At 39.4% G+C, this 72089-nt stretch overlaps 1 protein-coding gene across 5 annotated transcripts; it reads left to right on the top strand.

The window, feature by feature from the left end:
- The first annotated feature begins 13241 nt into the window (after positions 1-13241).
- Positions 13242-45302, top strand: EMB3142 (nuclear pore complex protein (DUF3414)). 5 transcript variants are annotated; one of them, XM_028262769.2, is made up of 45 exons: positions 13242-13572; positions 13722-13817; positions 15148-15222; positions 15331-15435; positions 15579-15689; positions 18538-18697; positions 20047-20132; positions 21516-21638; positions 21730-21957; positions 22658-22747; positions 24543-24704; positions 27195-27311; positions 27417-27623; positions 28458-28559; positions 28705-28848; positions 30175-30305; positions 30397-30516; positions 30761-30884; positions 31565-31762; positions 33385-33503; positions 33634-33784; positions 33950-34062; positions 34154-34235; positions 34320-34406; positions 34525-34602; positions 36043-36249; positions 37109-37201; positions 37273-37386; positions 37533-37703; positions 37840-37895; positions 37977-38049; positions 38158-38348; positions 38432-38558; positions 38639-38716; positions 38986-39150; positions 39815-39985; positions 40058-40195; positions 41378-41524; positions 41997-42119; positions 42213-42308; positions 42446-42583; positions 42692-42792; positions 43913-44032; positions 44109-44241; positions 44814-45302. In XM_028262769.2, exons 1-45 carry the CDS (start codon positions 13432-13434, stop codon positions 44895-44897), a joined length of 5676 nt encoding a protein of 1891 aa, XP_028118570.2. In that variant the 5' UTR covers positions 13242-13431; the 3' UTR covers positions 44898-45302. The 5 variants fall into 5 exon arrangements, with proteins under 5 accessions (XP_028118570.2, XP_082726407.1, XP_082726409.1 ...); XM_082870281.1 differs by having other exon boundaries at positions 40055-40195; XM_082870284.1 differs by having other exon boundaries at positions 13350-13572; positions 20047-20106; positions 40055-40195.
- The last annotated feature ends 26787 nt before the right edge of the window (positions 45303-72089 follow it).

Below are 72089 nucleotides of genomic sequence, written 5' to 3'. Positions count from 1 at the left end.
CCATCATAAGCGGGTAAATAAAAGGGAGAAAGACGCGGGGTTAGAAGACATACATCACACACACGCACACTTATTACAACATTGCCCTCGCGCAGAGGGTCCGAATAAATAATATACAGTCCCAAATAAATAGTACAGTCCAAATATGTATAAAAATCCTAATTAATTACCAAATTAACTAAGAAAACATTAAACTGGCATGCAAGCCAGGGACTGCCTTGACTCTTCTTCAGATGATGAATAATGCATATCCGGGTTGCCTTTGCACGGAAATCCACTGTGATGCCCCAATTAGCCTCTATTTTGCAATAATTTTTTGGAAAGCGCGCCAAGCCCTAGAAGAGTGCTGATTCTTGATTTGCTGCAACAGAGAGCAGGAAAGGGGCATGGCAATGTATTTTCACAAATGTATGCATGCTTCGATCCTCGTGCCACCAATCACGCATCTCGATGCATGATGGCCGAGGAGTCGAATTGTGCAACTCAATATAGAATGAATGTATATGAAAACACAACAAGACCTAACTCTATCATGGGCAATCTGGAGTGTCGGTGACAGGGAATTGAGGCACGTTCCGTCACTCGAAGTACGAAACGTCCCTCGTTTCCCGTGCTCAGGCTAACTCCTATCCCAAGCACGATGCAATATGCATGATATGCATGAAATGCAACTAAGATACAACCTAACATACACAATGCTATGAAATGGCATACACGATGCACGAGATAACATGGCATACACAATGCGCTAACATACAACCTAGCATACACAATGCTATGAAATGAAATGACATACACAATGCACAATGGACTTACACCAACATGAGTGGACCTCAGCCACACTCACATCAGTGGCCGAGAGATGAAAAATGAGACACTCGAAATGCGTGCACACGTGCACGCAAACCGAGGATCGACCCTACGGCACCAAATGCCACTCTAACAAGACATGGCAAGGCATGGAATATGGCATACTAGCATGCAAATTTCAGTAGCAAAATATGATGCAAAATGGCCCCAGAACATGGAAATATGGCACCCGATACATGGAATGAGACCCGAAACATGAAGTTAGGTACATAGAATGACCTATAGCTATACAAAGCATGCATTATTTGAAAATGAAGTGTGAAGACAGAATCAAGACAGTCCCAAAACAAGCATATTTACAATTTTAAGTAAGGCCAAAAGGTGAACAAATATAGGGCTAAGTTAACATGCAAAAATGGCCCCAAAAGAGAGGTAATGAAGCAAGTAGCAGCTTCTGGCCCTAAATGGCCAAGAGCCCTTCAACAAAGTTGAAGAGGGGCTCAAAATGAAGCACTTTACAGTTTACAAAAAGTCAAGGATCTAAACACAAACAGGCCTAAAACATTGTGCAAGAAATGGGCCAAAAGGGAGACAAAGAAGCAAGTGATGGTTGTTGGCCTCAAACAGAGGAGGGCCCTTCAACAAAGTGGAAGAGGGGCCCAAAACATGGTGTTTTAAAGTTAGTGACCAAACCCAAAACAGTGCCCATGCAAGCTTAAAATACAATGCAAAATAAGGCCTAAAAAGAGGTTTAAACACAAAGGGAAAAAAGGGAGCTTCAAACAGCAAAGGTCCCTTGATCAAACATGAAGAGGGGGTCAAAATAAGGCCATTTATAGTTCGGACCAGAGCCCAAAAATACAAGCACAAGGGGCTAACAAAACATGCAAAAATAAGGCCAAAAGAGGGATAAAGAGGCAAGTGACAAAAGAAAGCCTCAAACAGTGAATATCCCTTCAACAATGTTGAAGAAGGGCTCAAAATAAGCCACTTTACAGTTTATAACCAAGCTCAAAACAGTTTAAAAATAGGCCTAAAATACTATGCAATAAAGAGGCATACAAGAGAGGTAAAGAAGCAAGTGTAAAAAAGAAGCCTCAAACAGGGAGAGGCCCTTAAAAAAACATGAAAAGGAGCTCAAAATAATGCTATTTTCAGTTAGGGTCAGAGCCCAAATATGCAAGCAAGAGGAGCTAATATATTGAGCAAAAATAGGCAAGAAAGAGAGAGAATAAGACTTACCCTTGTAGCCTATGTCTTCAACAACTCTTGGACCAAGTTTGGGAGCCCTTGACCTCTGGAAATGGCCTTGAAGCTGCTAGAATGGAGTGTGGATTGGTTGGCTTGGAGATGGTGTAGAAATGGTGTAGGACTTGAGGGGTTTTGATGATTGGAATATAGAGAGAGAGAGATTGAATGCAAGAGACTTAAACCAAAACTTTCTAACCTATAAAACACAGCTGGGGGAGCTGGTTATATAGGCACAAGAGTGGAGAAAAAGGGGGGGAGATTCAGATTCAAGTTTCCCCCCAAAAATTTCCCCCCCAGATACAGAATCTAGGGGGAAACAGAATACATATTTGTGATGTACCAGGAGAGAGGAGCAAGGCCGGCTGCTTTTCTAGGGTTTAGGTGGCCGGCCGGCCTTCCCTATGGCCGGCCGGCCAAGGGTCAAAAGGGTCAATCATGATTGATGGCCGGCCATGCCAAAAAGAGGGCCTCCCATGTGTGCACAACACAACCATGTGGTCAAAAACTGGAGAAAATGAACCAGGAGAGAGAAAAGGCCACTTTTAGGAGGGGCTCAAAAGGGTCACACACAATTACTGGCCGACCATATGATATTGGTGGCCTCCCAGGTGTGTACAACACAAATATGTGGTTTAGGGCTGGAAAAAGTGGCCTTAGGGTAGTCAACATTGGCTTTCAAGTGAGAAAAACGGGCGACGGAGGGCGATAGAGGAATAAAACTGGTTGTCAGAACAATTACTGGCCTCCCACTCTTCTACAACCTTCTTAACAATGAAACAGAGGTCCCAGCCAAAAATGAACCCAAACCGATTCAAAATGAAGGTTCGGGGGCCGAAACGCGCAGCCCGAGGCCCCGAAAACTGACTGTTAGGTACCGGAAGTGGTGTTCGACCACGAAGTTGGTCTCTCGAGCCACAGTGTCCCTGAAAAGGGAGCAAATAAGATGCATGCCAAAAACCGGAGCAAACGGAGGTGGTTAAGCGGTCCGAACCGAGGCACACGACCAACGGCTCCGAAAAATCGAAAATCGGACTCCAAACGGGCAAAAATGGCCTACGGCCACTGAGAGATGATCTACGAGACCTCTCCCTCCCTTCGGGAAGAGAAAACAAAGAAAACAGAGCCTGGTTCGCAAACCGAGGCAAAACATGAAAGAGTCCGGAAGTCCGGAGGCAAGGCTCGCAGCCGAGACTTTGAAACCTCAGAACTAGCACAATATACTACATCACCAAGCGCTCAATCGGTGACGTCCGAGTCTTAAGGTCGGTTAAAAATAAGGTGTCTACACAGTTTTTAAAATATTTGCCTCCCCCCTTAGATCCATCCTGGTCTAAGTCAAGTATCCAAATTATTATGAAATTGAGATTGTAATGATTTTGCATAATATTATAAGTTAGAATAAATAAAATAATAAATTTTCAATATTTTCTAATTTCTTACCAAAGATGAAAATAGCGGGATTACAGTAATATCTTATTTTTTAAAAAAATTATTAAGTTAACGTATCCACTTTAAAAAAAAAGAAGATAAACTACTACATAACTAAATTGATGTCTATTTCTGCTACTCTTTGAACAAATGTATAGATTATATAAATATATATATATATATATATATTTAACAAAATTCATTTTATCCCTTAGAGTTTGAAGCCGAAGCATTTTACTCACCTTTGATTCAACTAGCTGAAAATTAAAAATTTATTTTCAAAAACTCAAGACGTATGTAATTATTATGTTGAAGAAGGTTAAGATAAAGCTTATACTCATTACGTTTGGGTAGTGCTGATGTCTTCTGATGATTTAACAGGAGGAGGATCAACAAGAAGATGACACAGAAGTTGGAAGACACTGCGAGTATTTCTTGCTTTGTTGAACTTGTGTCAATCCTTTTATTTCTTTATCTCCAATTTATGTATTGATTGTTTTGAGAAGATGGTTAAAAATTGATTTTTTTACTTTTTTATGAGAGATGTAATGTGACTAGGAGTGTAAAAGTGACCCGCGACCTGTGGGTGGCCCAGAGCTCGCCTACGGCCTGTTTAGGCTTGTTTGGGCCTAGGCCTAAGCTTAGACTTTGCCCTTGGGCTAGGGCCTAAGCCACCATTTTGAAGCCCGACCCAGTCCATGGGCTCTGCCTCGCCTGGCCCGGCCGGTAGCCCGGCCCATTGGCCCGCTTAAGGCTCACTAAAGGCCTGGGCTATTCGAGACCCAGTGTTTTTTTAAATGAAAAATAAAAAAATTTTGATAAAAAAAATTTAAAAAAATAAAAAAAAATGTTAGGCCCACCCAAGGCCAAAATACATTTGGGCCTAGGGTTGGGCCTAAGCCTAATTTTTTGGCTCGTAGGCCAACCTGGCCTGGCCCGACCCGAATTTTGACGAGAGCCTGTGAGACCCGACATAGATCGGGCTGGGCCAAGCTAGATTTATACTCTTAGATGTGACTCAAAATGAGTTAAAAGTTGACTTTTGACTTTATATTCATGTTTCCAAATGACTTTTGGCTTTTTATAATGTATTGAAGAGTAACACTCTATAAATAAATAAAAAATCATATATAATTTGAGAAATTTATATGCTCTATGTTTTGTTATGGTTTTGTATTATCACTTACGTGTATAGGTATGATTGATTATTTGTTTGTAAGTGTAAAAAATTAGGACACTTACCGATCAGTTCTATTAATTAAACTTATTTATAGGTTCTAACTGATAAATTTATTACTATAAAAATAAGAGATTGATAAATTTATCACTATAAATTTATTCATAAAAATAAAGAGACTGATAAATTTATTATTATAAATTTATTCATAAAAATAAAAGACTGATAAATTTATCAATAGGATTTAATAGGTAATAAGTCTTAAAAGTAAGACCTATTAGTAATTTATCCTAAAAAAATAATGAAAACAAATTATATAGTGTTATGTATATGGTGATATAAATCAATAAAAAAAAGGTAATAATATATAACCGTCCTCATATAATTTTAATATAAAATAGTGTGACTCAATTGTAGGGGTGGCCATGGGCTTGATGCCCCACTCAAACCCGCCTAGCCCAATTCAACATTTTTTGAGTTTTGAAAAAAATATTTATCCTACAAGTTTGGGCTAGGCTGAGATTTTGAGCTCATTTAAAGTTTTGATTGTGCTCGTGATAATGAGTTTTGGGCTAATCTAGTCAGACTTGTCCATTTATAAAATATTAATTTTAGTTTTTATATTATTTAGTTACAAAATAAATTAAAAAAATAATAAAAGATAGATAAAAAGTGCATATATTTATTTATGGAGTCTAAATTAAAACGCATCCTAAAATATCATAATTATTTTGTAATTGAATTTTATTAATGATTCAAATTCAAATAGAGTTTAAATAATTTAATAGCCGTTCAATATGAAAAGCAAATAAATTAATGGTCATATGTATTGGGTTAAATTAACAGATTTGGGATTTATACATTTTTTTATAGCTGAGTTTGAAATGGCTATATTAACCGCGATGTTGTATAAGACCAACTCAACCTAATCCGATGTTTGTATACCTCTACTTAATAGGGACTTTTTACTTTAAAATAAAACATGATTATGATGACTTATGTTTACAAAAATAACACTACCCCGCATCAATTTTTGTTTTTATTTTTTTTTAAATTATGTATAAATAAAAAATTTATGTATTAAATAGGTTAACATAGATTTGAAATTTCAATTTTTTTCCCTTATTTTTTTCCTAACCGTGTGGGTCGTTGTCACTCTTATCTTAATGCGTTTGGAAATAAGAGGGGTTGATTGTGATATACTCCCATCAATGTTACAATAATCAATGTGTTTGGTTTTAATTTTTTGAATTTAATTTTTTTAAAATTAGGTTTTTAGCATATTTTTATTTTTAGTAAATATTTTTTAAATTTTAAGTATTTTTTAAAAAAAATTTTAGATACACCTTACTTAGATGTATCTAAAAAGTAAACTATTTGTGAAAAAATATTTCAAAAATTAATAAATACACAAAAATATGAGAAATATACTCAATTTTGGTTTTTTTTTATATTTTTCGTATTTATTGAATTTTTTAAAGATTTTTTTTACAAAAATTATACTTTTTAAGTGTATTTATATTAGGTGTGTCTAAAAATTAAAAAAATTGCTTAAAATATTAAAAAAATTTAATAAAAACAAAAAAAATACGAAAAACAAGAAGGCACAATTTTTTGAAAAGTGTTTTTAAAAAACCTAAATTAAGCAAAGTGAATTGTTTTCTAAATTTTTTTTATATCACAATTTTGATATATCACTAATATTTAGAATATTTTGACATAAGACCTTCTTATAAGACTATTTGTTAAATAAATCTTACATGAATATTATTAATATTTAATAAATATAATTTTAGGTTAGTTGTATATTAATTGTAAACTATGAATATTTACATTATATTTTCGTATGAGTTTTGCTTTTTTGAAGGTCTCGTTTGGAAAGTGATAGTTTTAGTCTAAAAGTCAAAAAGTGATTAAAAAAATCAAAAGTCTATAACTTATACCAAAAAATCAAAAATTTCATTTTCTCTCTATTTTTGCACATCTTTTCGTAAAAAACTAAAAAATTATTCTAAATATATAAGTTTTTTTACCTCCTATTTTAGCCAAAAAATCAAAAAGTTACTAAAATAGTCTTTGTCCCAAACGTGTTTGTTGTTTATTGTGAACATTGGCACTGTACTTTAGTATATATTTTATTTTTTCGAAAGTTAGTTACATTTTTGTTATTTCTTGTGAACGTTCATATTGTATTTTGATTTTTGTTGAATTTTTTGTTGGGTTATTTTTAAATTTTTCATATTATAAAAAAATAAAAAATTCATAATTTAAGATTTTTTCTTGAAACGAGAGAGCGATTTTATCTTTAGAATGAATGAGAGACTTTCTTAGATATTTTCTTTTTAAAATGAAGAAAATATTTTTTTTTTCCATGAAATGATGAATTATTATTATATTTTTAAAATGTATTAATTTCAAAATGGAAACATCTATACTTCTATACTATCTATCTATACTATATATTAAGCAAAAGGGAGTTTTTAACCCCAAGCTTTATGGGAGTTTCAATCTCCCAATCTAAATTTTTTGATTTAAAAAAAAAAATCTTAGCATTAATTAACTTCCCCAACTCTCAATTCTTACTCTCATAATAATACTTTAATGAATTAAGAACAAGCATAAAAAAATTCTTTGAAATCCAACACATATGAATTCCTTGAAAAGTCCCAACACATATGATTGTTATCCATCATAATAACACTTTAATGCATTAAGAACAATCATAAAAAAAAAATTCTTGAAAAGTCCAACACATATGATTATTATCAAAATATTAAACTTTAATATAATATAATAAAAAAAAAATATTTAATTCCTTGAAAAGTCCAACACATATGATTATTATCAAAATATTAAATTTTAATATAATATAAAAAAGGGAAAAAAAAGACTTTTAAAAAAAATTTAAAAATCACAATTCACATATATAGATAATTGTAAACACAATCCGTGCATAGCACGGGTGATATGCTAGTATATATTAAGCAAAAAGGGGTTTTTAACCCCAAGCTTTGTGGGAGTTCTAATCTCTCAATCTAAATTTTCTGATTTTTTGATTTAAAAAAAAAATCTTAGCATTTATTAACTTCTCCCAACCCCAAGTCTCACCCTTATAATAACACTTTAATGCATTAAGAACAAGTATAAAAAAATTCTTTAAAATTCAACACATATGAATTCCTTGAAAAGTCTCAACACATATGATTATTATCCCTCATAATAACACTTTAATGCATTAAGAACAAGCATAAAAAAAATTTATTGAAAAGTCCAACACATATGATTATTATCAAAATATTAAACTTTAATATAATATAACAAAAAAAAAACATTTAATTCCTTGAAAAATCCAACACATATGATTATTATCAAAATATTAAACTTTAATATAAAATAAAAAATGATAAAAAGAAGACATTTAAAAAAAAAAACAAGACATTTAAAAATCGCAATTCACATATATAAATAATTGTAAATATATTAAGAAAAATGGGGTTTTTAAACCCCAAGCCTCGTGGGACCTCTAATCTCTCAGTCTTAATTTTCTAAATTTTTTATTTAAAACAAAAAAAAAAAAACTCAACATTTATTGATTTGGTCAAAATCCCCTGATCAGCATTTATTAACTTTTTTCAATCCACATGCCTGTATTTATTGACTTGGTCAAAATTCCTAATTAGCATTTAAAATCTCCTCATACAAATAATTATAGATACAGCCCGTGCATAAGCCTTGTGGGAGCTCCAATCTCTCAATCTTAATTTTCTAAATTTTTGATTTAAAAAAAAAATCTCAGCATTTATTGATTTAGTCAAAATCTCCTGATCAGCATTTATTAACTTTTTCCAATCCACATTCCTGCATTTATTGATTTGGTCAAAATCCCTGATTAGCATTTAAAATCCTCTCATACAAATAATTATAGATACAGCCTGTGCATAGTTACTGCAGTAGCCTTTTTAATTTTTCCTGTATACTATGGTTAGTAATAAGATTATTAAATTATTTTTATAAAAAATATAATTTATATATTAAAAAAAATTAAAATAAATATAAATATTTATAATATCCCGTGCATCGCAGGGGTGATAGGCTAGTACTATATATTAAGCAAAAGGGGGTTTTTAAACCCATGCCTTGTGGGAGGTCCAATCTCCCAATCTAAATTTTTTGATTTTTTGATTTTAAAAAAAAATAAAATACTTAGCATTTGTTAACTTCTCAAAACTCGCAAGTCTTACCATCATAATAACACTTTAATGTATTAAGAATAACCATAAAAAAAGGGAGCTTTTTTGATAAATCCACTTTCTAATAACTTTATTCCATCCAACCCATATTCTTTTTAATTATTCCATTAGGTCCTATTTGAGATAAGAAGACCAAAATACCATTTTCATCTACTTATGTTCCATTTAGTTCACATTATTTTCTTATGTTTCAATAAGTCCTATGGGTGACATAATTACCAAAATATCCCTAATGTGAATGTTTACACCGTCAATGCAAATGTTCATATCGTCAATGTGTAGGGGCTTGGCCCATGTCGATCCTCGTGGGTGGCCGAAAAAATTCGAGTCGGGCCGGAGCGGGCCTGACTCATTGACAATGTAAATATTCACATTGACATGTTAACATTCACATTAATAGGAGTGTAAAATTGGCCTGCGACCTATGGGCAGCTCGGGGTGGGCTCGGTCCGGCCCGTTGACAATGTGAATATTCATATTGACATGTTAGCATTCACATTGATAAGAGTATAAAATTGACCCGCAACCCATGGGCGGCCAAAAGCCTGCTTGCGCCCCGGAGCAGGCCCGGCCCGTTGACAATGTGAATATTCACATTGATAGGAGCGTAAAATTAGCCCGCGTCTCGTGGCTGCCCGAAACCCGCCCACGGCCCGTGGCGCGGCCCGACTTGTTGACAATGTGAATATTCACATTGACATGTTAACATTCACATTGATAAGAGTATAAAATTGGGCAGCGGCCTAGGGCGGGCCCGGCCCGGCCCATTGACAATGTGAATATTCACATTGACATGTTAACATTCGCATTGATAGGAGTGTAAAATTAGCCCGTGCCTCGTGGCTGCCCGAAACCCGCCCACGGCCCGTGGCCGGGCTTGGCCGGGCCTTTTTTTTATTTTTTCTACCAAAATTTTATTATTTTCCACAAAAAAAGACACTGGGCCTCGGCATGAGCCGGCCCTCAGGTCGAGCCTTGAATGAGCCTTAACAGGGCCGATGGGCGGGGGCAAGCTTCAAAGTGATAACCCAGGCCCTAACCTAGGATCTCGGACTAGGCTCGAGCCTGGGCCCAAACGAGCCTTTCCCGGGTCGGCTCACGGACCAAAAAATTAGGCCCAAGCCCTAGCCCTGGCACAAGGGTATTTGGGCTTTGGACGGGCCGATGGATCGAGCCTCGGGTCGGGCCGGTGGGCCTAGCCTCGAGCTTAAGTTGGGCTTGGGCGGGCCTGGCCAGGCCATTTTTGTTTTAATTCTTTTTAATTTTTTCTATCAAAATTTTATTATTTTCCACAAAAAAATATATTGCGCCTTGGTGCGGGCTGGGCCTCAGACCGAGCCTTGAATGGGCCTTAAGCAAGCCGATGGGCTGGGCCGGGCTTCAAAATGATAACCTAGGCCCTAACCTAAGGTCTCGGACATGCTTGGGTCCGGACCGAAACGAGCCTGTCTCGGGCCGTGAGCGGGCTTCGGGTAGCCCATGGGCCGCGGGCCAATTCTATATTCCTATCAATGTGCATTTTAACATGTCAATGTGAATATTCACATTGTCGGCGGGACGGGTCAGGCCTACCCCGGGCCGCGGGCAAGCTTCGGGTAGCAGACAAATTTTACACTCCTATCAATGTTAATATCAACATGTCAATGTGAATATTCACATTGTCACAGGTCGGGCCAAGCCCGTCTCGGGCTGCGGTCGGGCTTTCGGGCCGTCCACGGGCTGCGGGCCAATTTTACACTCTTATCAATGTGAATGTTAACATGTCAATATGAATATTCATATTGTCAACGGGCCGGGCCGGGCCCGTCCTGGGCCGCCGACCAATTTTATACTCTTATCAATGTGAATGTTAACATGTCAATGTGAATATTCACATTGTCAACAGGCCAGGCCAGGCCGGGCCCGTCTCGGGCCGCGCCATGGGCCGTGGGCGGGTTTCGGGCAGCCACGAGGCACGGGCTAATTTTACACTCCTATCAAGGTGAATGTTAACATGTCAATGTGAATATTCACATTGTCAATAGGGCTGGGCCCGCCCCGGGCCGTATGCGGGCTTTTGGGCACCCATGGGTCGTGGGTCAATTTTATGCTCTTATCAATGTGAATGTTAACACGTCAACGTGAATATTCACATTGTCAACAGGCTGAATCAGGCCCGCCTCGTGCCGCCCATGGGCCGCGGGCGGGTTTCGCACCGCCATGGGACGCGGGCCAATTTTACACTCTTATTAATGTGAATGTTAACATGTCAATGTGAATATTCACATTGTCAACGGACCGGGCCCGCCCCGCCTCGCGGCGCAGGTTTTAGGCCGTTCACGGGCCAATTTTACATTCATACCAATGTGAATTTTAAAATATGAATGTTCACATCATAAAATTACTAACCGTTCAAAAAATATTTATAAGGGTATTAAAATTAAATATAAGGGCATAAGTGTCCAAGAAAATAGTGTAAATCAATAAAAAGGATTTTATGGAATAAAATTATATATACATGGGACTAAATGGGTTAAAAAATTCTTTCATGGACTTTTTGGATTAAAACACTTCTAAATGAAATTTATCAATAAAAATTCCTAAAAAGAATTTTTTAAAATCCAACACATATGAATTATTTGAAAAGTCCTAACACGTACGATTATTTTCCCTTATAATAACACTTTAATTTATTAAGAACAAGCATAAAAAAAATTTCTTAAAAATTCAAACACATATGATGATTATCAAAATATTAAACTTTAATATAATATAATAAAAAAAAGACATTTAATTTATTGAAAAGTCCAACACATATGATGATTATCAAAATATTAAACTTTAATATAATATAATAAAAAAAGACATTTAATTTCTTGAAAAGTCCAACACATATGATTATTATCAAAATATTAACTTTAATATAATATAAAAAAGGAAAAAAATAAGACATTTACAAAAAAAAATATTTAAAATCACAATTCACATATATAGATAATTGTAAACATAATCCGTGCATAACACGGGTGATATGCTAAATCCAACACATATGAATTCTTTGAAAAGTCCCAACACATATGATTAATATCCCTCATAATAATACTTTAATGCATTAAGAACAAGCATAAAAAAAATTATTGAAAAGTCTAACACATATGATTATTATCAAAATATTAAGTTTTAATATAATATAATATAAAATAAAATAAAAAAGACATTTAATTTCTTGAAAAGTCCAATATATATGATTATTATCAAAATATTAAACTGTAATATAATATAAAAAAGAAAAAAAAGAAGACATTTAAAACAAAAAATTATTTAAAAATCACAATTCACATATATAGATAATTGTAAACACAATCCGTGCATAACACGGGTGATATGCTAGTATCCAAGAAATTAGAAAGGTGATTTAACCATATTATATTAAACCTGACTTAATGAAATATTAAAAAAAAAAAAAAGGTTAAGTGAAATAAAACACTATAAAATAAATGAAATATATGAAATATTAAAAAAAAAAGGTTAGGTGAAATAAAACACTATAAAATAAAATTTATCAAAAAAATGATCATAATAAAAAAAAATGATCATAATAAAATTTTTCATTGATAATTATTTTTCAAATTATACACTGTATAAAAATTTCCCCAAGTTTTTTTAACCAGCTTCGACTAGGGCTGAGCAAGGAATCCGCAAAATCCGTAATCCGATCCAGTCCAGTCCAATCCAGTAGGTTTGGATTGGTTTTTTGAATCCGTGGTTCGGTTCCGGATTGAAAAATTAAAAATCCGTAGTTCACGGATTGGTTCCGGATTGAATCCCACGGTTCCGTATTGGAACCGATCCGGACCGTATACAAATAGTTTATATTTTTATTATACACCCTCCTGCATAGTATCTTCTCTTATTTCATATAAAACTTAAATCCAAACCTAAACTTGCATAGTATCTTCTTTTATTACTTTTGTTTGCTAGTTTTTAGTGTTAATTTATAATGGTCTAAATACTTATGGTGGAACTAATTTCTTTATGGTTGTTTAAATTTTAGAACAGTTTGTCGCTATTATGAAAAGACATATTGCTATTGTGAAACTAATATGATGCTATATTTATATTTTTATGAAAATAAAGTGTTATATATATATTTTTGTTATTTAATTATATAAATCCGTGATCCTAAACTGATCCAATCCGTATTTAAATGGATTGGTTCGGATTGGTTCCACGATTTAAATGGATTGGATTGATTCCAATTTTCAAGATCCGTAAATAACGGATTGGTCCTGATTTCACTCCAATCCGGTCTAATCCGGACCATGCTCACCCCTAGCTTCGACTCGTCAACGCACACAGCGACCCATCCTTGTCCATCACGACTACAGCCTAAAACCCTTTCCCCTCTCTCTCCCTAAAGCCCTCCTCTCCTCCCGAAGTAGGGCTTTTCCCGCCTTTTCACTCTCTTCTCTACTGAGAGAGAGAGAGAGAGCATTCTCTGATTCTGGTTCTAGGGTTTCATCATTCAATTCAACAATGGTGTCCCCTAAGCTACTCCTTTCCACCATCGAGTCTTCCCTCCTCGGCCCAACCTCTCCTTCTCCCTCTCAAAGGATCGAGCTCATGCACGCCATTCGCCACTCTCTCCCCTCTCTCCAATCCCTCCTCTCTTACCCTGTACACCTCTCTCTCTGTCTCTCTCTCTCTCTAAGTATCACTAAGCTTTGTTGAAATTATGATGTTTAATCCCACCTGAATTTTGTTATTTGATTATTGTGAATGATCTTTGTGAAGTTGAAATACTCAATTTTTTTTCTTTTTGGCAGCCTCCGAAACAGTCAGACCGTGCTCAAGTCCAGTTCAGAGAAGTCAGGCTTCCGGATTCTTCCCCAATTTCACTTGATGAGCAGGATGTTCAGATTGTCAGTATTGGTTTTATTTATTTTTTTGTTGGGTGGTTGTTGTTATGATTGCATTTTTAATCAAGCTATTACAGTTAATTGTTGTTGTTGTTTTTTTTTTTAATTTGGTTGCACGAATTGAACTATTTCATTTTGAATGGATTAATTCAAAATCTCGGAATTTACGAATGAGTTAATTTGAATTGGTTGTGGAACAAATTTTAAATCATCGAATTTAGGAACCCATTTAATTATCTAACTTGTGAAGTGGTAAAATTCACATTTTTAGGACAGTTGAATATGCCCAGGCCCCAAGATGTATTAGAGAGAGAGGAATCCTAAATCTAGGGAATAAAAGAGTTAGAGCTCTGAAACTAAAAACCGTAATGATAAAAAACTATTCACTAGAAGCCCACCTACCTATTCATAGACATAGGCCAGCTCATACAACAATAGAACTACCAGCAACTAACTCTCAACCACAATACAAACCACATCACTCATTGTCCCAGAGGGAAAATGTGTATGATGGTGATTTGTTGGTCAGAAAAGTCATTGGACAAGGCCAAATGGCGAGAGACATATTGCTGACTGTCAAGTCAGATGCTTTATTATCTTACGATTGCTGATAGCTCGATATATTTTGCATGAAATGGTTTTGCCTTGCTGTGTGTAATTCTTTGGTTGGGTCATTTCTGTTATACTTCATTTGGTTACTAAAAGAATGTAGAAAAGCAGGATGAATTATAGAATTTTACATACGAGGACTTTTTATGCACTAGGCTTTGGGCTTCACCAATCACCATATGATTTTTGTGTCATATTTACAAAAAATGTCAAAACTCAAGGCGTGTGTTCTAAACATAGGTAGTTTATGTATTTTCAATTAGTCGGCATTGAAATTGGCACCAAACAATAATTGTTTTCTCTTTTAATTTTCATTGCGAATGATCATTCTTTGAGTATTTTGTTCTTCATTATCATTATTTACGCTGAAGTGTTCTGGGGTGGTTTGGGGGATGAAAATGGCTAAAAAATCCCAAAAGCCAAAATGTTTGGGGTGCATCAAAAAAACAAATGTACCTTTGCATTTTTTCCATAGATCTAAAACAAGGGTAAAATGAAAAATTTAGGCAAAAAGCCTAAATATCACATCAGCCTTCCATGTTTTCCCATACAACTGAAATAAAAATCCATTCCAAAGCACATTAATCTTTTTCCACCTCACAAAAAAACCAGAATTTTGAAAAGCTACCCAAAAAGCTAATCCCAAACATAAGCATTCTGTTTTATCTTAAGTGATTATCTAGTTACTTTTCTTTAATTTTTTTTTCTGATATGCTGAATTTAGGCTTTGAAATTGAGCGATGATCTCCACCTCAATGAAATAGACAGTGTGCGTTTGCTTGTTTCTGCCAATCAAGAGGTAGAGTTATGTTTTATCCATTAGTCTAAATTATTTGTTGACTTATGGCTTACATGTTGATATTTGATATTCTCGTATCTTGTTGGTTTTATTTATTTTTCTTCCTAGTGGGGTTTATTGGGACGAGATCCATTAGAAATTTTGCGCCTTGCAGCAGGGCTTTGGTATACAGAGAGAAGAGACCTAATAACAGCACTTTACACATTGTTAAGGGTATCTGTTCTTCCCATATCAATATCACACTTGTTTGGGTTAGAGATGTGGTTTTCTTCTTCAAGTTTATTTATTTTCATCTTTCTTGTTTTGAAACAAAACTATTGCTGAAAAGGAAATTCTTCTTTTTTTGAGTTTTGCAGGCTGTTGTTCTCGACCAGGGACTTGAAGCTGATCTCGTGGCTGACATTCAGAGATATCTGGAAGATGTTATGAATGCTGGGCTTAGACAACGAATCATTTCTCTTATAAAGGTTTTTACCTTGACTTTTTTGTCGTTCACATTCTGCCTTCTAAAATATAATGTTATTAAGCGACATGGTTGCCTGAGGTTCTTGGCTCAGGGACTGGACTTACGGTATGTAGTTTGTTGTTGATTGTCATTGTGTTTGTGTGCATGGATTAGTCTAAAGTGTTCGGAATAGCCATATCCTGATGTTTCCCAGAGGAAAAAGAGGTGTTTCTATTTGGCATTTGGCAATCTCGTGGTCATAATAGTGTTATTCTTTGAGTTGTCTGGACATTTCTGGCCATGGGAGCTAGACTTATATTATTGTGAGTTGGTTCTCGAATGAGAATAATTATTCACTAGACTACTTGTTAAGAGGCCAAGGTACTTGTCGAAGAGCATACATTTTATCAATAATTGGATTGTAAAATGATAGGGTCTTGGAGGCATACTTTTTTTTTTTGGCTGTTTAGTGTAACATCGGTGTGAATGCTAATCATTATTGTTATTGTTTTTCTTTTTGTTGTTATTTTTGTTTTGTTAGTATTGTTGTTGTTACTATTGTTGCTGTGCATTAGTGGTTTGAAAATTAAGGATGAATTGGCTATTTTGCTGATTAGTCATTCTTGGGATCCATAGAGAATGGAACTCTTTGCTTCTAGTGAATACACAGGTACAATTTGTTTGTGCTGAACATAATCATATAGTTGTCAACCATTGATTTAGAAAAGGAGCTGGATGTTCTTAATAACCTCTGAGACTGGTTCACTTGGAGTTGCCAATGGATTGTTCTACACCTTGGCATTTTGGTTCTAAGCTTGTTGATTTGCTTTTGTTTTTTTGACTTTCGGGGGTGTTGCTCCTTGCTTCCCTAGGTAATGCCTCTAATGGTTGTTACATCCAGACTTCAGTTGAAGGGGTGAAGTTGCTTTAGAGGCTGATCCTTTTGTAGTTCTCAAGTAGTTTGGAAGAAAGTATTTTCATTGTCGTCAAAGGTTTGAAAATTATTTAATTATTTTATTTGTTTAACCAGGCTTTGTACTTGAATCACTTTAAATATTTATTGAAAAATGTTATAGAACAATTGAGGTGCTCTTATTTGTGGTTGAATTGGTATTATTTAATTTATGTTGGAGGATAGGGTTCGGTTTTGGAGGGACATGTGGTGTGGAGAGGCGGCATTGGAGGTGATGTTCTCGTTGATTTTTCGTATTGTGATTGATTGGGAGGTGACGGTGGCTTCTTATGCTCAGGTGCAAGGCCAGGTGGTGATGTGGAATGTTGGGTTGCATCGTGAAGTGCAGGATTGGAAGGTGGGCCAGTTGTTGGATTTGTTGGGTTTTTTGTATGGTCTTCGGTTTTTTTTTGGGGGGGGGGCTTGGGGAGGATTCTTTGAGGTGGGATTGCTTGCCCGAAGTCCAAAGAGGTATTTTCTGTGTCTTCCTTTTACCATATGCTTACGGGAAGGGATGGGGTGCCATTCCCATGGAAGAGTGTTTGGGTGGTGGGTTGTTCGTCCAAAGGTGCTTTCTTTGTCTGGTTAGCAGCATTAGGGCGTATTTTGACGATTGATAATTTGATTCGTCGTGGACATATTTTAGTGAACTGGTGTTGCATGTGTTGTGGGGATGCGGAGGTGGATCACTTGTTTGTTTGCTGTGTGGTTGCTTCACACCTTTGGATGTTTATTGTTGCTATCTTTGGTTTGGTTTGGGTTCAACTAGGGACGGTGAGGGCGGTGTTACAGAGTTGGGTTGGGGGAAGGGTTGGGAAGAGACGTCGGAATGCATGGAAGCTTGCTGGCCATTGTTTGATGTGGTTGGTTTGGTTGGAGCATAATAGGCTAGTTTTTTGGGGGGAGATGCGTTTGGTGGCATGGTTGGAGCGGTGTTTGTTCATTGTGCTGCATAGTTGGATATCATTGGCAATGGACCCGGATGTTTTGACTTTTGTTGATTTTGTAGAGGACTTGATTTAGTAGCTGTTTTGTTGCTCGTCTTGCTGTTTAGTGTTGTTTTTGTATATGTTTGCTGCTAGCTTTTAGGATTGGTTTTGTATTCTTTGTATCGTCTTGATGCTTTTTTAATAAATTTTTCTTATTTATCCAAAAAAAAAAAAAAAAAATTAAATTTATTTATGATTGAATTGGTATGGCTTAGCTCATCCTCACCTTTTTTTTATTTCTTGATGCATATTTTTCGTCAAATAAATTTATTTGTTAAAAAGCACTGCACACCCACCTTCAGATAAAAGATGATGTGGATTTCCTACCATGCTATCAAACTCAAAATTTTAGTAGAGTGGATTCAGTTGTGGTTTTCCTGTGTTTGCAGGGTACTACAGTTAATATTCTACCTTTAAGAAGTTCTTTTGCACTTGTGTTTTTTGAAGGATTAGATCTCATGTTCTCTTAATAAGCTCTGATGTAAGCTGGAGCACATCTAACCAGACTTTAAAGTCAAGTTATGATGTATTCTTTTGTTTGTGGTTCTACTGATTTAGAATGTGTAAGCAATGAAGTGAAAATTGCTGAAAACCTCTTAGCACGGGTCATAAGTACAATATTTGCCTTGCCTACATAATAGCTACTTATTCGTGATTCTTTGACTCAATACAAAAAAACAAAAAAAACCAGCCTAGAGATTACCAAATACCAACTGTTTATTTATGTGAACAAGGTCCTTCAGATCTCCTTGGGGATCTATTTTTGATTTATTTGAATTTCTGTGGTGTCTTTCAGTGGTTATAACCGTTTTTAGTCTGAGGAATTATAGAAGGTTACCTTTTGAATTTACCTTACTAATGCTTTTGTTTAATGGTAATTAAAATCTTTTTTTTTTCTTCTATATAATTTTGCTATCTGTTAACTTTAGGAACTTAATCGAGAAGAACCATCTGGTTTGGGTGGGCCTCACTCGGATCGCTATGTTCTCGATTCAAGAGGTGCTCTTGTGGAACGGCGAGCGGTGGTTTGTAGGGAAAGACTGATCCTTGGCCATTGCCTTGTGCTTTCTATTCTGGTTGTGCGGGCAAGTAAGCTATAAATAAACCCTTCTGTCCAGTAGATACATTGTTTTAGTTGGTTGCATCTTGAATGTCAACTGTAGGGTGGCTTCATATTTTTTTCCTGGTAATTATCTTCAACTTTTTCATGCAAAAAGATGTTTCTTAGAATCTTTATATAAAATAAATACAGCCTTTGGAGGCAAGAAATAGGAGAACTTTTGAAGATGTACATATATTAAAGCTTAATTTGATATGATCCATTCATGTTTGGTTGAAGGAAAACTTTTGTGATTTCTCATTTGTTGGTTGATTGTATAGGAGAGTACGTTTTAGATTTAACTTATGGATTTTTTAGCTATTTTTGTTTGGTTCCTTTTAAATGTTCAAAGAGTTACCTTCTTAATACCCTTTTATTATAAAATCATACTTATTATTTATCAAAAAACACTTTATATAATTGCTTACTATTTCCATATGTTTTGTTTGAATGATTTTGTTTTGTGTATTTTTTTATTGACATGATTTTTAAGTTTTTGTAGGGCTTAAGCATTCCTGTGTTCTTGCAGGGTCAGCTTGTTTTTGAATTATATAAGATTGTAGTATGTTCAATACCCTTATAATCCCATATGCTTTAGTGTTTATTTCCTTCAGATGGGGAGTTATCATATGCATTGTAGCACATTTATGGCTATCCTGAATGCATTTCGGTTATCACATACCTACTGCTACTTGTGTTGTCTGAGCTGTTATCTAGTGCATAATTAAGGGAATGTTGTTAGTTGTCACCATTCTCTTCGTTTTTGTTGTGTTATACATATACTCCACTCAACTCAGTAAATCCTAATTACTTATGGTTGGTTACGTGACTTCTTTATTTTTATCATCGTTTCTAGAGACATGTCATTTATCCAATCCTTACAATCATGTCGTTTTCCACAGCCTAATACCTTTCGTCAATTTGGCACTCTCAACAAAACATCAAACCACTCCCTAAAGCCACCATGTTCATATATTGTCATTTGTAATGTCCAAACTACCATAGATGACATTAATTTTTTTTGGTCAATTCAATTTTTAAAACTCTTTATCATTTCTTTTCAAATCTTGTTGTCTGATCCATTCCCACTGACTTCTTGTTCCTCCCATTTAAGCCTTATTCAAAATATTTTATTTTGAAGGCACTGGTGGTACCCAGAATTCAATCAAGTGGGGTATCTCTTTTATTCTATAGCTGACTTCATTTTTGGACCCCTCTAAAAAAGCTGTTCTTTATGTTTACATGTGGTTAAATAAAGGAGATAAATATGCGACGCAAAAATTTCTTTTGTTTTTCCCACAAATACATTTCTATATGGTGCCCCTTTTGCTCTTTGCAGGTCCGAAAGATGTAAAGGATGTCTTTGCCCTTTTGAAAGATAGTGCTGCTGAACTTAATGGTAGCAACGATACTCTAAAGCATCAGGTCTTACTTGTTGGAACTTAAATCATATATGCTGTTTGTATTCTGGGTTTTGGGGCTTGAAAACATCATGTTTTATGTTTTATACATGCAATTAAATAGAGAGGACAACCCTTTAATTGATCAATTCTTGATTCTTTTAAATTTGTGACATGCCATATTATATATCTTATCAATACATATGGTATTCAACTTGCAACGAGTTAGGCTTGGGACATGACTCCACTTTTATGAACCCACCTTCCATGAGAAGTACCACCCCCTAAATCCACCTTGAACTCAACTGGGATAGGACAAAATACAAGCGGCATGCGTATTTCTTGTAAATGCGCAAGGAATGAGAAGCTGGGAAGACATATAGTTTGGTTGGACAAGGCACATCCACTTTGGAAGCCCAAAGCCAAGCCTATGGCCTCTACACCCTGCAAGAAGACATTTTTGTCTAAAGAGAATGTCCTTGGTAGTGTGTAGAGTCTTTACTTTAGTTTATATAGAGTTAGTCTACTGCTGCTTGCTTTTCTAATTATTTTCTTACCTTTTGAGAGTTAAAAGGGTGTTTTGTTATACATTTATCAAAAAAAAAAAAAAAGAGAAAAAAAAGAGAAGGTATTTTGTTATAGTTTTCAAAATTCTAGACATGGCTTGTTGTTTTGGTCCAAATGTTGTAATTAGGGTGAAGATTTTGGGTCTTTATTATGCTTTTAGTAGGTTAGAATAATCTAACTTATGATGGTCTACTTAGTTTTCTATATAGGAGAACTACAATCAAGGAACACATTCCATTTGTTTCCATCAAAATAACTGAAATGTTAACACTAGAAACAACAGTGGAATTCTTCTGTTTCTATACAAACACACTGGTAGGACTGTTTAGAAACCCGCATGAGTCGATTCATCCGACCCGCACAGATGCAGTCGATTTCATGAAATACAGCGGTTGGTCTTGGTTGGCACACCCTTCAAAAAGTCGGATTCTTGGTCGGCCATGGTTTCAAAATTAACAAGCTCGTTATATATGATATATATGCACCAACTTGAGGAAGAGTGTTATTAAGGGTACTTATGTCATTGTAACATCACTTGTTTTATATTTATTGTTAGAGGAGCTAACCCTAGTGATTAAGCTCTCTCTCTCTCTCTCTCTCTCTCTACATTAACAGTGGCATAACTAATAAGGTGGAAAACATAATGTTTTTGGAAGAAATATAGAAACACGCTATCGTACGTTGAGAATTTTGAATAGTACATACCAGATGCTCTTTATATACTACAAATACAAAGATTAATTGTTTTTCTAATAAGCAATCAGGTTTTCCTATGTTTTAATGGTTTTGTGCTCCCTTCTTACATGATTTTTTTTTTTGTTTTTCCTCGTTTTTTGTGCAGATTACATACAGCCTTCTCTTTTCTGTTGTTATTGCTGTCATATCTGATGCTTTGAGCGCAGCACCTGATAAAATGTCTGTCCTATCTCGTGATGCTTCTTTTAGGCATGAATTTCAGGAAACTGTAAGCTGAATGATGGTTGCTTTTTTCCTTTGAAATGCTAAAAGAATCTTATCTATGATCTGGATGTTGTTCATGATTTTGTTTCCTTTAGGTGATAGCTTCCGGGAGTGATCCACTTGTTGAGGGCTTTGTTGATTGTGTAAGGCTTGCATGGGCTGTACATTTAATGCTAATACAAGATGGAGTTGATGCGAGGGAGACTGTACCAAGTGCTTCATCTAGTGAATTGCAATATATTTTCTCTTGCTTGGAAATTATTTTCTCAAACAATGTGTTCCAGTTTTCCCTGGTTAAGATACTTCGTACTGCAGCCTACCAGGTTCACCTTTGTCCCAAGTAGTCCATAAAAGTCATTTTATTCTGATATTGTCTTGAATGTCCTTTTTAGTTGTTCCACATTAGTGTCCGAAATCTGGAAGTTGCATTTGTTGACTCTAATACTTGCTTTGAACTTTAGGACAAAATAGAATTGTGACATTTTCTTTTTCCATTTTTTTATTCTTTTTCTTGTTAAATACTTTTGCTCCTTTCACATTCAATAGAATTTTTGTGCTCTAAGGGAGGAATTAATACTAAAGTAGAAATTTGGGGAGAATCACTAGAGTTAAAAGGGTTTGAAATTAGTAGCATTAAAACTATATATATATATATATATGTAACTTTAATAACAATATAAGTAGAAATAATGGAGAAGTGAAGAATGCAGTATCAAACCTGTTTTTTCTATACGACAATAGAAAAATGCAGTATCAAAATGCTTCTAACGTCTATTGTTGGTCTTGTTTCTTCATTATTTTTCACTGTTTTGTTTACTATTCAGTGACTGGTGATACTGCTTCAGTCAAGCTTTTAAATTGCTTGTTCTTAAGTTGATACCGAGATCAAATATTTTATTTGATCATTTGTTTTTCATTTACGTTGTGCTTTTTTTTCATTATTCCTTCGCTTTAAATTATTCTTTTTATTTTTCAGTATTCCTTCGCTTTAAATTATTCTTTTTCTTTTTTATTTTTCTACAGAATGATGATGAGGACATGATCTATATGTACAATGCATATCTGCACAAGCTGATTACATGCTTTCTCTCTCATCCACTTGCTAGAGACAAGGTAAGTTGCAGCTCTTCATTTCTTCAGCTCTTTGATTACAATGATAGTGCGTAGTAGTCTATGAAGCACGGATACTTCAAAAAGGGTGACGTATCCGTATCGAACCGTATCTGATACTGATACTCCTTGGATATTCGCAGATACGTATCAGATACTTACTAAAAGTATCAGATACTTCTTAATTAGTTTTCCATTATTTTTGAAGTATCTAATACTTAATTTTGAAGTATCAGATACTCCAAGTCACATTTTTTGCATGACATTATAATATAATATAATTATAAGGATAAATACAAGAATATTTTCTAATATTTTGTTTAGTTTTTTGATAAAAAGAACATAGTGAATTTATAGTACCTAATTCTTAAATATTAGTATTTTATATTATAAAATTACAGTGTGATCGCTCAACATTCTTTAGCTTATGTGTAACTCACTACTACTAATTTAAAAAATATATATATATTTTTTTTACAAACATATCCTAACCACACCCGTATTCTATTTTTTTAAGTTTTGTGGTATAGCCGTATCCAGATCTTGTATACGTATCCATACTTCCTTGGTTGTAGTTCACTTGGTGTATAGAAGGTTAAAAAGGAAATGATGATTTTTTTCTTACTAAATTATTAAATATACTCACGTCATATTCTATGATTTATGAACATTTGTGTAGGTTCATTCCTTTTGGTCAAGGCTTCACATGTATGATGATAAGTTGATCTTTTAGTGTTTTTTTTTTTGTTCTAAATCTTGTATAGAGAACGAAGATTTGCTTTCTGGTGTTTAGTATTTGGTATTACTAATTTATGTATTCCATGCTTGTAGTGAAGATGCAATTGAGAATTTAAACCTTGATATGATGAGTTGAAACTTCTTCCCTAAAATGTGTGTAATTGCTTGTGAATAAAATCATGGCAGTCTTGGGACATTAGACAGATTGACATGATATGGACATGCTGGCTGAGCAATGAAACTAGGAATTTTGGGAAGGAAAAAACCTAAAACCTCAAAGGGCTTGCATGATGTTGGTCTATCTCAATATACTACGTGTATTGGTTATTCACCAGTTGAACTAGTAATTGTTGATGAGATAAACGAGGTTTTGTTTTCAGACTTCTGTTCATTTTCATCACTAGATTCTCTCTCTCTCTCTCTCTCTCTCTCTCTCCACAATACGTAGACTTCCTTCTAGAAATATCCGTACTTTACGGGTCAGTGCAAATGTGGTCTGAATGTGTGGCTTGTGATTTGCATTGTCCTAGGTAAGAAGTGTATGCCTTAGATGTGGTTAAAGGTTCCTTGGCGATGTTGTGTCCTCGGTAGGTAGACTTTCTTTTTATGGGCTTTGGTTATGGACAAATTTGACAGGGATTGCTGGATGAGTAAAGGTTTTGACTACTTTTGAGTAGGTTCACCTGGTGTATGAAAATTTGGCTGTTTATGGTGGGTTTGCATTTGGGTTTATCTGTATTTATTAATGTTTGGTACCAGTTTGGTGTTTTGTGGGTTTACTAGTGATTATTTTGGTATTTTTAGGGATTGGCGAATATATATAAGGTGTGTGAAGAAGTTAACTGTTACAAAATATATCACATTTTTTGTGTGCATTGGTGTATGTGAAATTGGGGGAATGAAAGACTCTTTTCATGGTGCTCTTTATGAGGAGTATTTGGTCTAAATTTTGTACTTAAAACTTTTCTATGAATTAAAGACTGCCTTATATCTCTTTCTTAGATGTATCTCAGTGTTTGTCTTTTTCACTTCAACATGATTGTTCAACTTCTCCTGACAGGTTAAAGAGACAAAAGAAAAGGCTATGACTGTACTTAGCCCCTACCGCATGGTTGGATCACACGATTATATGCATGACAGTAGTGTGCATTCTCAACAAGCCACTGAAACATCCCCTCAATCCTTTGTGTCTCTCTTGGAGTTTGTGAGTGAAATTTATCAGGTCAGTAGGTTCATGATGTGTAATTTTTTTGTTCTATGTTAACTTACTATTTGTTGGTGGCACCGAACTAGTTCATTAGTATTGACAGTGGTAAACATTTCATTTTAGAGTTTTAGTACAGCAACAATGAATGATTTGAAATTGAAGAAAAAAAATTATGTTAAAGTCATTAAATGCCCCAAAACCTCAGAGTATGATCTTCCTAACTGTGAGTATAAGGTTAAATGATGGTTGCAAATTGCAATAATTGGCTTAATTAATGATTCAGTGAAAAAACAATGGAAAAAGTGCTACTGGATTGAATCAGCCAGCAATTGCTGTAAATCACTACAAATGAGAGATCTTTTAGCAATGAATAATTTTTTAATGCCAAAACAAGTCTCCTTTTCCAGATTGCATTCATGTATTTGAGATGTTGCAGTCATAACTGTTATCTATAGTTCATTTGCATTCATTAGACATAGTCAACATCAAATGTATTTAGTTACTAAGAACATTATCAATAGTCTACTTACAATACAAATTCCAAAAAGATGGCACAATACACTACCTCCTAACTTCCTAATTTACTAATTTCCCAAATATGCCCAATATGTTTCACTAGTAAAAATCTATCCTTTGTCTTTAATTAATTTTCTCATAACCAATTAGCTGCAATCTCTCCAGGTTGCAAAAAGCTCAACCTTGAGTTTGTTTTGAACGCTTGTTTTTTGGTTTGAACTTTGTCAGATGACTGACCCACCTTTTCCATTGCATTTTTTCCGCTCTTCAATAAAACTGGAACTTCAATGACTGTACTAGGAGTTAACTTTTGTTTGATTTGCTGCTCTGCTTTGACTATCCTTCATTTTCATGATCCACCTCTAAGTGTTTGCTTAAAATTTTCTCTCATATACGTCTTTGAAGATTCCAACCAAAAGTGGTCACCATAATGCGAGACATCGTGAAGGGCTGGTTTCCAAAGGCACTAACAATTTCAAGATTCTTACCCTTAGCTAAAATAATTTCTTATTGTGCTATGATATTCTTCAACTGACATCTTTCTTTGTCAATCATTACTTCATCGAACTCATTACTCACCTTGAAATCAAGAACTGCAGAAGTAAATTGTGATTCTCATAGACAAGTAAAAATTCATCTTCAGTATACTTGTCTGTTAAGTTTACATTAAAGAAAATAAAGAAGAAGAGAGAGAAAGCAGAGAATACAGAGTATACGGCTAATGAGAGAGACAACCCAAAAACTAGGGTTCTCCTCTAATACCCATATATTTATAATAGTAGACACAATTACATCAATAGAGCTGTTCAAAAAAAAAAAAAAAAAGCATATCAATACAATTTATACCCTCGGACTCAAATAAGCTATAACACTTAACACTCCCCCTCAAGTTGGTACAAATATATCTCTCATGCCCAACTTGCAACAAATGGGGTGGAAAACCTTATTGCTAAGATCTTTAATGAATACATCGGCCAATTGATCTTCATACTTCACGAAAGACATACATATCAACCCCTTATTCACCTTCTCCCTGATGAAATGACTATCGATTTCAAATATGTTGAAGGTGCATCCCAATTTAATTGTGGTTCAGAAAAAATGAATTCAAGGCCATGAATACTTCTTGCCTGAGAACTTGATTCAAGTGATCTTTAAAATTCTTCAACACATGATCTTTCCTTGGTCTCACTCGTTGGCAACATTTTATGTTTGAGTGCCACTGAATGAAAAGTCAGTAGGATAGGATCATCGCTTTGATACCAACTGATGCAGTGAAAAAACACGGTGAAAAGAGCTTCTGGGATTGAATCGACCAGCAATCACTGTAAAGCAACACTTATGCTTGAAAAGGCTGTGAAGGAGAGATAAGCAATGTTTTTTTTTTTTTTTTTTGGTTTTTTTAAAGCAAAAACAAATATCCTTTTTCAGTTTTTCATTCACATATATAAGACATTACAGGCATAGCTGTCATCTAAAGTTTATTTATATTCATTAAACAACTTCAACATCAAATATTGCAAATTGCTAGGCACATAGTCAATAGTCTATTAAAATTTGTTGACCATATTAATTACAATACGAAGTCCAAAAAGGTGTACACTACCTTCTAACTTCCTGATTTACTGGTTTCACAGATATACCCAACCTTTCCGACAAGTAAAAAGTTCATCCTTTATCACTAATTAATTTCCTCACAACCCATTGGCTACATCAATCAATTATTCCAAACATCTTTGATTTATTTTGTCATACTTGATCTATTTTCTAGATTCTTCTGTTCATCTGGAACTCTAGTTTAGTTTTGAAATCTTGTGTTCAGTATGTAATTCAGTTACCCTTCTGTTCCCAAATATGAATCTCTCTCTCTCTCTCTCTCTCTATATATATATATATATATATTGTTACTATGCCATTATGTGCCATCTTTTCTTGTCTTAGATTTTTCAAATGAATACTGATTGCCTATCTTGAATTGTACTTTGTCAGAAGGAACCAGAGTTGTTGTCTGGCAATGATGTCTTGTGGACATTCGTAAATTTTGCTGGACAAGACCACACTAACTTTCAAACTCTAGAGGCGTTTTTGAAAATGCTGAGTACTTTGGTATGTAAAACATTTGGCAGTTACAACCTTTGCATGAGAAGCTTGTTTCATTCAGATGAGGAAATTTTATTTTGCTGACTTTTTTTATGTGTCATTTTTTTTTAGGCTTCTAGTCAAGAGGGAGCTTCAAAGGTTTTTGAGTTACTGCAGGGTAAAGCATTCCGCTCTATTGGGTGGAGCACTCTCTTTGATTGTTTGTCAATCTATGAAGAGAAGTTCAAACAGTCTCTTCAAAGTGCTGGGGCCATGTTACCTGAGTTTCAGGAGGGGGATGCGAAAGCACTTGTCGCATACTTGAACGTTCTGCAGAAGGTTTGGACTTGTGTTAATTTTCTTCTCTGGCCACTTTAACATTCTGCTCTTAACATTTTTTCAAAGATAGTGATACAAAGCTGGAATACGTGTCTTTGAAGAATTATCAGTCTATTCAAGGTTTCTAAGGTTTATTTTGCCATAGTAGTCAATATGATAATATGTATGATTTTTTGTTTTCAACACTCTTTTAACCTTCTCAAAAGCTTGTTCTTGTACTGCTGACAACTACTATATTCTCCAATTTCATTCAGAGCAATGCATGCTGCTTTCTATATGTTTATTGTGCTTTTGAAAGAGAATAACAAACAGGCTTTTAGTTTTTTTCTAGATTAATAACCTTGGCATACTTTATTTTCCCCCTTTAATTTTTTTTGGAACAAATGGTTTCCAGTGTGTTCGAGTACTATTTTCCATTAGTTTCTAAAATGAAACTTTATTTGACCCTAAACCTGACCTGCAAAGATGACTGGGCAAAAAAAGGTAAAAAGAGACCTGACCCATCAACCTCATACACAATGCGGGTTTCGTTTGAGGGGAGCCACCTCATGCAAATATGTTGGAGGTTAGGTCATTCCCGTCCACACCTCATAGCTCCTTGATTTGATGGGACTGCAACTAGGTGATGGTTTTCTAGTTAAAATTATCCTCTCTCTCTCTCTGTCTCTCTATGAGTGTGAAGGGTTAAAGTCTAGGCCCATTTCTAGCAAACTTAGTGTGTGGACTCTTGATTCATTGTGTTTCATTGAATTACTGATCATTTTTAGTTGATATTTTTCTTATATTGTCTCCACCTTAATTAACTAAGTTTGATAATTTTTCTTCATGTTATAGGTTGTGGAAAATGGGAATCCCATTGAAAGGAAGAACTGGTTTCCTGATATTGAGCCATTATTCAAGCTCCTCAGTTATGAAAATGTGCCTCCTTATCTGAAGGTTGTTGTTGACTTGAATAAATGTATATATATATTTTCTACATAAGCATCTGCATCTTAAATTCTTCCCTCTATAGAAGGACAGTAGCTGCCAGAGTATTTTTCTGCTGCTAATGGTTCCTGTGTGCATATCATATGGTTTTCAGGGTGCTTTGCGTAATGTTATAGCTACACTCGTTCGAGTTTCTCCAAACTTAAAAGATACTATTTGGAGTTACGTTGAGCAGTATGATCTTCCAGTAGTTGTTGGGCCTCATATTGGGGGTAGCTCACAGCCATTGACAGCTCAGGTTGGTTTTTACATACTATCTATATTAGTTTTTGGTTGACGACGATGGTGTTGCCTATAATGCATGACGTTGGCATACAAAATATTATTATCTCCGTCGCATTATTTGCCTTTTGAAGCTTGGTTATATGACATCTAACTTATTTTCTTATAAAGTTTCATTTTATTGGTTAACTTCTATTTAAACTACACATAATTTGCGCTTTTTTTGGGGTGTGGGGTAAGTACACATAATTTGCTCCTTAATAATTTTTGTATTTTGGTAGCAGTGATGATGGAAATAATGATTAGGAAATAAAAATTTCAAATAAACATAAGTAGAGAAAATTTGAGACTGGTATAGAAGCATCAGGCTATTACATTTTGGAGTTTGAATGGCATACGTGATGAAGATGAAGTATGTTACCTCTGCATTTTGAAATTTGAAGTTGTTTTGGAAGGGGGAGCGGAAGGATAGAGAGGTTTTGCATGGAACCAAAAGCAATTTAGATCCAATGCTTTTGATAAAGAGATTGACTAGGTTGATTGGAAGAAATGAATTGACACTCGAAGGATTTGTCAAAATTTTTATGTTTTACATGGTGATATACTTTCATTTTGGCAGTCCTTTAATTGCATGCATGTTTTGTGATGTTGCAGATATAACTTTTGCCTTCTGGATAACTGGGAGTGGAGTGTTTCTAGATATCTACTTTTGGTTTAACATTTATTGTGGCTCCAATCAAATGTTTACCATCAGATTGTATCTATACTAAGAGAGATGTCAATGAATGTATTTTTATGGAACTTGCTTATAAGTTTTTTATATTATTCCTGTACATTACTTTATAAAACATGTTAAGACAAGTTTTTACGTATATTATCTTTGGGTAATTGCAACACACAATTCCAATGTAATTTGATATTAATCAATTTAGGTATGTTTAAAAGATGGCTCATTTTGAGGTCTTAAATGGGCTTCAATAGTGTTTTCCATCTCAAATGGCAAGAGATAACTCAATCTAACATCTCAAGGTCTCCCCTATTTGTATTGCAGGAACTTTTCAAATTCTACTTTTTATGATTTAGTAGTTATGACATGATGATGTGGATTGGCAACTTTTCATCTTCTTGTAATTTGTGGTGGTCTATCCTAAAATTTCTTATTTTATTCCTTTTTCTTTTCTTTATTTTTTTTTAAAAAAAAAAATATGCATTGGCAAGTGAATTTGTTTTGCATAGTTGTAAGTGGGAATATAACTTGATAGATGCAACTGGGAACTGGATGCTTAAAGAAACCATTCAAGCCAATATTCTTGCATGGTCATGTAAGTTATGCTTATTGCAGGTTTATGATATGAGATTTGAGTTAAATGAAGTTGAAGCAAGAAGAGAACAATACCCCTCAACCATATCTTTCCTCAACTTGTTAAATGCTCTTATTGCTGAAGAAAGGGATGTCAGCGATAGAGGGCGTAGGTACTGGTCAATATTTCCTTTAAAGTTTTGTGGCACTTGAATTTTCCCCTCCTGCATGTTTCACTCCAAAGCTGGATGACATGTCTTGCAGATTCATTGGAATATTTAGGTTCATATCTGATCATGTGTTTGGGCCCTTCCCGCAAAGAGCCTATGCAGACCCTTGTGAGAAATGGCAGTTGGTTGTTGCTTGTCTCCAACATTTCCGAATGTGAGTACTACAGATCTTGGTGCACTACATAATATCCTATTCCTACTTTTAATTTAATTTGCAGAGTTACTTCACTCTAGTTTTTAATTTTTCCTGGATTACATTAGTTGCAACAGTGTTCCTTTGTGCTGCTTCCGTGGATTTGGAATGGCTATCTTGTTCAATTTCAATGCTTTAAAGAGCTTTATGTATCGGTTCATAAACAAGCTAAGTAGCTATTATCTTCACATAACATATTGTGCAGGATATTGAGCATGTATGACATTGAGGATGAGGATGTTGACAGCGTGGTTGACCAATCACAACTCTCAGCTGTGGCACAATCTGCTCCACTTCAAATGCAACTCCCTGTCATAGAGTTAATTAAAGTATGTGTTTGTTCGCATTATTGTTCTCCTTTCTTCTTCTGATATTGTTGTTGCTATTGTTCACTCTTATAATTCTCTTCCTTGTCTCGTCTTATTACTTTAGTTTATTTGTTTGCTGGATTTCTGATCCACTTGCGTATTTGCGAATGTCAGATGCTATGTAATTTCTCTACCATTAGTTCCCTACTATTTCTCTTTCTAAGAAGAAGAAAATAGTTGTCCCTTACCTACGTTTTGTGCCTTTGAAGCATGATTTTTAGTACAAGATTCAAATTTTTTTTTTTTTTTTAAACTTAGTATTCTTCTCCCAGTGACGTGAATATGTTTTTTGGTATGGATTTTTGTTGGTGCATGAAGTGCATTTCCTACTTGCAATATATTTTTTTCCCTTTGCTCTTGTTTGTTATTTTGTTCGATTGGGAGTTAAGGAGTGGGGGAGATTTGCCTTTGCCTATTGCTTTCAAAGATTTACCTTTGTTTTGCCTACTGCAATATTTTTTTTTTCCTTTGCTCTCCGGTTATCATCTCAGCCAATGATGAACAACTTTGCCTTTGCCTATTGCCTATTGCTTTCAAAGATTATGTTTGGAAATTAGCTATTAGTTTTAGTGGATTTCTTTCTTTTATGTTTGATGTTTTGTTGACTTTGGCTCTCTTTCTTCTTAATGATATTTTTTCAGGATTTTATGAGTGGCAAAACTGTTTTTCGAAATATCATGGGTGCTCTTTTGCCAGGAGTTAATTCCATCATAGCTGAACGTACTAATCAAATTTACGGGCAACTACTAGAAAAGGCCGTACTGCTTTGTTTGGAAATTATAATCTTGGTATTGGAGAAGGACTCAACCGTTTCTGATTTCTGGCGCCCTCTTTACCAGGTATTTGTGTGTCAGAGTTGTTTTTGACTTTTCCTGAGGTGGTAGTATTTAATAATTCTTTTATCTTGATCCAAGCTTCCCAAATGCTGTCTTGGAGGTAGAAGTTGATGCTGCACTTATGTTTGGTTAAGGAAATTCAAAAGCAACATTAGTGTGTTTCACACGTGTTTTTTAGAACAATGAGGTGTAAACTTGTTCTTAATTATTGATCGGTAGGAAGCAAGACTATAACATTGGGTTAATATTTCAGTTCATATGTGAGGCTTAAGCCAGTTGTGTTGTGGCTGACAGACAGCTAATGTTGAATTTATGGTCATGATTCATACTGTAAAAATCATTTAGGAAACAAGAGTTCGTGTTTATACTAGAATTGTAAATGGTTCTTAAGAACGGCAGTTTTGTTGTGTTTAGAAGATAGTTAATGTAGAATTTATGGCCACACTTTAAAAACCATTAAGAAAGCTGGAGTTGGGGTTTGTACTAGAGTTGTGAATGATTTACTTTGGAATCTAATTTTTTTCGTTGAGATGGCTAAGGCAGTGTAAGATTAGTAAAGTGGACGTAGAAACGAGCAAATCTATAACCCAAAATCGTCAGTGTAAAAGCAAACTTGTGATGGTTACTAGCACTGGAGGGGAGGATGAGTTGAGGTGTGCCCCCATTTTAGGAGGGGAGCTTTGCGGTGAAATTATACTATATGGCACTACTTGGTGCTTCATATAGTTTGTTATAGTGGAAAGGAATATGGGGCCCTCAGGTCACTTCCCAAGTTGGGTTTTTTTTGGTAAGTTTGACTAATTATGGGAACCTCCTTATGATAGATACTTGGCAAGGGAAAGGTCAAGTGATTTTGGATTGGTCTTGTGTCTGTAGGAGGAGATGTAGGAACCTATGGGTCATATATTTATATTTGGTTTTCTGGGATCCTTGTCCTTTCTTTTGCATGTATTGTATATGATGTGGGTCTTCCCTAGATTGGTAGTACGTTTGATGCATTTTTGAAAGGTGTTTAAGTTTTGTAGAAGGAAAAAGAAATGGAGAGCTACACCCTTTTGTTTAACATGGTGCATTTGGTGGAAGAAAATTGAAGATCTTTTGATAGTTGATATATCATATAGGGATTCTGATTTATCTTCTAAGGAAAAAGTTGAGTTCCTCAGTTGGTTATTCTGGTGTGAATTAAATTTATTTCCTAACCCATGTGTAGTTTGGTTAATTAACAAGCTTCATAAATGTAAGCTAACGATGGTGGCTACTAGCTAGTGGTGGGTGTTATCATATTATAATTATGATCGATGAATTTATGCAGTCCTTTGTCTATGATGTGCCCTGATTATAAAGTTTGTAGTTCTTTTTTTGGTTGAGATTTACTCAGTCTGTTTTATCTTGCTGAACTTTTACCAATTTCATTGCATTATTTATCGATTCTTAATCCTTCTCATTTTTGGTCTGTAGAAGTCGTGATAATTATGGACTGGTGAATATAACCATTAGTCAAAACTGTAAAATATTGGTTGCTTTGTATAATGGCCTAAAAGGCTTAATGGTTTTAGGTTGTGGTTAATTAATTGACTAATACCTCCAGTGGTACAATTTTCATTTTTTGCTCCTTTTCAATGCAGCCTTTGGATGTCATCCTCTGTCAAGATCAGAATCAAATTGTGGCTCTTTTGGAATATGTCAGATATGATTTTCAGCCACAAATTCAGCAATGCTCTATCAAAATTATGAGCATTCTAAGGTTTTCATTATGTGCACTTTGTCTCTTGCTTTATGTTTCTCATCAGATTTGATGGTGTGTGGTATTGGTTTAACATTCTCACTTTTAGAATATATTGTGCAACCACTTAATGACTCTGTGCGTGTGACAGTTCTCGTATGGTTGGGCTTGTACAGTTGCTGTTAAAATCCAATGCTGCAAGCTCTTTGACTGAGGATTATGCTGCCTGCCTGGAGCTACGATCTGAAGAAAGTCAGATAATAGAGAACAGCAGTGATGATCCTGGCGTTCTCATATTGCAGGTAAGTGCTGTTGTTTTTAAATTATTTATTTATTTATTTTTTCATTCATATATTATTATTATTGTTATTTGGGGTGGGAGGAGAGTAAAAGGGTTGTGCTGAATGTAATGTTCCTTATTTTTTCTTCAATGATGCTTATATATTTCTATCTTTTGACATTTGCAGCTGCTTATTGACAATATTAGTCGGCCCACTCCAAATATTGCACATTTATTACTCAAGTTTGATCTGGACTCCCCGGTAGAAAGGACATTGCTACAGCCTAAATTTCATTACAGGTTACAATTGGTGACAAATGTTACAAACTAGTTAATGATTATTGCTTTTGTAGTTAGATTGTCGTTTGTGAATTCTTTATTCTATTTGCAGTTGCTTGAAGGTTATTCTCGATGTTCTTGAAAAGCTTTTAAAGCCCGATATCAATGCCTTGCTTCATGAATTTGGTTTTCAGGTTACATGCTGTTTAACTAATTTTTTTGGTCTTGGTTGATTTCCTAGTGTTTTTAGCAAAATCTTGATTGATTTTCAAATGCAGCTTCTTCATGAGTTATGCTCGGATCCACTAACATGTGGACCTACCATGGATCTGTTGAGCAGCAAAAAATATCAATTCTTTGTAAAGGTACAATGCGTTGTTACTGTTGTAAATATCAAGTTTTAAACTTTCAAAGCTTTTCAATCTTTCTGCTTATTTGAGCTCATTGTATGTACATGTCAAAATTTTCAATCTATCTTGGCAGCACCTGGAGACATTTGGAGTTGCTCCACTTCCAAAAAGAAATAGCACCCAGGCGCTTCGCATCAGCTCCCTCCATCAGGTTTGTCATTGTCTCAATCACTTTGATGATTTATTGAATATTGTTTCCAACTGTTACTGAGGTGCTTGCACTTTTCAGTTTTAGTAGTGTGCAGCAGTTTTTTGAGACCACACTCTTCTATTATGTGTCTATTCTGACCTCCTTTCTTCCCCTCCCTGATGAGACATTATTGTGCTGATACTGCTTATTGTTTGGGACAGGATCAGGGTAGTGGTCCACTTGTGTGACTAGCTTCAGTGATGTGTTCATTTTTAGTTTGCCTGATTATCATATAAAGAGTTTCAATCACCTTAATATGTTTTACCTTGTATATATGAATTTAAGTGGTAAAGATGAGCAGGTGATGTGGAATGTAGCAAGAGAAAGAATTGAGAAAGAACACAAAGGTCACAACCTAATCATAGAAGGCCACATCCTTAAAACACTCACAATCTTATTAAACAATTCTAAATAATACAATGCAAAATCTAATATTATATAGACCATTAACCCTAATTAAAATCCTAATAGAAAAATGAAACTAGAAACCCTAATAAAATAGGAAATCAAATATTAATAAAACTTCTTATGTAACTGCAATTAAAAAAGAAAATAAATAAAATACTAAATACATAAAATATAAATGGTAAATAAAATCTCCATGCTAAAATTGGTGTACACACGTTCTGCATCGGTGGGCGTTTGAGATAGTTTCATGGTTATTAGAATAGAGAAATAGTCTTGATTGTTGAGCCTCTCTGGTATTGTTGGGTGCTTAGAATCTGAAATTGCACTTGATATGACTAGTGAAGCCTCTTCTGACTTTGATTGATATTAGTAGGTTCTCAGTGTGTTGTGCAAAATGTAGAAAATTATATAAAATCCAAGCAAAAAACTGTAAAATATTATATTATACGTACTTCCAGTATGTTTAGGGCTACAACATGCAGAATGAAAACTATCATTGTGGTGTTACTGGTGTAATATTTGACAGCATATGCACCTTTTAACTATCCAATTGTTAATTTTGTTATTCCATTATGTGTTATTCCTCCAAGACCTGCCTTGGCCTGGGATTCGGCTGTGTGTTTGATCTACAAATATACATGTGGCAAAATTTCTGAGCTGGGGTAATTGCTTAATAATGTTAGTGGCTGCCATGCGTGAGAACACAGGTCGAGTCTGAGGTAGTCATTCCATCAAATGGTGGTAGGGCTGGGGTTAGCCTCAGCTCATCCCAGGCCTAGCTCAGCACTTGGCTGGACTAACTATTATTAATGGCCGCCTTCTTTTTTTTTTAAACCTTTCTTCTAAAATTTTGAGATAGATTCTGTATTGTGACAGATTGTGCTTATCATTTTTATTCAGACAGTTTGGAGAATTTCCTTTGAGTGGTTTCATTTAATTAATTTTATGTGGCTTTTCATCCTTATTTATTTATTGTTTCCATGCCTTTACTAGAGAGCTTGGCTATTGAAGCTTTTGGCTATTGAGTTACACACTGGTGATACGGCTTGTTCCAGCCATCGGGAAGCATGCCAAAGTATTCTTGCTCATATTTTTGGGCAGGACGTCATTGAGTATGGCACCGATTTTAATACTTCTCACTCATTTCTCCTTCAAAATAGTGCTGATGGTGTGGGAACCAGAACAATCAGTAAGAGTAAGGTACCAGTGGTCACCACTTATTGTTTTCTTTTGTTTTTCACATATAACTATAGCATATGGATTGGGTCTGAATGTTGCTTACCTCATGCTTCTGAATGAATTCTCTATGCACATTACATACCCATCTCTATTTTAGATCAATATACTTTTTGTTGGTTAGTGAACTCCATCATTTGAGATCAACATATTCTTTCTCTTGTCTGACCGCCCTTGGCCCTTCGCAGTTAATTCGCAGTTAATTGAACTTACTGGCTTCTTGAGCTGTTGCTGTCCATTGGATCCAATTCTCTTATTCCCATCCTTTTTTGTTTGTGACCTCAAACTTCTGTCCATACCTCGAGGAGATTTGTTGCTCATAACCATCATAATAAACACCTGGTATGGCATTAAGGTTCTTAATCATCTTCAAAACCCATTCCAATGTTTCATTGCCTATGTCCTTTTTTACCCCTTTTATTGAATCCAAGCCCTCCACTTTCCCAGCTTTAGCATAGCAATTGTCACACGGTCAAGAGGGTATAATGAATCAAGGTCCTTCAGGCTCATCATTTCAAGATAAATTTCCCCAAGTCTCAATTCTACTCTACAATCAAACCAAATTCCTTCTTCAGAAAGATGAAATTCATCACTCATCCTTCTCAGGCTAGATCTACCAGAGTCCACCTATTGTCACTCCAGAATTCAATCTTACTGCCACTTTCTTGCACATTTAGCCTTGTCATACCAATCCCGTTCTCTTTTTAATCAGATCTTCACCATCACTAAAATCTGCTCATCTCTTATTTTCATAATAGGGCCTGCTTTCTAATGCCTTTTCTGTGTGGAAGCTAATTAACTTTTGCCTGCTTTTGTTGTCTAGGTGTTAGAATTGCTCGAAGTTGTCCAGTTCAGGTCTCCGGATACCAGTATGAAGTATTCTCAGGCTGTTTCTAATATGAAATTTGGGTTTCTGGTATGATGCTAAAACTTGATGTTGTTTCATATGTTGTTTCTCTTCTGTATCTGATAATATGTGTTTTGTAGGCTGAGGATATACTCAGGAATCCAGCAACTTCTGCAAAGGGAGGTATTTATTACTATTCAGAGCGTGGTGATCGTTTAGTTGACCTTGCCGCATTCCGTGACAAACTTTGGCAGGTTGTCTTCTTTGGTTTATAAATTTCCTGTATCGTGTTTTGGTTTTTTTACGTCTAAAGTATGTCTTCTCTAGCTTAGTGTAACTTCTTTTTTCCAAGCTTTTGGTGGAGTCTCCTCTTGTGCTGATTTTGAGTTTGCTGTTTCAGAAATGCAACAACATTAATCCCCAACTGAGCTCTTTTGGCAGTGAAGTTGAGCTCAATGAAGTGAGCGATACAATTCAACAATTATTACGATGGGGATGGAAGTATAATAAGAACCTCGAAGAACAAGCTGCCCAACTTCATATGTTAACTGGTTGGTCCCAGATTGTTGAGGTCAGTGTCTTTAGTTTATGATTTATTGTTTCAAATTCACCTGGAATTCTCAGTTTTCCATTGTTCTCTCATACTAATGCTTGTTTTTTGAACTTTATATTTCTTTTGTGTCTTTATCTTTTTGTTGCCATGATAGGTCTCTGCATCCAGAAGAATATCATCTCTTGAAAATCGATCAGAAATTTTGTTTCAGTAGGTCACCTTTTTATCTTCAGTATTTCCTCTTTTATTTTCTATAGTCACCATGTAATTATTCCATCTCAATACTGACAGGTTGCTTGATGCCTCTTTGAGTGCTTCTGCTTCTCCAGACTGTTCCCTGAAGATGGCAATAATATTGACCCAGGTAGTATTATTATCTGCTTACCTGTTTTGACCTTTAATCACTGAACAATAACTTGAGCAATTTCTTGGTTTATTGTTTTGATCTCTTCAATTGCTGAAATTTCCCAAGGTTGCTCTTACATGCATGGCCAAACTACGCGACGAAAGATTTTTGTGCCCTGGAAGTTTAAACTCTGACACTGTGACATGTCTTGATATTATCATGGCTAAACAATTGTCAAATGGAGCCTGTAACTCGATTTTGTTCAAGCTTATCATGGCGATCCTTAGAAATGAATCATCAGAAACATTGAGGAGACGGTATGGTTTAGTTAGGTTCTCAATCATCCCTAATTGATTAGTTTTTAGTATATGCATCTGACCTTTAATATTTATGCATTCAGTCAATATGCCTTGCTTCTTAGTTACTTCCAGTACTGTCAGCATATGCTTGATCCAGATGTTCCGATGTCAGTTCTGCAGTTCTTGTTGCTCAATGATCAAAACACTGAGGATCTGGACCTCCAGAAGGTTTGAAGTTTTGAATTCCTTATCGTCCATTCATGTAATATCTTGTCACAAAATATCTTACTAAATATTGTGCTTTTCAGGTTGACAAAGAGCAGGCAGAATTAGCTCGAGCCAATTTTTTTATTCTAAAGAAAGATGCTCAAGCAATTCTAGATTTGGTGGGTGCCGTGTTATATTTTTCATATATGTACTTCAGAGCCTATTTTGCTTAGCTATGTTTTGTTTGTTTACCTTCTTTTAACCAGGTTGACATTGGTGGATAAATTCTTAATTCTCATTGTACTTAAATTTGCATCATTACCATGTCCACAATTTGCCCTTGTGCCTTGTAGACTGCTAGACTTGTTACTTCAATTGTGATCACTTTCTTTTTCCTCTTCTGCATATAAGTAATTTTTATTCTTTTCTTTTTAATTTTAACCTTCAGGTTATAAAGGATGTTACTCAAGGCAGTGAATCTGGAAAGACAATATCACTTTATGTCCTGGATGCATTCATTTGTATTGATTATGAGAAGTACTTCTTAAGCCAACTTCAAAGTAGAGGTTTCCTAAGGTCTTGCTTTATGAGCATCAGCAATCTTTCTTACCAGGTGAGTGTTCCTTCTATGAAATTACTTCTTTTAATTATTATTCTCTTTTAGCTTAAAAAAATTATTATCGATATTTTTTCAAAAATGCTAATAGCTAGATGGCCTGCTATAAAGATTGGAGGATGTGAGGCATTGCAAATTTCTGGATATTTAGTTTATCATGCTGTAAAACTTTTATGTACTTCATTAAGGCTGAGAATAGATAAGTTTTCTATTTCTGATAAAATTTATTTAGATAAGCTGTAGAGCTTTTCCCTTTGATGTGTGATCTGAAAGGTCATATTTTTTCTTAAGATACTAGTTTTCTTCTTGCATTTGATAAGTTTAAAAAGAAAGCACCTGCCTTTGGAACCAGCTGATTACATTTTCACAAGTTGTGATGATGCCTATCAGCTGACCATTTGATAATGGTGTTGACTCTAGATTAAGTAGTGTTCTGTGATCAACTTCGAAACCAACAACTGCAGAGATCCTTCATACCTGTTATATTAGCCATCCTTGCTTGTAGGCTTTATAAACTAACTTGCAGTCAATCATGTCTAGGAAATACCTGAGTTTGTTTGTATTCATACATTCTACTTCTGTGTTTGCTGAAGTGTAATATCAATAGTTCTATTGCTCCTGATCAAAGCAAACTCTACTGTTATATCACGGTAATTTTTAGGATGGTGGGCGATCATTGGATTCATTGCAGCGAGTTTGTACTCTTGAGGCAGAACTTGCTCTATTGTTGAGAATTAGCCACAAATATGGGAAATCAGGTGCCCAGGTTCTATTTTCTATGGATGCTTTGGAACATATTGCGTCATGCAGGGCAGTCAATATGCAGATTAAGGTATTGTTTGTGTTCATCTCTCTCTTTTATTTCATTTAATTTTTACCCACTTTATGTTGCATTTTTTAGCAGGGAAGTCTAAGGCGGGTTGATGCTAAGTTTGGGAGAGATTTATCTGTGGATGTTGATAAACGACGAATGATCATAGCTCCAATTTTGAGATTAGTGTTTTCTCTGACTTCATTGATTGATGCATCTGATTTCTTCGAGGTCAGTCTCTATTTGCCTTTTCAAGACCTACTTGCTTAGGTCTTACCGTCTTACTTGTGTAAATTGGTGTATATCTATTTATTATTTGTTAGAATTTTCTTTTCCAGTGAAGTTCTCACACTAGAATCGTGATTCCATGCTCCTTTGTGGCTTGTGGGACCAACACCTATTAGTGTTGGAATTGCTGTTTAGTGTTGTTAGTTCTCTCTTGCATTTCCAAATCTTTAAATCACTTTCAGAAATATACTTCTTGAAACCCGTTTGTGATTCTGCTTCAGTGTCCACTGTGCCGCGTGAGTGCTGGTGGAATTATCGTTTCCTATTCTTAGTTGAATAAATGTGCTTCTGCATGCAGCAGCCTTTCTTTGTGTTCCTTTATGTTCAGTTCTTCCTTGTCCCGTTGGTGGCTGTTATGTTGTTGTTTTGTGTCTTTGCATGGTCTTATTTGCTTTCTTGATCCATTTGTTCTGCTTCTGCCCCTGCTTTGTACTTCAAGAATGTATGTTATTGTTATTATCATATCACTATTCTAAGTCCCAGATTCTTGTGTTTTCTATTTATCAAGTGGCTTTTCTTGAATGTGTGTATAACTTTAAATTGTTTAGAAAATCTGGAAAGTCCAAATGCTTTGAGAGTGAATCATCTTTATATGCACTACTCTTCAGCCTGCTGTCTTTTTCATTTTATAATTTATGCATGAATATGCTTATTTTCTGTACAGAGATATCCATTTCAAAACTTCATATCATATGCTATTACACTGCAATGATAAATGTACGAGGGTACTAGATGGTATAGTTTTAAATAAAGTAGTAAGAGGATTGTGGAGATATGTTTAAGTAAGACTAAGACAATATATGAAGTGTAATTTTAGCTAAACTAGAAATAGAATATGAAGTATATAAAATCTTCATGAAGTTCTTGACCTCTTTACACTTATTAGCTACTGTTTCATGGTTATTGCTTCTATAAATTCTAGAGTTGAGTCGATTGTAACTAAGTAATGAAGGGAACTACTTTTAAACCTTTCATTTATTTTTACTTCTTTTTGCTCTTGCCATGAGTTACCGAGTAATTACCGTAGGACTTGTACATTTATGTTTCTTGTGATTCTTCATACCTCTTTGTTTACTTTTCAAGCATTCATTAACATTATTTTTGTTAATCCCGGGCATCTAATAGGTGAAGAATAAAATTGTTCGTGAAGTAATAGATTTTATCAAAGGGCATCAATTTCTCTTTGATCAAGTTCTTCGGGAAGATGTTTCTGAAGCTTCCGATGAATTGACTCTGGAGCAGTTAAATCTTGTTGTTGGTATACTTAGCAAGGTAAAGCCCCCTTTAGATGTGTCCAGAAGTTAAATCTAGTTTGAGCTGTACTGGCCTTCAGTTGGCTCTGCAGCTTTTGTGTAACCTCATCTTTGAGCTCTCTTGTTTGGGAAAAATAATAATCACTAAGATACTGCTCGGTTCACTGGAATTAAATTGAACGGAATGGAATGATCATTGCTTAGCATTCCTATGGAATGACTATTCCTTTACAAAGGTAAATAATGATTCCGTAAAATACGTTTTCCATCATTTTTTAAGTGAACCAATCGTGAGAATGGACATTATGATGGAATGATTATTCCATTCCACTTGGAACCAAACATTGCATAATAACATTTGGATGCATCCAAGTCAACATTCTTGTCCCTTGTTTTTTTACCCCATGAACTTGTCCTGCTACTTGTTTTGTGGAATCTTTTCTTCACATTTAATCCTGCGTTTGATTACACAACTCTTTTATGTCCTGTAGGTTTGGCCATATGAAGAGAGTGTTGAATATGGTTTCGTTCAAGGTCTCTTTGGGATGATGTGTGCTATTTTCTCACGAGATTTAGAATCTCTTACTTTCACACAATCTGTACAGACTCTAGAGGTAATCTCAGTTGCAGTTTGATAGGGAAGGTACAGACTTGATCAAAATGAATTTATATTTAACTTCTTGCTTCATTTCGTTATTAATTCTCAGAATCAGCGGAGGTCGGAGCTGAACACATTTTGTCTTTGCTTTAGCTTGAGCTCTTACCTATATTTTCTGGTCACAAAGAAAACCTTAAGACTACAGGTAGATATGGACAAGTGTAGAGATCATAAAATATTGGTTTTTATATTATTACTCCAAAAATTTCGAGATTTGTCTTTGTTAAAATGATGTGACAGATTCTTCTTGTCTATGTCTCTAACCACCATGATTCGTACTAGGTTTCAGATAGTCTCCCAGATTATCAAGCACCTGCTGTGCAGAAGCTGCCCACACTTACTTTACTTGGTTCTCTTCTTAATTCTGTGACAACTGCTCTTGAAAGAGCTGCCGAGGAAAAATCTTTACTGCTTAACAAGGTAAAGATGGTTTGCGGCTGTTGCACTGCTTTCCATATGTAGTCATTACGCGCTTATTTTTTTTTGTTAAGTTACAACTAAAGGTTATTTGCCTTTATGTTTTTCTAGATTCAAGACATAAATGAACTGTCAAGACAAGAGGTGGATGATATTATCAATATGTGTGTTCAGCAAGATCGTGTTTCTTCATCTGACAATATACAGAAAAGGTATTTAACATGGATTTGTTTGTTTCTTTCTTTTCAATCCTTTGGCATTATATATTTTCGTAACATATTTTTTGTTGTTTAATTACACCTGCTATGATGATCAATGATGATATAATCTGTAGATCAGTTGACGTATGATATCAATAAAACACATTTCTTGATGAAGTTCTTAGAGGGAATTCTGTCTGAAAGTTTGTTTTATTTTTAGGTATAAAATATTAAAATTAGAAGTAATAGCCATAAGCAGGTACTTATAGAGAGTTTGTGTTCAATTTTAAAAAATAAAGACCACTTGCATCTTGAAAAGGATTTGCTTCAAATGTACATAGAACAATGCATATGTAAAGGGAAATCAAATCAAGGGGATATGTAAGTTGTATTCAAATAACTTGACTTTTAATGATAGAAGTATGACACATGAAGAAAGGAGAGGAGTCATGGAAATTTCCATTTGTTTGCATCAAAATAGCCTTAACGTTTCCGTTTACAAAGAGACCGAAATGGAGCAATGGAAAAAATAATGAAATTCTTGTGTTTCCATACAAACATACCAGAACATAACAAAACAAATAGATAAAAATATAAAATGCTCATGAGATATAGTAATACTATTGTTATTATTGACTAAATAAATTTGTAGATCTTATTTTGTTGGGAATCATTTATATTTATGTTAAATAAAATTGAGTTAAGAAAAAATGTGAATGGGGGAATTGGATCAATGATTGTGATTTGTTTGATGATGGAGAAAGAGAACTTTGGCTCAATAAAATTGAGTTATTTGATAGTACTAAACAATTTTTGATTTGTAGCAATATAGATTTTTATTTTTTTTACACTCGTTCATTTGTGTGAATGATTATTTAAATCTCGATATGTTTAATTAATCAATTACTAGGCTTTTATTCATTTACATATATTTGTATTTTCAATATCTTTTCATTGCTTCCGAAACTTTCCGTGCTACTCGAAACAAATCACTGAAACTAATTTTTTATCCTCGTGTATGGAATGCAGCATATTGTATTAGCGATATCTGTCTGTATAATCACTTGATCTAGAAAGAGCTGCCTAATATTCCTTTTAATGTGTGTTAAATATGTTCTCTCTCCCTATGCAGGAGGTATATTGCAATGGTGGAAATGTGCCACATTGCTGGAAATAGGGATCGACTTATTACTTTACTACTACTGCTTGCAGAGAATGTACTGAACATTATCTTTATCCATTTCCAGGATGGGTATGCCCCTTATCACTTTGCTGTTGCATTATTCATGAAAGTTATTTGTTTTGTTGATCCAATGTTCTGTTGCCAGTTTGTATCAACGTGATACAGGTACATCAATGAAAATGATTACGTACAGCACCAAGCCTGATACTGAGGAGGATATACCTTTGCTGTGCGGAAAGTTAATTCCAACTTTAGAAAGACTTGAGTTGCTGAGTGAGGTCCGCTGCTTAAATCTTCCTTTTTGTTTTGTGTGCTATTTAGTATTTTGGTTTTCTTAGCCATCCCAATCTCGGTATGTCTGGTATATGCTGTATTGCTACTTTCAACTTCACTTTACACACTCATTTGTGGAATAACTGCTTACCTGGTATTGGGGCTACTTTAGTTATCTTATTTATTTATTATTATGTTAAATCGTAAAATTATGAGTAAATTATGCCAGCTTGAACACTATACATCTTTTTTGGATTGTCTCTAGATTATTATTATTATTATTACTATTATTTTTTCCAATTAAGCGTTGTAACCTTCCATATTTGTCCAGTATCATATACTGAATTGCTGAAAGATGACACTGTAGACTGGGGGCTAAATTGAACAAATTTAGAAAATTAAGAGGGTTTATTTGAATGAAAATTTAATGGGCTTAATCCGAAAATGGTGTAAAGTTTAACAGCTGGTGCAATTTACTTCAAAGTTAGTATTCATTGTTGCTGGGACTCTGTTCGATCCATGAATTATCCTAACTTCAATTATGAACGGTTCTTATGGTGTTTACTTGGATATGCAGGACAAAACAGGTCATGACCTGAAGGTTTTCCACAGACTAGTGAATTCACTCAAGGAAATTACAATTCAAAAGTTAGCATCATGAAATGCAAAGAGTGTTTTTACGTGGACCAGTGCAAATTGTTTTCACATGACTCGAGTCAATTCCAGGTCGTCGTTAATATAGTCATGTTGTCCCGGGGATGGTGTGCTTTGGCTCATCTTGTATGTAAAATGTGTAAAATGTTTTTGTATTCTTATTTATGAGTAGTTGCAGCTTTCATTCCAAATTCCTGGTTAGCCGATCTCCCTTGATTTTACAAGACTCTTTGACTTTACAATTTATATATCTTTTTGGTTTCTGAGGTTTTCGTGGCTACCAAACTGTAGTTCATGGGAGCATATTGAATAAGAACCGAGACTGCGATGAGAATTAGTATGCAATAGGCAAGTCTGAATGAGGAAACCATTTTGTAAGTACAGATTAATTTTAAGTTTTCATTTAACTTTAGACTATGTCTGAATGATAGGATTATATCTTAAGGGGAATGAGATGCACTGTGATTCCACTGTTTCGATGAGGTTTGAAAGGGAATGTGATTTCTGATTTACTATATTCCAAGTAGAACCAGTTTCCTAAATTAGTGGGAATTTGATCCACTTTTTTTCTTTTTTCTTTTTTTCAGTACAACACAAAATTCCATTCCTGGTTTTTGAATTCATGCAAACATAACCTTAATTCATATCATGTATTCATTCTCATACTTGGGGGGCTATGCATATGAGTAGTTTGTTGTTTTATTTGACTTGAAAATTGAACAAATTTTATATTGTTTTCAAGTTTGACTTGTTTTAACCTAGTTTAAATTGGTGGTTTGATTGATTTATTTATTTATTATATTGTGCATATGATTTTTGAACCAAATTTTGTGTTTATTTACCGAGTCTCAAATAAATTAGTAATACTATGAACACTAACAAAGATACCAATTAATACACAAGATTTATATTTAAGTTATACCACCTGATGTGAGGCTCACTTAACATTTTATCTAATTGGTATGTTTATTGACACGCGTGTTAGTGTTCATAACATCTATATTATATATTAAGTAAAAGGGGATTTTTAACTTCAAGTCTTGTGGGAGCTCCAATCTCTCAATTTAAATTTTTTGATTTTTTGATTTAAAAAAAAATAAAAATCTTAGGTGCCGTTTGGTAACACTTACGTTTTCAGTTTTCTGTTTATATTTATAAAAATTTAAAAAATTCAAATAAAACTTGTTTGGTAAAATTTTTGATTTATAAATCAGTGGTCTTAGTTTATAAATTTGGCCAAAAAATGAAAACACAAAAAATGTGTTTCCATTTTGAGTTTTCAGTTTTTTTTTTTTTTACCACCCAACACTGGCCACCACGCGCCACCATTTTCCACCACCGTCTTCCGCCACCATCACTCACCCCCACCACCACCACTCACTACCCACCACCCACCCGCCTCTCAACACTATCATCCACCACTCGCCACCACCACTGACCACCCACCTGCCACCACCACCACCACCATCCACCACCTGCCACCACCAGCCACCCACCACCACCAGCCACCTGCCACTCACCCGCCATCACCACCCACTACGCACCCGCCACCCACCTGCCACCACCACCCGCCACCTACTCGTTACCACCTACAGCTGGCCACTGTCACCCACCCACCCACCATCACCACCACCACCATCTTCCACCTACCCGCCACCACCCACCACCACCCGCCGCCACCACTACCGCCACCACCACCCGCCACCTTCACCCACCCACCCGCCATCACCACCCACCACCGCCCGCTATCTGCCACCCACCTGTCACCACCATCCATCACCAGCCACCATCACCACCACCACCCACTCGTTACCACCCACCACCTGCCACCGTCATCCACCCACCCACCCACCCACAACCACCTACCACCACCCGCCATCTGCCACCCACCTGCCACCACCACCCACTCGCTACCACCCACCACCACCCACTCGCTACCACCCACCACCCGCCACCGTCGCCCATCCACTCACCACCACCACCCGCCATCTACTCGCCACCACCACCCACTACCCGCCACCACCACCCACCCACCCACCACCACCACTACCCACTCGCTACCACCCGCCACCATCACCCACCCACCCACCCACCACCACCACCACTCACTCGCTACCACCCGCCACCATCACCCACCCACCCACCCACAACCACCAGCTACCCACTACCCACCATCACCACTTTTCGCCACCTTCTTCCGCCGCCACTTGCCACCACTCGACATTTCTCACTCTTTTTTATATTTTAAATTTTTTTTAAACATTTTGTCAATTAGCAAACACGTTTGTAGTTTATGTTTTTCTAAAAATAAACAAAAAATTAACAAAAACCAATTTATAAAATTTTTGTAAATATAAACTTAAAACGTAAACGTTACCAAACACACCGTTAGCATTTATTAATTTCTCCAAACTCTCAAGTCTTACCATCATAATAATACTTTAATGTATTAAGAACAATCATAAAAAAAAGGAGTTTTTTTGATAAATTCACTTTCTAAGAGCTTTATTTCATCTAACTTATATTCTTTTTGACTATTTCATTAGGTCCTATTTGAGATAAGAAGATCAAAATACCCTTTTCATCTATTTATGTTCCATTTAGCTCACATTATTTTCTTATGTTTTAATAAGTCCTATAGGTGGCATAATTATCAAAATACCCCTAATGTGAATGTTCACACCGTCAATGTGAATGTTTATATCGTCAATGTGTAGGAGCTTGGCTCATGTCGATCCTCGTGGGTGCCCGAAAAAATTCGAGTCGGGCCAGGGCGTGCCGGCCCATTGACAATGTGAATATTCACATTGACATGTTAATATTCACATAAACAGGAGTGTAAAATTGGACCGCAGTCCATGGGCGGCCCGGGGCGGGCCCGGTCCGGCCCGTTGACAATGTGAATATTTACATTGACATGTTAACATTCACATTGATAAGAGTATAAAATTGACCCGCGGCCCATGGGCGGCCAAAAGTCCGCCCGCGGCCAAGGGTAGGGCCGGCCCGGCCCGTTGATAATGTGAATATTCACATTGACATGTTAACATTCACATTGATAAGAGTGTAAAATTAGTCCGTGCCTCGTGGCTGCCCGAAACCCGCCCACGACCCGTGGGCGGCCTGGGGCGGGCCTGGCCTGGCCATTTTTTAAAATTTTTTCTACCAAAATTTTATTATTTTCCACAAAAAAAGACACTAGGCCTCGGCGCGGGCTGGGCCTCGGACCAAGCCTTGAATGGGCCTTAACGGGGCCGATGGGCCGGGCCGGGCTTCAAAGTGATGGCCTAAGCCCTAGCTTAGGGTCTGGGACTAAGCTCGAGCCTAGGCCCAAACGAGCCTTTCCCAGGTCGGGTCGGGCCGGCCTACGGGCCAAAAAATTAGGCCCAGGCCCTAGCCCTGGCACAAGGGTATTCGGGTTTTGGACGGGCCGATGGATTAAGTCTCGGGTCGGGCCGGTGGGCCTGGGCCTAGCCTCAAGCTTAAGTCGGGCTTGGGCGGGCCTGGCCATTTTTTTTAATTCTTTTTAATTTTTTCTACCAAAATTTTATTATTTTTCACAAAAAAATACATTGCGCCTCGGCGCGGGCTGGGCCTCAGACCGAGCCTTGAATGGGCCTTAAGCAGGCCGATGGGCCGGGCCGGGCTTCAAAGTGATGACCTAGGCCCTAACTTAGGGTCTCGGACATGCTCGGGCCCGGACCGAAACGAGCTTGCCCCGGGCTGTAGGCGGGCTTCGGGCAGTCCACGGGTGTAGACGTCCCCCGAATGCCCCGGGGAGGAACGAGTCCCCCCCGTTCCGTTCGATATTGGGCTCACTACAGTTCAGGACTCTAAAATTGTCACGGTTCTACGTCTGAACCAAAGAGTCTAAATCTGGCAAATCGTTTTGAGAAAATAGATTTTTTTTGAAAGAAGTGCCAAACATGGACTGCTTTGCCAGATACAGAGTCGCCACCTAAATATTTTATTTTGGGGAAATTTAGGAAACCCTGACTCGTTTGCCTAAGGCCACGTGTCCGTCATCACCAAAGTTGCCTCGGCTCGGGAACTTGGGTGTACGATTAGGGAAGGTCACTTCGTGAGCACCCCCGCTCGCCCGATCAAAGATCGGCCTTTACTAACCATGATATCTATTTTTGAAAACATTATGTGTTCTTATTCCGGTTATTAGCCTAGATTTACTATGTGATGCGCACAGCATACAAGTATAGACTGGGTCGCCTGAATTGGAACAAAACATTTCATGTTTGTTTGTTTGAAAATGGTTTGATGGTGCTACCCGCAAGTAGGCTAAGACGTGGATTTGCCACCCTTGGGTGGGCTTAGAAAAACATGATTTTGCCACTATCTAGTGGGCTTTAAAACACACATTTGATGAATTATTCCAATCCAAATAACCCAACCTTCACCCACAGGCATTCAGGCAGTTATATCACATAAACATATAGCCTCATGGTAAGCATGCTATTCATGGCAGTCACTCACACACATGCAAGGATGCTAAAGCATAAAACTTACCGAGTACTCCAAGCCAAAACAGAAGCTAATTAGAAATTCATGCATGATCTTAACTATACAAAGATGCCTAATGCAATACATGCAACTATAGCAGGCTCGGCTATTCTAAACATGGCATATGAAATGCTACAGCTAACACGTATTCAACTTGGAATTGAAAATATGATGCAGTTAGTATGATGCGCCGAGCCCGGTGCATGCAAGACAGATGAATGAATGCAAACATACTATCATACTGTATGCTAATTGAAACATGCCCTAATCTAACCATCATAAGCTGGTAAATAAAAGGGAGAAAGACGTGGGGTTGGAAGACATACATCACACGCACGCACACTTATTACAACATTGCCCTCGCTCGGAGGGTCCGAATAAATAATATACTGTCCTGAATAATTACAGCCCAAATAATTACAAAAATCCTAATTAATTACCAAATTAACTAAGAAAACAATAAACTGGCATGCAAGCCAGGGACTGCCTTGACTCTTCTTCAGATGATGGATGATGCATGTCCGGGTCGCCTTTGCACGGAAATCCACTGTGACGCCCCAATTAGCCTCTGTTTTGTAATATTTTTTTGGAAAGCGTGCCAAACCCCGGAAGACCGCTGATTCTTGATTTGCTGCAACAGAGAGCAGGAAAGGGGCATGGCAATGTATTTTCACACATGTATGCGTGACTACTCTTCAGGGAGTGTAGTCCTCGATCCTCGTGCCACCAATCACGCACATCGATGCATGATGGCCGAGGAGTCGATTTGCATGACTCAATATGGAATGAATGCACACATAAACTCAACAAAACCTAAACTCCATCATAGATAATCCGGAGTGTCGGTAACTGGGAATTGAGACACGTTCCGTCACTCGAAGTACGAAACGTCCCTCGTTTCCCGTGCTCGGGCTAACTCCTATCCCAAGCACAATGCGATATGCATGACATGCATGAATGCAACTAATATACAACCTAACATGCACAGTGCTATGAGATGGCATACACGATGCACGAGATAACATGGCATACACAATGCGCTAACATACAACCTAACATACGCAATGCTATAAAATGAAATGGCATACACAATGTACAATGGACTTACACCAACATGAGTGGACCTCAGCCACACTCACATAAGAGGCCATACGATGAAAATGAGATAACTCGAGATGCGCGCATGCATGCACGCAAACCGAGGATCGACCCTAAGGCACAAAATGCCACTCTAACAAGACATGGCAAGGCATGGAATATGGCATACAAGCATGAAAATTTCAGTACCGAAATACGATGCAAAACAGCCCCGAAACATTGCAATATGGTACCCGATGCACGGAATGAACCCGAAACACGAAACTAGGCATATGCATTGGCCTATAGCTATACAAAACATGCATTATTTGAACATAAAATGTGAAGACAGATTTAAGGCAGCCCCAAAACAAGCATATTTACAGTTTTAGGCAAGGCCAAACAATGAACACAAATAGGACTAAACTAGCATGCAAAAATGGCCCTGAAAGAGAGGTAATGAAGCAAGTGGCAGCTGCTGGCCCTAAATGGCTAAGAGCCCTTCAACAAAGTTGAAGAGGGGCTCAAAATGAAGCACTTTACAGTTTACAACCGAGCCCAAAACAGTGAATAAATAAGCTTAAAATACCATGCAAAATAAGGCCTAAAAAGAGTTTTAAACAGAAAGTGTAAGAAGGGAGTCTCAAACAGTGAAAGACCCTTGATCAAACATGAAGAGGGGGTCAAAATAAGGCCATTTACAGTTCGGACCATAGTCCAAAAATGCAAACACAAGGGGGTAACAAATCATGCAAAAATAAGGCCAAAAGAGGGATATAAAGGCAAGTGGCAAATGGAAGCCTCAAACAGTGATGAGCCCTCAACAATGTTGAAGAAGGGTTCAAAATAAGCCACTTTACAGTTTATGACAGAGCTCAAAACAGTTTACACGTAGGCCAAAAATACTACCCAAGAAATAGGCATACAAGAGAGGTAAAGAAGCAAGTGCAAAAAGGAAGCCTCAAACAGTGAGAGGCCCTTAAACAAACATGAAAAAGAGCTCAAAAAAATGCTATTTTCAGTTAGGGTCGAAGTCCAAATATGCAAGCATGTATGGCTTAGAAAGGATACAAAAATAAGCTTAAAAGAGAGGAAATGTTGCTCACCCTTGAAGACCAAACTTTAGCAGCCTTTTGGCTTGAGAAAAGGTGCCTCCAAAGCTCTGAGAAGGCCCTCCAAGCTGCTGGAATGGAGTGGTGGTGTGGTGTTAGGTGGTGGTGTAGAAATGAGTGTAGGACTTGAGAGGTTTGAAGCTTGGAAGTGTAGAGGGAGAGAGATACAATATGGGAGCTCAAAGGCAAATTTTCTAACCCCTAAACCAGAGCTGGGTGGCTAGTTTTAAAGGCAAAAGCGGGGGAGAAAAGGGGGGAAAAATGGGGGGGAAATGAATTCAAGTTTCCCCCCAAAAAGTTGGCCCCCCGGATACAAAATCTGGGAGGAAAAGAGATGCATATTTGAAATGTACTTGCAGCAAGGAGCAAGGCCGGCTGGTTATCCAGGTTACAGGTGGCCGGTCGGCTACTTCCCATGACCGGTCGGCTAGGGGTCAAAAGGTCCAAGAACAATTGCTGGCCGGCCACCACATATTGGTGGCCTCCCATGTGTGCTCAACACAATCATGTGGTCAAAAACTGGAGATAATGAACCAGGAGAGAGAGCAACTCACTTTTCAAAGGGGTTCAAAAGGTTCAAAAGCAATTACTGGCCGGCCCCCAAATATTGGTGGCCTCTCAGATGTGTACATCACAAATATGGGGTTAGGGTGCGAGAAAATGGCCCAAGGGTGGTCAACATTGTCTTTGAAGCGAGAAAAATCGGGCGACGGAGGGCGATGAAGGGATAAAGTTGGCTGACAGAACAATTACTGGCCTCCCATCCTTCTATGACCTTCCTAGCAATGAAACAGATGTCCCTGCCAAAAACGAAACAAAACCGATGCAAAATGAAGGTTCGGGAACCGAAACGGGCACCCTGGGGCCCCGAAAACTGACTGTTAGGCACCGGGAGTGGTGTTCGAGCACGAAGTCGGTTTCTCGGACCACAGTGTCCCTCAAAAGGGAGGATATAAGACGTATGCCAAGAACCGGAGCAAACGGAGATGGTTAAGCGGTCCCGAACTGAGGCACACGGCCAACGGCTCCGAAAAACCGGAAACCGGACTCCAAACGGGCAAAATGGCCTACGACCACGAAACGTAGCCTACGGCCACTGAGAGATGATCTATGAGACCTCTCCCTTCCTTCGGGAAGAGAAAACAGAGAAAACAGAGCCTAGTTCGCAAACCGAGGCAAAGCGAGAAAGAGTTCGGAAGTCTGGAGGCAAGGCTCGCGGCCAAGACTCTGAACTCTCTGAACGAGCACGATATGCAACATCACCAAGCGCTCAATCGGTGACGTCTGAGTCTTAAGGTCGGTCAAAAATGGGGTGTCTACAGTTGCCCCTCTTTGACAGAACTCGAAAGTCATAAGTGACGGGAGTGAATGTCAAAGCCTAGAGACGACCCATTTTTGACAAGGCCGAAAACTTAGACAAACAGGCAAGATAAACAGAGATGCGCCCGCAGGCAGGGGGCAAGATGCAAAATGATATGCACAAAGCCGGACGTAACTCATGATCATGCAAATGCAGCAAGCTGTAATGAGGCAAGTATTCGCAAATAGATGCAACAATTTTAAGCAAGAATGCAAAGCAACAACTACATTTCATGCAGTTAGGAATGCAGAGAATTATTCAATTCTCGTCGCGTCTCACACGGAGAAGATACGATACCTGCGCGATTCGTTTGGTCGCACCAGCTTCAAATGAACCGTACATACAATATCGTGCCTGCAAAATAAAGGAACTCAACGAGCACAAACATCTAACAACATATGTTCAATATGATACAGACAATCGTGGTGTTGATGGAAAAGCGCATCGCAATGCGGGAAGGAACGTGCGTGACAACGCGAGTTTAAGCATGGAGGCTCGGTGATATCAAAGAGACGTGCATGACAATGCAAGTATGCGCATGAGAATGCCAGTTATGTGCATGAGAATGCAAGCTAAGTGCATGATAATGCAGAATAAGCGTAAACCAAGATGTATGTTTGTCACAAAACAACGAGCAAGGAAATGCACGTTTCGGCGAGAGCGACTCGATCGCGGCCTCCGGTTCACCTCCCAGAGAGGTTACAACATGTTCAAAAGGATATATCTCACTTTCGATGAGTAATGATGAGACGCGCATCGGAAGTTGAAGCTGGGGTTCCGGCGGAGCGATTTCGCGACAGAAAGTGCACTTCTCTTGTACTTTTTCAGGTCTCGGGGACTCTAATCCTCCCCAAAATTTGCAGAGACCTTGGAGGGCATGTGGGGAACACCACCGGCCAACTTTATTGGGAGAGGGAGGCCACCGGCTAGTTTTTGAAAAGTGATTGGCCGGCCTGCCAGAAAAAGTGGCCGGCCGGCCACTTTGCCAAATCCGGGGGCAGTTTTGTCTTTTCAGCCTCTTTTCTTTAAATGCACTTATCCAAACACTTTGTGCTCACAAGTGCAGCTCCAAAATCCTTTTCTCTAGCTTTCCAAACCATTTTCTCCCTCAGATCTGTGCTCTATACACGTTTTCCAATGTCCCACGCAAGTTGTTTTCGCGAAATCTTTCAGTTCTAAGCACTTTGAACCGATTAAATTTTGGTTTCGGGGCTTCTTTTCTCGTTTTCGCCACTTGAGGTGAGTTTGTCTCAATATTTGGAAGATTTTCTCGGGAGTTGACTTTTATTGACTTTTTCATTTCCTGAGAGTTGACTTTTGTTGACTTTTTCCAATTTTGGCTCATTTTTGCCCCTTTTGCAGAATTCTTGAAATGGCGGGTCAATTTCCCCACGGCGGAGGTTCTCCAGGCTCCGGAGGCGAGTTTGACATCATGTCTTTGCCTCCGAGGGTTCGCCCCTTCATCCCCGAGAGGTATGACCCACCAGTACACGTTCTCTCGCGGGCTGTTTTCCATCATTTCACCGATTTTGACGAGCAAGCACCAGGGGATCTCCTTCTGCGAGAGCCAGAGTATCATCTCTCCCATGAGGCACGAGAGGTATTTATCTCGTTTTTACCTTTTCTGTAACATATTATGAATTTTTCATGCATTCTGTTTGCACTCTGAACACACGGTCCAATCACTTGAATTCCTGAACACTCAGCCCATAAATTGATTGTGAACACACGGCACACATCGGTTGAGGGTTGAACACGCGGCCCAACACACTGATTTTCTGAACACACAGCCCAAATTGAAGGTGGACACACAGCACACACTGATTGAGGGTTAAACACGCAGCCCAAAACACCGATTTTCTGAACACACAGCCCAAATTGAAGGTGAACACGCAACATACACTAATTGAGAGTTGAACACACAGCCCAAAACATTGATTTTCTGAACACACAGCCCATAACACTGATATTCTGAACACACAGCCCAAAACACTGATTTTCTGAACACACAGTCCATAACACTGATATTCTGAACACACAGCCCAAAACACTGATTTTCTGAACACACAGCCCAAATTGAAGGTGAACACACAGCATACACTGATTGAGAGTTGAACACGCAACCCAAAACACCGATTTTCTGAACACACAGCCCAAATTGAAGGTGAACACACAACACACACTGATTGAGAGTTGTACACACAGCCCAAAACATTGATTTTCTGAACACACAACCCATAACACTGATATTCTGAACACACAATCCATAACACTGATATTCTGAACACACAGCCCAAAACACTGATTTTCTGAACACACAGTCCAAATTGAAGGTGAACACACAGCACACACTGATTGAGAGTTGAACATGCAACCCAAAACACCGATTTTCTGAACACACAGCCCAAATTGAAGGTGAACACACAACACACACTGATTGAGAGTTGTACACACAGCCCAAAACATTGATTTTCTGAACACACAGCCCATAACACTGATATTCTGAACACACAATCCATAACACTGATATTCTGAACACACAGCCCAAAACACTGATTTTCTGAACACACAGTCCAAATTGAAGGTGAACACACAGCACACACTGATTGAGAGTTGAACACGCAGCCCAAAACACCGATTTTCTAAACACACAGCCCAAATTGAAGGTGAACACACAGCACACACTGATTGAGAGTTGAACACACAGCCCAAAACATTAATTTTCTGATCACACAGCCCATAACACTGATATTCTGAACACTCAACCCAAAACACTGATTTTCTGAACACACAGTCCATAACACTGATATTCTGAATACATAGCCCAAAACACTGATTTTCTGAACACACAGCCCAAATTGAAGGTGAACACACAGCACACACTGATTGAGAGTTGAACACGCAGCCCAAAACATTGATTATCTGAACACATAGCCCAAATTAAAGGTGAACACGCAGCACACACTGATTGAGAGTTGAACACACAGCCCAAAACATTGATTATCTGAACACACAGCCCAAATTGAAGGTGAACACGCAGCATACACTGATTGAGAGTTGAACACGCAGCCAACTTACTTTACTTTGCACGCAGCCTATTCATTTTATTTGCACGCAGCTTATTCACTTTATGCTAAAACATGTATTCATCCTGAATGCAGGTGACTTCTCGCACTGTGCGGGGGTATGGCTCTACCGCGGCAAGAGACTGGTACGCAGAGCTCCCGGAGGCTATTCGGGATTTGGTTGACTTAGCGGGGTTTGGGCCCTTCTGTACTGGGCTATCTCGTTGTCCTGCCAGTAGGACGCTGATGGCCGCCTTGGTGGAGAGATGGTGGGACACCACCAACTCCTTCCATTTTTCTGCCACGGGGGACTTGACTATGACCCCGTTTGACTTTGCTGTGCTGACTGGCCTTGACGTGGGAGGTTGGCCTATCCCTTATGACGAGGACATGGGCCAGTGGGAGGCCACTTGGATATATCTACTGGGGGCTCGCCCGCCTGTTGACAGAGCTTCGGGGAGAGTCCGATACACCTGGTTCTCTTCTCATTTCTGGCGGGTGGAGATGGAGCCCGGGACTCCTGAGGAGGCAGCACAGTATGCCCGCGGCTTTTTGATGTTCCTCTTCGGGACCACTTTGTTTGCCGACAGAGGGAACACTGTTGGGCTTTATCTGTTGAGTGCCTTGGTGGACCTGTCATAGGTCAGGCGGTATGACTGGGGTGGTGTCGGCTTGGCTACCCTTTATTGCTACATGAGCGCGACCTCCCGCGGACGGGAGGACTTACTTGGCGGCTATTGGAGAGCCTGGGAGGTACTTTCTGCCCTTTTGATTTACATTTCTGCTCCTCATTACCTGCACATCGCACACACGGCGCACTTTATACTCTGTATCGTGCATTTTGCCCTCAGCACTTCGTATTCTGCTTTGTTTTCTACAGTTGTGGGTCTATGTATATTTCCCGACATTGGCCCCGGAGTTGGTGGTAGCGGGACCTCTCGTGACCCTGTACTCACTTGTATTTGAAGGCCAGCACCGGCCAAGACCTCGGGAGTCTCTCCTTTATTTGCGGCAGTACTTCGACACGGTGCGGTCGACGGAGGTATTTCAGAACTCTCAGTCCTTTCTGTTTTCATCTTTGATTTGTCCTGTACTCTTTCGATTTCTTTTTGGTTTATGTGCCTGTTATCCGCAGATTACATGGCAGCCCTGGGCGCCTTTAGGTGAAGGTCTCCGATTCCAGTTTTCCGGAGGGTGGGGTGCCTCCTGGTACAGGCTCCTGTTCGAAGGGCCGGTTGGTAGGGCCTGATTTTTGGGGGACCGCTTCTTGCGTCAGGTCTGGGGATACACTTCTCAGGACCCTCCCTCAGCACCCCCAGTCGATATGCGAATTGCTGATATGCTCTTTTCCCGGGATGTTGTTAATGCTATGCTGGGTATTGATGCTTTGCTATATCTTGAGGAGGGAAATTACGCTACTTACCGTCACATATACCTGATGCCTCCATTGACGGGAGTTCGCACTCCGATGATGAGGCCTGCTGGTATGCCATCTTCGAGCCAGGCCCGGGCTCGGGCTGCAGACGCCCCTTCCACCAGCAGGGCTGGCACATCTAGAGGTGGGGGTGGATCGGTTCCCCCGATTCCTCCGACTTATCCTCATCCTAGATGGCCGGACATGCCGATCGAGCTGATGGGGTGGCAGTATGGGATTACCTCTCCGATTCCGATCCCGATAGAGCCCCCGATGCCCGGTCATTGATATGTCAGAGACCCCGACTCACCACCGGTATGTTTTACGGCTTTGATTCATTACTCAGATACTTGGACTTTCATTCCTTTACTGATGCCCTTGCCTTTACATCTGCAGCCCCCTGTTGAGTATATGGATCAGGTGCTCGAGATGGTAGCCTCACTTGAGGGGATGGTCCTGCGGAGGGAGGCACAGTTGTCTATCATGGGCTTCCAGGTACCCTTTAGTTTTCTGGCATTTATCATACTTCTGATGATATGCTGATTTCTACTACATTGATAGGCTACTTGTGTAGAGCACATCTGACACACACCTCACTTATACACTGTGTTTACATGTACCCACTTCATGTAGTTTTTCTTGTATCTGCATCTGATGTACATATTTGGACTGATGTATTTAAATTGAACTCTTTATTCTCAGATGCCCCCGGTATATGCTCAGCCGCAGGCCGGGCCACCTGGGCCTTCTTGGGGAGGTGGGCCATCTGGGCCTTTTCGAGGAGCTGGGCCATCCAGGCCTTTTCGAGGGGAGGGGTCGTCTCATAGACGCAGAGCACACATTGTAGAGGAGGAGCCTTGTGAGGATGAAGAGGAGGAGGCTGCAGACCGTCAGTCGGAGACATCTGTTGACAGAGAGGACAGCTCCGGTCTTGGTGCCGGGAGTGGAGGCGAGGCTGAGGGAGATCCCAAGGATGACGACTCCGATTCAGATGATGGTGATGGCGATGGTGGCGGAGAGTCTATTTCGCAGAAGAGGACGAAGAGGGCCTCTTATTACTGCTCTTGAGAGCACAGATGCGGCTGTTTCCTGTTTTATTTATCTTTTTGCTAGTAGTTGTAGCACATTGTACATTATTGGGCAGTTTTATTCTTTGTAAAACTTGTGCCGTAGCCTGTAAAATGTTGTAACAAGCGAGGCATGATGGAATGAAACAGCTTTTGAAAAAAGTGTTGTATTTTAAACTCTTAGCATCACATCGCATCATTTTGCACCATAATGAGATTGAATGGAGATGTGCATTGTGCATTTTGCCCAGTCAGGTAGTGAACTGACGCAACAACTTAACTTTCTAAGATATAACAAAACCTTAGTCAGTTTACAACTCGATAAGCAAAACACAATAGTGTTGACAACTCAATAAACAAGACTCAAACAAAAAATGCTTAAACAAAGAGTAACAACTCAAAAACACGAAACACGACAGCTCGACAAACAACTCGATAAGCAAAATGACAACTCGATAAACAAAACAACAACTCGATAAACAAAACTTAACAAAACGAAGTGTACTTCGGACGATCTAGTCAACGGAACGCGTCTGAAACAGAGGGAAATAGAGGCCTTCGACACATCCGTTGCATGGAAATGCTTGATACTTTCCCTCGGAGGGTAAAACAGGGCTGAAGACACACATTGGAGCATGGCCGGCTACTTTTGGGGGCCGGCCGGCCAAATTTATTGTAGAGGGGAGGCCACCGGCCAGTTTTGAAAAAAGAAATGGCCGGCCTGCCAAAAAAGGTGGCCGGCCGGCCACTCAGCTCAGCAACCGCCCAATTTTTGACATTTGTCCCCTGAATAATGTCTTTTCCTCTTTAAAAGCCTTAGCTCCGTGTTTTGACTCAATTCATCTTAGTTTTGCACAAAAATGGAGGCGTTTCTCGTTGAAAATCTCACAGCTTGGATTGCTTCTCTAGATGGTTCGAAAAAGTTGAACTTCCAGGGTTTCGGCTTGAATGCACTATTCACGCTGAGCCGTACTCTGCTACATCTCCCTTTCCTCCATGCCGCGGCGAGGTTTTGGAACCCGGTGACGCATGTCTTTAGCTTCGGCGGGTAAGAGGTATGTCCAACTTTTGAAGATTTTCAAGTTTTGATGGAATCTGAATGTCACGAAGAGATCTTGCCCCAGTTCCGCTTTGGCCACGCCCAAGCTTTAGGACGGATGTGTGGACTCACCGCGCATGACGCTCGGTCTCTGATCTGTAATGGGGAACTGGATATCCTCGGTTTGATTCATCACTTCTCTGACGCCGGTGACCGCAGCAACCATTATTGGCAAGGTTTCCGGCACCACGCCCTTTGCTTGTGCCTGCTGTCTCACTTTCTGCTTTCCCTAGGCTTTGGCGGATTTAGCATTCGTCTGATTGAAGTTGCTCAAGGCTTGAAAGAAGGAAAGAGCTGCATTGCCATGACCTTGGCCGAGACACTGATGGGCTTGGATTCTATCTATCGCCGGGAGACGACTAGATTTGCTGGGAGTCCACTGCTGCTGTAGGTAATGTTTTCCACCCAAACTTATATATGTATTTGCTCACATCACTCGGTCCTCAGGCTCGGTTTTTCTCACAAAACCCTTTTCTCACTTTTCTCTCACCATACATCTCTTTATTCTTTATTCTCTCATTTTTCATCCCTCCCCCAGGTATGGTTGATGGACAAATTGCAGGTTGTGGACTCTTGCCCAGCCTACTCAGCTCGAGGCTATTTCTTTCGACAGCGCCTAGTCGATGCCCCTGATGAAAGGTGGTGGTTTGACTGGATGTGCAATTTGTCCGCAGATCGCATTGCTTGGCGTTGTCCTTGGCTCAATCTCCCGATAATGAGCTATAGCATGTCCAGGCTGATTGGGATCCAGTTGATTGGTCTGACCCACTGTGTGTTCTACTTTCCGTTCCGGTTCCTGCGCCAGTTCGGTCATGATCAGATTTGCCCTCCAGAGGGGATTGAGTACCCGGCTGCTTTCCCGGTTCGAGGTGCACAGCTTGCCCGATATGTCAACAGCATGGAGGACTAGAGAGCTCCTAGCTCTGGCTCCCATTTTCAGTTGCACTTTGTCTGACGAGTGCTTGGATTGGCTCAACGAGGAGGCACAGGTTGGGCCTAGCTTGGCGTCAGAGGCTTCGACCAGCTCTGGGAGGGGGCGTAGGGATACTTGACTTGACTATGCCCCGGATTTATTGCTTTAATAGTACTTTCAAGTTTTCTTTATGAATGTAATAAAAAGCAACTTCGATTGTATGCAAGAGCAGGAGAACTCTGTTTTGAAATCAATGAAATTGAAGGTTGTGGTACTGAAAATTTTTCGCATTGGTCCAAAAATGGTCTTAGTTGTAAAGAGATTAATTTGAACAAAGTCAACTTTTATTAAAACTTTTCAAAACCATTTTCGATATGGATCAGAACTGGACACGCCTAAGACCTGTCACTGAGATGCACAACCCCAGATCCCTGCAACTGGAAAGTTGCCCCTAGTCTGAAGAGTACCGCGGCACTGCATGGCAACGGAAAGTTGCCCCTAGTCTGAATAGCACTGCACCGTTGTGGCAACGGAAAGTTGCCCCTAGTCTGAACAGCACTGCACCGGAGATCGCGATAAATGCTGATGGATCTTTATGACTGAGATGGTCAAAATGGACAAAGTTGATCGGGGAAAAGTTTATGGCTAAACTTCAGGGTGAAGTTGCCTATGTATCCCAAAGATGAGAATCAAGCCTTACGTAGTTCAGGCTTAGGTTCACTCGGGTATTTTCACTCTCCTTTTACGCTCTAACTTTTGCCAAGGTCGCCCTTTGCGGGTTTTCAACCTTGCGAGCTCAGTTTTTATATTTTTCAATTTTTTGTGCTCTAACTTTTGCCTAGGTCGCCCTTTCGGGTTTTCAGCCTAGTGAGCCTCTCAGGAGTAATATTTCTTCAACTTGTCCATGTTGATCGGTTGGGAGAACTCTAGGCCATCTAGATCCATCAGAACCACAGCTCCACCTGACCAGATAGCTTTGATGATGTAGGGACCAGTCCAATTGGGTTTGAACTTGCCCCTTGGGTCGTGGATGGGAGCTCGGTTGTCCTTGAGCACCAAATCTCCTTCCTTTAGATTCCTGGACTTAACTTTCTTGTTGAAAGCCCGGGTAATTCTGCGTTGATAGCCTTGAACATGGTACAGTGCTTTCAGTCTTCTCTCGTCAAAAAGCATGAGTTCTTCAAATCTGCTCTGCTGCCAATCTACTTCGGCTATTTGACACTCAGCCAATACTCGTAATGACGGAACCTTAATCTCGATAGGTAGAACGGCCTCCATCCTATAAACCAATGAATACGGAGTCGCTCCGGTAGAAGTTCTAATTGAAGTCCTGTAGCCCCACAGAGCAAATGGCAGCTTATCTGGCCAATCCTGGTAGGTTTCTACCATCTTCTGCAGTATGTGTTTGATATTCTTGTTGGCGGCCTCGACCGCTCCGTTGGTTTGCGGCCGGTACGTAGATGACTTATGGAAAGCCACGTTGTATTTCTCTAACAAGTCAATCACTTCCTTCTTAAAGTGGGAACCATTATCTGAAACGACCTCGTTCGGGACCCCATAGCGACAAATGATGTTGTTTCTGATAAACTTTGCAACGTGTGACGCCTTCAACACCGCATACGATTGGGCCTCGACCCACTTCATGAAATAATCTATCGCAACCAGGATGAACTCATGCCCATTCGACCCCTTTGGAGTGACAACCCCGATCACATCGATTCCCCAAACTGAAAATAGCCATGGCGAAGTCATGTTGTACAGCTTCGACGGCGGGATGTTCATGCGGTTTGCATGAATCTGACATTTGTGGCATCGCTGAACAAAACTAATACAATCCTCCTCCATGGTGGACCAGTAGTAACCCTGTCTGAGGATCTTCCGTGTTAGCATTACTCCGTTCATATGCGCACCGCATTCTCCTCCATGGATGGCCTCCATCAGGCGCTTTGATTCCTCGGCTTCAACACATAGCTTGTGCATTCCCAGATGACCTCTCTTATACAGCTTACCCCCACAGATGATGAACTGAACGGCCATTTTTCTGATTGCCCTTTTATCCTTGGCATTTACCCCTGGCGGGTATGCTTCATTTTCCAAGAAATTTCAAATGTCATAATACCAGGGGTTTTCGTCCTGAACCTCATCTATAGCAGCAATCGACTCATAGGCCGGCGCAAATTTATGGTCAATGATGACTGGACGCATCCGGACTCCAAACGGGATGTCTATCATGGAAGATAGAGTTGCTAAAGAATCTGCGAACCTGTTGTTCTCTCTTGGAAGATGAGCAAAGTTTAGCTTTTCAAACCGAGGGATTAACAAGTCCAAGGTCTGGTGGTACATCATCATCTTTTCTTCTTTGACTTTCCAGTCTCCTTTTGCTTGAGACACAACAAGGTTCGAGTCACCGATGACGTCCAACCGTCTTGCTCCTAGTTCCAGGGCCGTTTCTAGACCAGCAATGCATGCCTCATATTCTACTTCGTTGTTCGAGACTTTGAACCGGAGTTTGAAGGCTAGAGGGATACGGGAATTGTCGGGTGCTATCAGCAACTCCTATCCCATACCCGTATTGATTTGACGCTCCGTCAAAGTACATCGTCCAATATTCGTCGTCGATGTGCAAAATGGCTTCATCTGGGAATAAGTACTCAACTGCTTCATCTCCGTCGACTGGATGATCGGCTAAGAACTCTGCCACCGCTCTTCCTTTGATTGACTTGCGTGTTACATATTTCAGATCGAATTCGGAGAGCAACAGCAGCCAACGAGCTAGCCTACCCGTAAGTGCCGGTTTCTCGAAAAGGTATTTGATGGGATCCAGTCGTGAAACCAACATTACGGAGTGAGCTAACAAGTAGTGCCGCAGCTTCCTGGTAGCCCATACCAAAGCCAAGCAAGCCTTCTCCAGCGGAGTGTAGCGGGTCTCATAATCCAACATCTTCTTGCTCAGATAGTAGATGGCCCTCTCCACCTTATCCTCTGATTCTTGTGCGAGCATGCAGCCCATTGTAGTCTCAGTCACTGAAAGGTACAATATCAATGGTTTCCCCGGCTCTGGTGGCGACAACACGGGCGGGTTCTGTAAATATTTCTTGATCTGTTCAAAAGCAGCTTGGCATCGGCCGTCCCATTGGAATTTCTTGCCTTTCTTCAGGAGACCAAAAAGTGGTTCACAAGTCAAGGTTAATTTTGAGATAAACCGTCTTATGAATTGCACTTTATCCAGAAAGCCTCGCACCTCCTTTTCAGTCCTTGGTGGTGGCATTTCTAAGATGGCCTTGATTTTTGAAGGGTCGACCTCGATGCCTCTTTGTGTAATCAGAAATCCCAGCATTTTTCCCGCTGTAACACCGAACGTACACTTCTGAGGATTTAGCCGCAACCGAAATTCTCTGATCCTTTGAAAGAACTTTTGCAAGGCGGTGTAGTGGCCTTCTCTTTCTTTAGACTTGACAATCATGTCGTCCACGTACACCTCAACCTCTTTGTGGATCATGTCGTGCAATATTGTGGTCGCGGCCCGTTGATAAGTAGCTCCGGCATTCTTCAACCCAAATGGCATTACTCTGTAGCAGTATGTTCCCCACGGGGTGGTGAATGTAGTCTTTTCTCTGTCTTCTGGTGCCATTACTATCTGATTGTACCCTAAGAAGCCATCCATGAATGAGAGCAAAGCATGCCCTGCTGTGAAATCCACCAACTCATCAATATGCGGCAAGGGGAAGTCGTCCTTCGGACTAGCTCTGTTCAAATCCCTGAAATCCACGCACACCCGGATCCTGCCATCCTTCTTCGGCACTGGAACGATGTTGGCCAACCAAGTCGGGTATTTGGATACCAGCAGGAAGCCCGCATCGATTTGCTTGGTGACCTCTTCCTTAATCTTGAGAGCCCAGTCCGGGCGGATCCTTCTGAGTTTCTGCTTGACAGGTCGGGCCTCGGGGTCAAGGGGGATCCGGTGCTGTACAATCTCAGGATCGATCTCAGGCATGTCTTCGTAGGACCACGCGAAAACATCTTTGAAATCTTTTAGTAAAGCGACTAAGCGCTCGCGTTCCTCCGAAGACAACGTGGACCCGATCTGGACCAGCCGCGGGTCCTCCTCAGTACCAATATTCACGGTAATGATTTCATCCGTTAAGGGTTTGACAAATCTCTCCTGCTCCTGCTCAATTAAACGTTGCAAAACCGGAGGAATTTCCTCCTCGTCGTTTTCATCAAAATTTTAAAAGTCTGAGTTTATACAATAAATTAAGGGCACAGAAAAGTACTTAGAAACCACAGTTACTTGATTCTCATTAAGCACATCCAAATCGTCCGAATTCTTGGTTACAACAGATTCAAATGAGAAAGAAAAAGACGACCTGGACATAACTATGGCATCCGGGTTATCATCCCCAGGATTACCAGACTCAGACTCAGTCGAGCTGGAAGCTGATTCCGACTCGCAAGACTCGGTGGAATCAGATTCCGGCTCACTACCTGACCCGGTGCTGCTGGACAAAAATCCCTCCTCGTACTGCCAAGTGAGAGAGTGTGCGATAGATGCATCCAAAATAGTTGTTGGTAGGCCCGCAACCGTTTCATCCCCAATCATGGAAACCGAGGAGTTATCCCCCAAGCACCTTTGGTCGATCAAAGGATTTGAAAGTAGACATGCCAGTGCTACGCCCATCTCAATTTCAACGCCTTCAGAATCCACCGCCTTACACTGCCCAATCTCAGCTGATGGGTCTGTCTGCTCTTCAGCAACGTCATCCCCGGGTAGTTGCAAGTCGAAGAAGATCTCAAAACCTGGCACGCGCTTCTTCTCCGCGTTTAGCCACGGCTCTAGGAAGCCGCAAAATGGGAAGTCCTCCCCCTCCCGGATGAAGCGTCCATTTAGGGTACCCTGAATAGGCCTATGCATCAACTCAAAAGGCTTCCCTGCCTTCTTTGCTCTGGCTCTCCCAGCTATCTCTTTACTCTTCCTCACCCAGTCCTCTTTGGTGGGCAGATAACCCAAGCCAAAGGTATGAGGGTTGTGTGGCACTTCGGCCAATGCTGCGACGCCCTTCCGACCGCTCCTTCCCAATCCCATTCCTGAGATGTGTTGTAACTTGTTCATGAGGTAGACGGATTGAGCACTGACATACACCCCTTCATTCACAGCCATAATATTCTGCACCACTCGAGCCTAAGCTAAAGTGAACCATGATAAGAACACATCCTCAGTGCCATGCTCGATTTCCAAGACTGGTGTGGACATTTCCGGCGGCGGATGGATTGATGAATTCCCGAAGACAATAGCCACTCCCTTCCCGTGAGGGTACTTCAACATCTGATGTAAAATGGAAGAGACTGCCTTGACCTGGTGCAACCACGGTCGCCCCAAAAGTAGGTTGAAGGTTACGGGAACGTCCAAGACATGGAATTCAATGTTGTGTTGTCCGGGACCAACCTGGGTCTGAACTTTGACAGTCCCCATCACTTCCCTGCTAGTATTATCATATGCTCTGATCACCTGAGTAGTTGGCACGAAGTCCGCGGGCTTCAACCCGATTGCATATGCTGTTCTGGCTGGGCAGACATTGATGGCGAACCTGGTATCAACAAGTACCACCGGTATCCACTTATCTCTACATTCCATGGAAATGTAGAGGGGTTTGTTGTGATTTGTGCCCTCAGGCGGTAGTTCTTTGTCTGAAAAGGTTAATGCCGGGGAACCTCCTCCCGGAAAAACCAGCCCAACCAGCTGTTCTGGTGTAGTATCTATAGAGAGTTTGGACTTGTCCATGGCAGATAAGACAGCCTGTCTATGTACTGGCGACGCCATAAGCAGTCCCCAGATGGAGATGTCTGCTTGTATCTTCTTTAGCTGTTTCAGTACAGCTTCTTCTTCGATCTGCTTCTCTTTCTGATTTTCGGCTTCTTTGTCCTTCCCAGATGCCTCGGGTTGGTCTAGGTGCGGGGGCTTGAAGTGCCGCCCGCTTCTTGTCATGTGATCAACCTCATCGAGGTACCAAGTGTCGTCCGGTTGATTGCTTCCCCAGTCTTCGTCTGTGTGGGCAAGACATAAGTCATCGTCTTCCCACCACATTCCGTTGGCATTCAAAAGGCACCTGTCTGGTTCGGACATGTTTGTACTCGCAGCACTTTCGGCCTGCATGCTCACAGCATCCTCTGTTCTTGTGCGCGCGGCACTTTCGATTCCCTCATGGATTTTGGCTTTCCCGGTTCTCTCAGAACCCTGTTGTTCTACCTGCGCCAGCGCAGTTTGTTGTTCAACTTTCCCTGCATTCACAATGCTTCCGTCCTGAGCGAAATTCTTTGTACCGGCGCTCTCCGGCAATGTAACCTGACTTCCGGCCCTTCCGGCCACAGCTGATATTCTCGCCCCTGCCAGGCCTTGTTCTGGTTGGGATTCTTCCACCACATCTGGTTGATCATCCAGCCATCCAGTGGTCTCTGCCGATTTCTCATAATCGAACCAGTTGACTGCCGCGCCCTCTGATTCTTGGTCATTGAAAAATTGCAGGTTGGCAAAGTCCTCCTCCACAGCTGTCAGATCATTTGCCCCTTGTTCAAATCCATCTCTCTGGATCACACACAGCTCTTCCTTCTCTGGCAATTCTATACCCAGTCCAATCTGGCTTGTTGACAGGATGTACTCACTTGGATCATAGACTTCCCCAGCAAAACTCTGTTCAATCCCAGACTCAACAATCCCATTCTTTCCTGAAGTCTGCCCTGCCCTATCTTCGATGGTCACCACCGTCGGCTCTGGTTGGGTTGTGGAGATGTCCAACATGCACAAGAAGTCAGTGCAGTCGGGAAGGAGCACCTCCAGCTTAGGTAGATGAGTGGGGGTAATATAGATGCTAGGATCGTAAGACACGACCCCAGTCTGGATAAGATTGACTCTTTTGGGAGGTGGAGTTTGGTTGTGTGTAGGGAGGGGGTTGGTTGTGACGTTGGGTTTTTCTGGCGGCAAAATCACATTTTTGTCAACGAGGTCTTGAATCTCATGACGCAGCCTGAAACATTGGTCAGTATCATGATCGTGCTGCTGGTGATATGTACAGTACTTAGCTGGGTTGTGAGAGGGAGGGAGTGGATTCGGCAATGGCCTCGGCTCAAGGGGTTTTAGATGCCCCTTTTCTGATCAAGACCCCCAAAGCCTTAGACAAAGGCATGTATAGTGGGGTGAAGGTTCTTTGGCCTCTGGGCTGGTATTTAGTGGTCTGGGTATTACTTCTGGATGCATTGGAGAAGGGTGTGGCTGCCATGGGCTTTGGAAGGGGAGGGGGAATGGTGGCGACTATGCTGACCTCCGAAGTTCTTGCGGTTGCAGCGCCACTCGGGCCTGCGTTATTGTTGCGGTTAAATGTTCTCCGGGGTTACTCCCTGTCCTGGTCAATCAAACCTTGCTTCATCGCATCCTCGATTTGTACCCCCATCTCGTGTAGATCCGAAAAGGTGGGGAAATGGAGTACAATCATCCTCTGCATCAATTTTGGTTGGAGATTGCGCACAATCATCCTGATTTGGTCCTTATCAGTGGGCCTCAAAGTCATCATCGATGCCTTCGCCCTCCACCGAGTTACAAAATCTGAGAAAGTTTCTTTGGCCTCCTGCCTCGTCGTTTCGAGATCACGAGTTGTAATCTTGATCTGGGTATTGTACGAGTACTGTGCGACAAAGGCCTCGGCCATTTTATCCCAACTTCTTTTTACCTTATCTTCCAACTTCGCGTACCAGATAGCGGCCACACCTGACAGGGTTCGGCCGAACAGCGAAAGTTTTTGTGGTCGGGTTAGGCCCATTGGCCGCAGTATATCTGAGAATAACCGAAGGTGGACCATAGGATCCCCAGATCCGTCGAAACGATCAATCTGCGGCATCTTGAATCTATCTGGCAATGTTATGGCCACATCGGTATATCCGTCCTCGATATCCGGAATAGCCTTTACCCCTTGTGATTTCTTGAAAAGCTTCTCGAGCTTGCTCAGTTTCAGAGCTGTATGGTCTATTTCGAACTCGAAAGGAGAGTTCGGGTGGTTGGGTGTATGGGTCTTGGACAGTTGAGGCGGAAGCGGGGGCGGAGCTGGCCCCGTTGGAAGGTCCGTGTTTTCTTGGATGTTCTGGACATTGGGTAAGGTGTTCTGGGTGTTTGGCAGAGCATTCTGGACAGTAGGTGCTTGCTCGGGTAACGGGACCCCTGGTGGAGGAGGAACTTGATGTGAGGCCGATGCTGCATTTTGCTGTTGCAGTCTAGTGATTAGCTCGGCCTGCTAAGCCATGACTGTGGCCTGTTGTCTAGAGAACTCTGCTTGGCGGGCGGCGTCCTCCTGCATTTGTTTCATGCTCTCTTGGAGCTGGCGCATCATATCTTCCATCCTGGTAGTATTCTGCTGATCTTGCTGACTGACTAGTATGTGTATCTCTATGGCAGAAACTAAAACCTCAGCCTGACTATTCACTGCTAGGGTAGATCACTGTTCTGGTAACCTTTGCTCAGACACACTGCGTTTCCTTAGCCTTCTTCTGACAGCTGGGGGTAGAGAATGAAACACTGGCTGTCCGTCAACCAGATCCTCGGATCGATTGAGCCGACGACCTCTTGTCCAAAGTGCTTGGGGAATATCTACTGGGTCGGAAGCAATTGTGCTAGAACTGTCCTAGTAAAAAGATAAATAAAGCAATAAAGAAAGAAATAAACAGATAAACGGACAGCATAACAGCTTAAAGTAAATGCATGACACACAGCCGGGCATAACAACACACGGTCGATAAGCTGAATACACACTGTCCTCCAACACTGACCATTATCCCTGAATCACTGTCCCCAAAACTGAATCTCTGATACCCGCAGATAACTGATTCTCAAACACTGACTGATGCCCGCAGGCCTGGTGCCCAAACTCATAAACTGATACATGCATTTCCCTGTAGAGACGCACTCTAAAAGCACATAGCAGATAAGTGAGAGCCAAAACACCCCTATGTTGGGGTAGGGTTTCCCTGTCCTATTTTGTCAGGAGCTAGGGTTTCACTACGCACGCAGCAGTTTCAAACAACCTATAAACGGGTAAGCAACCTGTCCTAGTTTGGAATGGTCACTATAGATCCGAATATGCACTAGGTCGAATGCTCAAAAAGGGTGCCCCAGTAAAACCGGGGTTTGTGTTCCCATACTGGCAGAGCCCACAACCGGTCAGCCTTATGGTCATGTCTTGACAAGACAAGCCTCCGGCAAACCGTTCAGGAATAGCAGATGGCAAACACGGTGTCCTAGGCGCACCAATACAAATGCAATGCAAAGAAACACACAAGTGTAGTAAAAAACAGATATCATGAGTTCGAGTCAAGTTCTCCAAACTCCCCAGCAGAGTCGTCAGAAACTATAGACGTCCCCCGAACGCCCCGGGGAGGAACGAGTCCCCCCCGTTCCGTTCGATATTAGGCTCACTACAGTTCAGGACTCTAAAATTGTCACGGTTCTACGTCTGAATCAAAGAGTCCAAATCTGGCAAATCGTTTTGAGAAAACAGATTTTTTTTGAAAGAAGTGCCAAACATAGACTGCTTTGCCAGATACAGAGTCGCCACCTAAATATTTTATTTTGGAGAAATTTAGGAAACCCTGACTCGTTTGCCTAAGGCCACGTGTCCGTCATCACCAAAGTTGCCTCGGCTCGGGAACTTGGGTACGATTGGGGAAGGTCACTTCGTGAGCACCCCCGCTCGCCCGATCAAAGATCGGCCTCTACTAACCATGATATCTATTTTTGAAAACATTATGTGTTCTTATTCCGGTTATTAGCCTAGATTTACTATGTGATGCGCACAACATACAAGTATAGACTGGGTCGCCTGAATTGGAACAAAACATTTCATGTTTGTTTGTTTGAAAATGGTTTGATGGTGCTACCCGCAAGTAGGCTAAGACGTGGATTTGCCACCCTCGGGTGAGCTTAGAAAAACATGATTTTGCCACTATCTAATGGGCTTTAAAACACACATTTGATGAATTGTTCCAATCCAAATAACCCAACCTTCACCCACAGGCATTCAGACAGTCATATCACATAAACATATAGCCTCATGGTAAGCATGCTATTCATAGCAGTCACTCACACACATGCAAGGATGCTAAAGCATAAAACTTACCGAGTACTCCAAGCCAAAACAGAAGCTAATTATAAATTCATGCATGATCCTAACTATACAAAGATGCCTAATGCAATACATGCAAAAATGCAACTATAGCAGGCTCGGCTATTCTAAACATGGCATATGAAATGCTACAGCTAACATGTATTCAACTTGGAAATGAAAATATGATGCAGTTAGTATGATGCGCCGAGCCCGGTGCATGCAAGACAGATGAATGAATGCAAACATACTATCATACTGTATGCTAATCGAAACATGCCCTAATCTAACCATCATAAGCTGGTAAATAAAAGGGAGAAAGACGTGGGGTTAGAAGACATACATCACACGCACGCACACTTATTATAACATTGCCCTCGCTCGGAGGGTCCGAATAAATAATATACAGTCCTGAATAATTACAGCCCAAATAATTACAAAAATCCTAATTAATTACCAAATTAACTAAGAAAATAATAAACTGGCATGCAAGCCAGGGACTGCCTTGACTCTTCTTCAGATGATGGATGATGCATGTCCGGGTCGCCTTTGCACGAAAATCCACTGTGACGCCCCAATTAGCCTCTGTTTTGCAATATTTTTTTGGAAAGCGTGCCAAACCCTAGAAAACCGCTGATTTTTGATTTGCTGCAACAGAGAGCAGGAAAGGGGCATGGCAATATATTTTCACACATGTATGCGTGACTACTCTTCAGGGAGTGTAGTCCTCGATCCTCGTGCCACCAATCACGCACATCGATGCATGATGGCCGATGAGTCGATTTGCATGACTCAATATGGAATGAATGCACACATAAACTCAACAAAACCTAAACTCCATCATGGATAATCCGGAGTGTCGGTGACTGAGAATTGAGACACATTCCGTCACTCGAAGTACGAAACGTCCCTCGTTTCCCGTGCTCGGGCTAACTCCTATCCCAAGCACAATGCGATATGCATGACATGCATGAATGCAACTAATATACAGCCTAGCATGCACAGTGCTATGAGATGGCATACACGATGCACGAGATAACATGACATACAGAATGCGCTAACATACAACCTAGCATATGCAATGCTATGAAATGAAATGGCATACACAATGCACAATGGACTTACACCAACATGAGTGGACCTCAGTCACACTCACATAAGAGGCCATACGATGAAAATGAGACAACTCGAGATGCGCGCACGCATGCACGCAAACCGAGGATCGACCCTAAGACACAAAATGCCACTCTAACAAGACATGGCAAGGCATGGAATATGGCATACAAGCATAAAAATTTCAGTACCGAAATACGATGCAAAACAGCCCCAAAACATTGCAATATGGTACCCGATGCACGGAATGAACCCGAAACACGAAACTAGGCATATGCATTGGCCAATAGCTATACAAAACATGCATTATTTGAACATGAAATGT

This window comes from Camellia sinensis, chromosome 5 (genome assembly GCF_055761805.1).
Source record: "Camellia sinensis isolate YWXY chromosome 5, ASM5576180v1, whole genome shotgun sequence".
Classification (NCBI taxonomy): Eukaryota; Viridiplantae; Streptophyta; class Magnoliopsida; order Ericales; family Theaceae; genus Camellia; species Camellia sinensis.
The sequence above is the reverse complement of the archived record's forward strand: the minus strand, read 5'-3'. Positions and strand labels throughout refer to the sequence as shown.

Excerpts from the sequence above, each read along its gene's own strand:
- EMB3142 (XM_082870281.1), top strand. The coding sequence starts at position 13,432 with ATGGTGTCCCCTAAGCTACTCCTTTCCACCATCGAGTCTTCCCTCCTC. Across the intron at positions 34,236-34,319 it reads TTCATGAATTTGGTTTTCAG|CTTCTTCATGAGTTATGCTC; the intron begins GTTACATGCTGT and ends TTTCAAATGCAG. Across the intron at positions 42,793-43,912 it reads TCTGACAATATACAGAAAAG|GAGGTATATTGCAATGGTGG; the intron begins GTATTTAACATG and ends CTCCCTATGCAG.